Consider the following 72089-nt stretch of genomic DNA (forward strand, 5'->3'; position numbering starts at 1 on the left):
CTTGATATGAATTGAGCACCAGCAGTCAAACATGGAGTGGAGAAGTGCTTACCACGTTCGGCCAGTAGGTGGCAGTATTTTCATCACTTAGGCTACAGTTTAGTCTTGGAATCCGGCACTGAAGTTGCCGCGGAATGTGACAGACGCGCAAAGTGATGGAAGACGATGCAGGGCTATAAAAGTGTAGCTGCGTGTCGTGGCAGAATAATTGAACTTGGGCACTCAGAAGAGGACCAAGCTACAACAGGTGAAATAGAAGTTTCAGCTGCGCAAAGACGGCTACTATGGAGCGCAAACCTGAGATGTATTACGAGACTGAGAGAAGGTGAAGAGATACGATAAAATGATAAGAAATGAAAGCGGTCTGACGAACGGTTCTTCAGTGGCCCCCCACGACACTAACCTGAATCGCCCTCCATGGGTTGCGACAACTTTGGGATGCTTTCTGATTTTCACCATTGTCGTTGATATTTTGGGCAACCTCTTGGTCATTATCTCCGTGTACAGAAACAAAAAACTCAGAAACGCAGGTAAGTCAAAGTAGCCTAACCCAATAAAACGTATGTATTTTGAAAAGCATACTGCCATTTGCTGTAGTCTTTTACAACAAAATTAAACTTATTTGTCTATCTTCATTTCTTAGTTGTATCACCCTGTTGCAGGATAACTTTCCTGTAATGCAGGAGATTAAAAACTTGTAGTGTATTTAAGGTTTAAAAAGGCTTCTGAAGTTTGTAATTTCCCCTTTGATATTTCAGACGTGATTTTCTCTTAGTTTTTTGTTGGGTTTGCTACATTCTTCGTAAATTCATTATAATTCACATAACCCACACTTCCTGTTGCTGCAGGATTATTTTCTTGCTTTAGCAAACTGGCTCAAATTAAGATCCTACATCTGTATTCTGCATAAGTACAAGCCACAGAGATGTCCTGTGGATGTCCTGCCTTGCCGGCCCTGGGCATAAGCGACATAGGCGGTCGCAGAGGGCCCTCGACAGACCCTCACTTAGGAACTCAGTCGGGGTCTGTTGAGCGTTAGAATAGTAGAATACACAAGGTGCAATTTCATCAGCAGTGTTCCTCGTGTTATGTCAGTCACTGACAGTCACTCAGTTAGCCGATGTCAGCAAAAAAAAAATTAGATTAGTAAATTAGTCTACCCAGCTATCTAAACTTGCAGTAATGGCCGATTTTCTGAAACGCGCCCGGTCCTCTACGTTCTAAAATTAATTTCCTGCAATGCTACACATTTTACAATGGGGTGTAGAGAAAATGTTGCAGTTTTAAAGCAACTTTTCTCAAATTCTACACATTTTGCCATGGCTTATACCATGTTAATATTATATCTGATTCAGAGTGACCTTTCATTCTCTTCTCATTATTGTAACCTCATTCTGTTCAGAGCAGATGTTTTAAATATGTTTATTTATTGAACTAGGCAAGTCAGTTAAGAACAAATTCTTATTTATAATGACTGCCTACCCTGGCCAATTGTGCACCGCCCTATGGGACACTCAATCACAGCCAGATGTGATGCAGCCAAGATTCGAACCAGGTACTGCAGTGACGCCTCTTGCACTGAGATGCGGTGTCTTAGACCACTGTGCCACTCGGGAGTCCGATGTCCTGTGTGTTCAACATCACAGAGAAAATCTATCATCATTACTGTAACCTCAATCTGTTCACCTTCACAGAGAAAATCTATCCTCAGCACTGTAACCTTGTTCTGTTCAGCATCACAGAGTAGATCTATCCTCATTACTGTAACCTCATTCTGTTCAGCATCACAGAGTAGATCTATCCTCATTACTGTAACCTCATTCTGTTCAGCATCACAGAGTAGATCTATCCTCATTACTGTCACTTTATTCTGTTCAGCATCACAGAGTAGATCTATCCTCATTACTGTCACTTTATTCTGTTCAGCATCACAGAGTAGATCTATCCTCATTACTGTCACTTTATTCTGTTCAGCATCACAGAGTAGATCTATCCTCATTACTGTCACTTTATTCTGTTCAGCATCACAGAGTAGATCTATCCTCATTACTGTAACCTCATTCTGTTCAGCATCACAGAGTATATCTATCCTCATTACTGTAACCTCATTCTGTTCAGCATCACAGAGAAAATCTATCCTCATTACTGCCAATTTATTCTGTTCAGCTTCACAGAGAAAATCTATCCTCATTACTGTCACCTTATTCTGTTCAGCATCACAGACACTGTTCCCTCAAAAAAATGTTGGTACTGAGAAAATGTTAGGTCTGCTGAGCGCAAACTCGAACAGTGTGAAAATTCTGTGCAACTTCCAGCATGCGTTTACTTTGAACACTGAAGCTGCACCCGCTTTAACTTACAGTTTGAACAGTAGTCAAGTAGGCTACTGTAGCTATTTTATCATAATGTAGTGGCTGGTAGGCCGGAGTGGCTGGTAGGCCTACAATGGACAAAATGCATCCCATATCATTTTAACATGTAAATAGCTGTTATAGCATTCAGGTAACATTCCATGAGACTTTGGAGAAAAAAAACATGCAGGGCTTGAGATTAACCTGTTCATCCACTTGTTCTTCATATAAGGAGGTTACTGAAAATGTTCTTCTGTTGTTTGATGCAAGAAATACTTTACAAAATAAAATGCATTATTATTCCCATACCATTGTTACAGAGAATCAGAGAAATTATGCTACCCTCTGCCTATTGGCTACTTAGCTTATTCAAGCCTCTCTCAAAATACAACACTGCCCCTTTAAGACAAGAAAAAACTCTGTACCTGACTCGCATTTCAAAGATGTCTAGAAGTGTACATGTTTTGTGCTCTTGAAGGAGCAATCACTCCCCCATTGCTGATTACAAATTATCTATAACTGGGCTAATAACTCGCTATCTAGCAAAGGATATGAAGAAATGTGCACACGTGGCCACATGCAGCCCGTATGCTTATGCTGTAAACACAGTCCAGTTCAAAGTGAATGGCCACAGATCCATATATGGCAATGGTCTATTTGCATATATGCCCCCTGCAGCTTTGATTGGTTATGGCATTTTGTTTTGGTATGTTGCATTGAAAGTGGCTAATATTGCGTTGAATCGATCACAATTCCCACAGTAAAAGGAAACATTGATAGTGCTAACTAATGGGGAAAACTCTAGAAAGTTAAGTGAAGTTCAACCTCATAATTCTCTGTGCAGGCTGATATTTCTTCTGCGTGGCAGTCCCGGGGGAGCTGTGCGCCCGTGTGGACAGCTTAGAGGGAACATTGATCACAGAGTAGATTTATCCTCATTACTGTAACCTTATTCTGTTCTAAATCACAGAGAAGATATGAATGATGTGTGAAACAGGCTAGCTGTTGTGTCACACTGGTCACACTGCATTATACAGACAGGTGTGTGTTGTTGTGGAGGCTCAAGTGGCAATTTAATGATCCTCTAGATTAAACATCTCTTTGCAAAAGGGCATTGACTGGTATTGGTGCAGGTACTGTAGTGCTGTAAGTGTCATCAGTAGGGTTGCAAAATTCTGAGAACTTTCAATAAATTCACTGGTTTTCCAGAAATCTTGGTGGGGGGATTTCTGGTAAATCAGGTAATTTATTGAAAGTTCCTGAAAGATTGTAACCCTAGTTGTAAAGCCAACATTTATTCTGTAGAGCTGCTGTTATTTTACTCCATGAAGTCCTTTTCATTTGAGTTAACCTTCATTGTTGGAACCTTGGGTACCACATGAGCGGAACACAATGGTATTGCTGCTTAGGCCACTATTTTTAGCAGCAGCAGGTAATTGGCTCCTTATCAAACAGATCAATAAAATCTAAATGTATTGGTCGCGTACACATGTTATTACAGGTGCAGCAAAATGTTTATGTTTGTAGCTCCAACAGTCAGTAATATCTAGCAATACAATAACAATACAATAACACTACATTAACACTACATTAACAATACAATAACAATACAATAACAATACAATAACAATACAATAATAACACTACAATAACAATACAATATCACTACAATAACACTACAATAACAATACATTATCACTACAATAACACTACAATAACAATACAATAACAATACAATACAATAACAATACAATACAATAATAATACAATAACAATAACAATACAATACAATAACAATACAATAACAATAAAATACAATAACAATACAATAACAATAACAATACAATAACAATACAGTAACAATACAATACAATATCACTACAATAACACTACAATAACAATACAATACAATAACAATACAGTAACAATACAATAACAATACAATAACACTACAATAACAATACAATAACACTACAATAACAATACAATAACACTACAATAACAATAACAATAACAATACAATAACAATACAATAACAATACAATAACACTACAATAACACTACAATAACAATACAATAACACTACAATAACACTACAATAACAATACAATAACACTACAATAACAATACAATAACAATACAATAACACTACAATAACACTACAATAACACTACAATAACAATACAATACAATAACAATACAATACAATAATAATACAATAATAATACAATAACAATACAATAACAATAACAATATAATAACAATACAATAATAATAACAATACAATAACAATAGCAATACAATAACACTACAATAACACTACAATAACACTACAATAACAATACAATAACACTACAATAACACTACAATAACACTACAATAACACTACAATAACAATACAATAACACTACAATAACACTACAATAACAATACAATAACACTACAATAACAATACAATAACAATACAATAACACTACAATAACACTACAATAACACTACAATAACAATACAATACAATAACAATACAATACAATAATAATACAATAATAATACAATAACAATACAATAACAATAACAATATAATAACAATACAATAATAATAACAATACAATAACAATAGCAATACAATAACACTACAATACAATAACAATACAGTAACAATACAATAACACTACAATAACACTACAATAACACTACAATAACAATATAATAACAATACAATAATAATACAATAACAATACAATATCACTACAATAACACTACAATAACACTACAATACAATACAATAACAATACAATAACACTACAATACAATAACAATACAGTAACAATACAATAACACTACAATAACACTACAATAACAATACAATAACACTACAATACAATAACAATACAGTAACAATACAATAACACTACAATAACAATACAATAACAATACAATAACACTACAATAACAATACAATAACAATACAATAACACTACAATACAATAACAATACAGTAACAATACAATAACACTACAATAACACTACAATAACAATATAATAACAATACAATAATAATACAATAACAATACAATATCAATACAATAACACTACAATAACACTACAATACAATAGCAATACAATAACAATACAATAGCACTACAATAACACTACAATAACAATACAATAACACTACAATAACACTACAATAACAATACAATAACAATACAATAACACTACAATAACACTACAATAACAATACAATAACACTACAATAACAATACAATAGCACTACAATAACACTACAATAACAATACAATAACACTACAATAACACTACAATAACAATACAATAACACTACAATAACAATACAATAACACTACAATAACACTACAATAACAATACAATAACACTACAATAACACTACAATAACAATACAATAACAACACAATAACAACACAATAACAATACAATAACACTACAATAACAATACAATAACACTACAATAACACTACAATAACAATACAATAACACTACAATAACACTACAATAACAATACAATACAATAACACTACAATAACAATACAATAACACTACAATAACAATACAATAACAATAACAATACAATAACAATACAATAACACTACAATAACACTACAATAACAATACAATAACAATACAATAACAATACAATAACACTACAATAACACTACAATAACAATACAATAACAACACAATAACACTACAATAACAATACAATAACACTACAATAACAATACAATAACACTACAATAACAATACAATAACAATAACAATACAATAACAATACAATAACACTACAATAACACTACAATAACAATACAATAACACTACAATAACACTACAATAACAATACAATAACAACACAATAACACTACAATAACACTACAATAACACTACAATAACAATACAATAACAATACAATACAATAACACTACAATAACAATACAATAACACTACAATAACAATAACAATAACAATACAATAACAATACAATAACAATACAATAACACTACAATAACAATACAATAACAATACAATAACAATACAATAACAATACAATACAATAACACTACAATAACAATACAATAACACTACAATAACACTACAATAACAATAACAATACAATAACAATACAATAACACTACAATAACAATACAATAACAATACAATAACAATACAATAACACTACAATAACAATACAATAACACTACAATAACAATACAATAACAATACAATAACAACACAATAACACTACAATAACAACACAATAACAATAACAATACAATACAATAACACTACAATAACAACACAATAACACTACAATAACAACACAATAACAATAACACTACAATAACAATAACAATACAATAACAACACAATAACACTACAATAACAACACAATAACAATAACAATACAATACAATAACACTACAATAACAATACAATAACACTACAATACAATAACACTACAATAACAATAGAATAACAATAGAATACAATAACAATACAATAACAATAGAATACAATAACAATACAATAACAATACAATAACACTACAATATCAATAACAATACAATAACAATAGAATACAATAACAATACAATAACAATACAATAACAATACAATAACAATAGAATAACAATAGAATACAATAACAATACAATAACACTACAATAACAATAACAATACAATAACACTACAATAACAATAACAATACAATAACAATACAATAACAATAACAATACAATAACAATAACAATACAATGACAATACAATAACACTACAATAACAATACAATAACACTACAATAACAATACAATAACACTACAATAACAATACAATAACACTACAATAACAATACAATAACACTACAATAACAATAACACTACAATAACAATACAATAACAATAACAATACAATAACACTACAATAACAATACAATAACACTACAATAACAATACAATAACACTACAATAACAATACAATAACACTACAATAACAATAACACTACAATAACAATACAATAACAATACAATAACAATAACAATACAATAACACTACAATAACAATACAATAACACTACAATAACAATACAATAACACTACAATAACAATAACACTACAATAACAATACAATAACACTACAATAACAATACAATAACACTACAATAACAATACAATAACACTACAATAACAATACAATAACAATAACAATACAATAACAATACAATAACACTACAATAACACTACAATAACAATACAATAACACTACAATAACACTACAATAACAATACAATAACAAACAATAATATACAATAACATACAATAACACTACAATAACAATACAATAACAATACAATACAATAACACTACAATAACAATACAATAACACTACAATAACAATAACAATAACAATACAATAACAATACAATAACAATACAATAACACTACAATAACAATACAATAACAATACAATAACAATACAATAACAATACAATACAATAACACTACAATAATACAATAACATACAATAACACTACAATAACAATAACAATACAATAACAATACAATAACACTACAATAACAATACAATAACAATACAATAACAATACAATAACACTACAATAACAATACAATAACACTACAATAACAATACAATAACAATACAATAACAACACAATAACACTACAATAACAACACAATAACAATAACAATACAATACAATAACACTACAATAACAACACAATAACACTACAATAACAACACAATAACAATAACACTACAATAACAATAACAATACAATAACAACACAATAACACTACAATAACAACACAATAACAATAACAATACAATACAATAACACTACAATAACAATACAATAACACTACAATAACAACACAATAACACTACAATAACAATAGAATAACAATAGAATACAATAACAATACAATAACAATAGAATACAATAACAATACAATAACAATACAATAACACTACAATATCAATAACAATACAATAACAATAGAATACAATAACAATACAATAACAATACAATAACAATACAATAACAATAGAATAACAATAGAATACAATAACAATACAATAACACTACAATAACAATAACAATACAATAACACTACAATAACAATAACAATACAATAACAATACAATAACAATAACAATACAATAACAATAACAATACAATGACAATACAATAACACTACAATAACAATACAATAACACTACAATAACAATACAATAACACTACAATAACAATACAACACTACAATAACAATACAATAACACTACAATAACAATAACACTAACAATAACAATACAATAACAATACAATAACAATAACAATACAATAACACTACAATAACAATACAATAACACTACAATAACAATACAATAACACTACAATAACAATAACACTACAATAACAATACAATAACAATACAATAACAATAACAATACAATAACACTACAATAACAATACAATAACACTACAATAACAATACAATAACACTACAATAACAATAACACTACAATAACAATACAATACAATAACAATAACAATACAATAACAATACACACATAATACATAAAAAGAAAAAGGGATAAAGACCTCCGAACGAACAACATCATAACAAGCAACATTGGACCCAGCCGATAGTTTCTCTTGTGTCGTGTTCGTGGAGGGGTTATCGCTGGTGCTACCACCACCAAACCTTCTGGTACCCTCCTCCTCTGCCAGTTAGACAGGATGGCTTCGTGTTGATCATTTTCTGGCCTGGGGAATCACCTTTGCTACAAAGTACAGTCACAGTTTAATCTATAAATGTATTCATATTGCAATCTTTAATCTGCACCAAAGGGGGAATGGCAGCCTCCAGATTATTCATGAGTGCTTTATAACATAACGTTTAGATATAAATACAGTCACTTTATGGTTTATTTATTTAGGAGAATATACAGTATATGTGCATAATGCATTGTAGAGCCTACATGCTGTTAACTCTGACTGTGACTCCTGGACACTGAAACACCAGCTCTCTCCATGACATAGACTGACCAGGTGAGTCCAGTTCAGTGCTATGATCCCTAATATATATGCAACCAATGCTTATACAGTACTTACCTGGACTGAATATAAATTTTTGCCAATTACCATAAAGTTAAGTGCTTGAATATAACGTACTGATAAGCACAGAGAAAACTGAATTGCCCGTTTAAAGTCAGCTAAATATTTTCTGATATTGTAAAAATTATTGTCAGCAATTTTAGAAGTGTTTGTAAATTTAGTGCAGGAGGGAGTATAGTAGTAGCCTCATGTTTAAAAATAACTTTGCTTTGGAAATTACATTTTTGCAAATGTCTCTCTCTCCTCCACGTCTCTCTCTCCCTCCCCCACGCCTCGCTCTCTCTCCCAATGCCTCCCTCTCTCTCCCTTCCACGCCTCTGTCTCCCCACTCCCCTGTCTCTCTCCCTACGCCTCTCTCTCCCCACTCCTCGCTCTCTCTCCCAATGCCTCCCTCTCTCTGCCTCCCACGCCTCTCTCTCTCTCTCCCCACGCCTCTCTCTCCCCACACCTCGCTCTCTCTCCCCACGCCTCTTTCTCTCTCCCCCACGCCCTCTCTCTCTTTCCCCCACGCCTCACTCTCTCTCCCCACGCCTCTTTCTCTCTCCCCACGCCTCTCTCTCTTTCCCCCACGCCTCACTCTCTCTCTGCCTGCCACGCCTCTCTCTCTGTTCCCATGCCTCGCTCTCGCTCTCTCTGCCTCCCACGCCTCTCACTCCCCCCACTCTCTCTCCCCACACCTCTCTCTCCCCACGCCTCTTTCTCTCTCCCCCACGCTCTCTCCCCCACGCCTCACTCTCTCTCCCTCTTCCCCCACGCCTCACTCTCTGTCCCCTATGCCTCGCTCTCTCTGCCTCCCACGCCTCTCTCTCCCCCGCCTCTCTCTCTCTCCCCCATGCCTCGCTCTCTCTCCCCACGCTCTCTCTCTCTCCCCACGCCTCTCTCTCTCTCCCCATGCCTCGCTCTCTCTCTGCCCATGCCTCTCTCTCTCCCCCACGCCTCTCTCTCTCTCCCCCACGCCTCTTTCTCTCCCCCACGCTCTCTCTCTCTGCCTCCCATGCTCTCTCTCTCTCCCCACGCCTCTCTCTCTCCCCACGCCTCGCTCTCTCCCCCACACTCTCTCTCTCCCTCTTTCTCTCCCCACGCCTCTCTCTCCCCCACGCCTCTCTCTCCCCCACACCTCTCTCTCTCCCCCACGCCTCGCTCTATCTCCCAATGCCTCCCTCTCTCTCTCCCTCTCTCTCCCTCTTTCTCCCCCACGCCTCAGTCTCTCTCCCCACGCCCCTCTCTCTCCCCCACACCTCGCTCTCTCTCCCCACACCTCGCTCTCTCTCCCAATGCCTCCCTCTCTCTCCCTCTCTCTGCCTCCCACGCCTCGCTCTCTCTCCCAATGCCTCCCTCTCTTTCGCTCTCTCTGCCTCCCACGCCTCTCTTTCTCTCTTCCCACGACTTTCTCTCTCCCCACTCCTCTCACTCTCCCTCTCTCTCTCTCTGCCTCCCACACCTCTCTCTCTCCCTCTCTCGCCCCACGCCTCGCTCTCTCTCTGCCTCCCACGCCTCGCTTTCTCTCCCCACGCCTCTCTCTCTCCCTCTCTCTCCCCACGCCTCGGTCTCTCTCCCCACGCCTCTCTCTCTCCCCCACCTCTCTCTCTCCCCCACGTCTCGCTCTCTCTCTCCCACGCCTCTCTCCCCACACCTCGCTCTCTCTCCCCACGCCTCTCTTCCCACACCTAGCTCTTTCTCCCCACACCTCGCTCTCTCTCCCCACACCTCGCTCTCTCTCCCCACGCCTCTCTCTCTCCCCCACGCCTCTCTCTCTCACCCACGCCTCACTCTCTCTCCCAATGCCTCCCTCTCTCCCCCTCTCTCTGCCTCCCACGCCCCGCTCTCTCTCTCTGCCTTCCACGCTCTCTCTTTCCACGCCTCGCTCTCTCTCTTCACGCCTCGGTCTCTCTCCCATGCCTCGGTCTCTCTCCCCACGCCTCTCTCTCTCCTTCTCTCTCCCCATGCCTCTCTCTCCCCACACCTCTCTTTCTCCCCCACGCCTCTCTCTCTCCCCCGTGCCTCGCTCTCTCTCCCCATGCCTCTCTCTCTCCCCCACGCCTCTCTCTCTCTCCCCCATGCCTCGCTCTCTCTCTGCCTCCCATGCCTCTCTCTCTCTCCCCCACGCCTCTCTCTCTCTGTCTCCCATGCCTCTCTCTCTCTCTCTCCCCACGCCTCTCTCTCTCCCTCACGCCTTGCTCTCTCCCCCACGCCTCTCTCTCTCCCCCACGCCTCGCTCTATCTCCCAATGCCTCCCTCTCTCTCCCTCTCTCTCTCCCTCTTTCTCCCCACGCCTCGGTCTCTCTCCCTACGCCTCTCTCTCTCCCCCACACCTCGCTCTCTCTCCCCACACCTCGCTCTCTCTCCCAATGCCTCCCTCTCTCTCCCTCTCTCTGCCTCCCACGCCTCGCTCTCTCTCCCAATGCCTCCCTCTCTTTCGCTCTCTCTGCCTCCCACGCCTCTCTTTCTCTCTTCCCACGACTCTCTCTCTCCCCACTCCTCTCTCTCTCTCCCTCTCTCTCTGCCTCCCACACCTCTCTCTCTCCCTCTCTCTCCCCACGCCTCGCTCTCTCTCTGCCTCCCACGCCTCGCTCTCTCTCCCCACGCCTCTCTCCCTCTCTCTCCCCCATGCCTCGCTCTCTCTTTGCCTCCCACGCCTCTCTCTCCCCACGCCTCCCTCTCTCCCCACGCCTCAGTCTCTCTCCCCACGCCTCTCTCTCTCCCCCACGCCTCTCTCTCTCTCCCCCACGTCTCGCTCTGTCTCTGCTTCCCACGCCTCTCTCTCCCCCACACCTCGCTCTCTCTCCCCACGCCTCTCTCTCTCCCCCACGCCTCTCTCTCTCACCCACGCCTTACTCTCTCTCCCAATGCCTCCCTCTCTCTCCCTCTCTCTGCCTCCCACGCCTCTTTCTCTCTCTTTCCACGCCTCACTCTCTCTCTCCACGCCTCGGTCTCTCTCTCCACGCCTCGCTCTCTCTCCCAATGCCTCCTCTCTCTCGCTCTCTCTCTCTCTGCCTCCCACGCCTAGCTCTCTCTGCCTCCCACGCCTCGGTCTCCTCCCACGCCTCGGTCTCTCTCCCCACGCCTCTCTCTCCCCCACGCCTCTCTCTCTCCCACGTCTCGCTCTCTCTCTGCTTCCCACGCCTTTCTCTCCCCACACCTCGCTCTCTCTCCCCACGCCTCTCTTTCCCCACACCTAGCTCTTTCTCCCCACGCCTCTCTCTCCCACACCTCGCTCTCTCTCCCCACGCCTCTCTCTCCCCCACGCCTCACTCACTCTCCCAATGCCTCCCTCTCTCTCGCTCTCTCTCTCTCTGCCTCCCACGCCTCGCTCTCTCTCTCTCTGCCTCCCACGCCTCGGTCTCTCTCCCCACGCCTCTCTCTCCCCCACGCCTCTCTCTCCCCCACGTCTCGCTCTCTCTCTGCTTCTCACGCCTCTCCCCACACCTCGCTCTCTCTCCCCACGCCTCTCTCTCCCCACACCTAGCTCTTTCTCCCCACGCCTCTTTCCCACACCTCGCTCTCTCTCCCCACGCCTCTCTCTCCCCCATGCCTCGCTCTCTCCCCCATGCCTCTCTCTCTTCCCCACACCTCTCTCTCTCTCCCCATGCCTCGCTCTCTCTCTGCCTCCCACGCTCTCTCTCTCTCTCCCCCACGCCTCTCTCTCTCTCTGCCTCCCATGCCTCTCTCTATCTCTCCCCACGCCTCTCTCTCTCTCCCTCACGCCTTGCTCTCATCCTCTCTCTCTCCCCACGCCTCTCTCTCTCCCCCACGCCTCTCTCTCTCCCCCACGCCTCTCTCTCCCCCACGCCTCGCTCTATCTCCCAAATGCCTCCCTCTCTCTCGCTCTCTCTCTACCTCTTTCTCCCCACGCTCGGTCTCTCTCCCCACGCCTCTCTCCCCCACACCTCGCTCTCTCTCCCCACACCTCGCTCTCTCTCTCCCAATGCCTCCCTCTCTCCCTCTCTCTGCCTCCCACGCCTCGCTCTCTCTCCCAATGGCTCCCTCTCTTTAACGCTCTCTGCCTCCCACGCCTCTCTTTCTCTCTTCCCACGACTCTCTCTCTCCCCACTCCTCTCTCTCTCTCCCTCTCCCTCTCTCTCTGCCTCCCACACCTCTTTCTCTCCCTCTCTCTCCCCACGCCTCGCTCTCTCTCTGCCTCCCACGCCTCTTTCTCTCACCCACGCCTCACTCTCTCTCCCAATGCCTCCCTCTCTTTCCCTCTCTCTGCCTCCCATGCCCCGCTCTCTCTCTCTGCCACCCACGCCTCGGTCTCTCTCCCACGCCTCGGTCTCTCTCCCCACGCCTCTCTCTCTCCCTCTCTCTCCCCCACGCCTCGCTCTCTCTCTGCCTCCCACGCCTCTCTCCCCACGCCTCTCTCTCCCCACACCTCGCTCTCTCTCCCCACACCTCTCTCTCCCCACGCCTCGCTCTCTCTCCCAATACCTCCCTCTCTCTCTCCCTCTCTCTGCCTCCCACGCCTCGCTCTTTCTCTGCTTCCCACGCCTCTCTCTCTCCCCACACATCGCTCTCTCTCCCCATGCCTCTCTCTCTCTCTCTCTCTCCCTCTCTCTCCCCCATGCCTCACGCTCTCTCTGTCTCCCACACCTCTCTCTCCCCCACGCCTCACTCTGTCTCCCCACGCCACTCTCTCCCCCACGCCTCACTCTGTCTCCCCCACGCTGCTCTCTCTCTCCCCCACGCCTCTCTCTCCCCCAACGCCTCTCTCTCCCCCACGCCCCTCTCTCTCCCCCACACTCTCTCTCTTTCTGTCTCTCACACCTCGCTCTATCCCCCACACCTCTCTCTCTGTCTCTGTCTCTCTTCCTCTCTCTCTCCCACACATCACTCTCTCTCTGTCTCCCTCTCTCTCTCCCATGCCTCGCTCTTTCTCTCTGTCTGTCTCTCTCCATCGCTCTCCCTATCGCCCTCTCCTTTTTCTGTCTCGGTCTGTCTGTCTCTCTATCCCTCTCTGTCTCTCTCTTTCTCTTTCGCTCTCCCTCTCTCTTTCCAGAATGTCACACTTAGAGTACTGTCCAGTTATATGGTCAATCCCTGGTCCTATCACACCTAGAGTACTGTCCGGTTATATGGTCAATCCCTGGTCCTATCACACTTAGAGTACTGTCCGGTTATATGGTCAATCCCTGGTCCTATCACACCTAGAGTACTGTCCAGTTATATGGTCAATCCCTGGTCCTATCACACTTAGAGTACTGTCCGGTTATATGGTCAATCCCTGGTCCTATCACATTTAGAGTACTGTCTGGTTATATGGTCAATCCCTGGTCCTATCACACTTAGAGTACTGTCTGGTTATGTGGTCAATCCCTGGTCCTATCACACTTAGAGTACTGTTCAGTTATATGGTCAATCCCTGGTCCTATCACACTTAGAGTACTGTCTGGTTATATGGTCAATCCCTGGTCATATCACACTTAGAGTACTGTCTGGTTATGTGGTCAATCCCTGGTCCTATCACACTTAGAGTACTGTCTGGTTATATGGTCAATCCCTGGTCCTATCACACTTAGAGTACTGTCCGGTTATATGGTCAATCCCTGGTCCTATCACACTTAGAGTACTGTCCAGTTATATGGTCAATCCCTGGTCCTATCACACTTAGAGTACTGTCTGTTTATATGGTCAATCCCTGGTCCTATCACACTTAGAGTACTGTCCAGTTATATGGTCAATCCCTGGTCCTATCACACTTAGAGTACTGTCCGGTTATATGGTCAATCCCTGGTCCTATCACACTTAGAGTACTGTCCAGTTATATGGTCAATCCCTGGTCCTATCACACTTAGAGTACTGTCTGTTTATATGGTCAATCCCTGGTCCTATCACACTTAGAGTACTGTCCAGTTATATGGTCAATCCCTGGTCCTATCACACTTAGAGTACTGTCCGGTTATATGGTCAATCCCTGGTCCTATCACACTTAGAGTACTGTCCAGTTATATGGTCAATCCCTGGTCCTATCACACTTAGAGTACTGTCTGTTTATATGGTCAATCCCTGGTCCTATCACACTTAGAGTACTGTCCAGTTATATGGTCAATCCCTGGTCCTATCAAACTTAGAGTACTGTCCGGTTATACGGTCAATCCCTGGTCCTATCACACTTAGAGTACTGTCCAGTTATATGGTCAATCCCTGGTCCTATCACACTTAGAGTACTGTCCAGTTATATGGTCAATCCCTGGTCCTATCACACTTAGAGTACTGTCCAGTTATATGGTCAATCCCTGGTCCTATCACACTTAGAGTACTGTCTGGTTATATGGTCAATCCCTGGTCCTATCACATTTAGAGTACTGTCCAGTTATATGGTCAATCCCTGGTCCTATCACACCTAGAGTACTGTCCAGTTATATGGTCAATCCCTGGTCCTATCACACTTAGAGTACTGTCTGGTTATATGGTCAATCCCTGGTCCTATCACACTTAGAGTACTGTCCGGTTATATGGTCAATCCCTGGTCCTATCACACTTAGAGTACTGTCTGGTTATATGGTCAATCCCTGGTCCTATCACACTTAGAGTACTGTCCAGTTATATGGTCAATCCCTGGTCCTATCACACTTAGAGTACTGTCTGGTTATATGGTCAATCCCTGGTCCTATCACACTTAGAGTACTGTCCGGTTATATGGTCAATCCCTGGTCCTATCACACTTAGAGTACTGTCCAGTTATATGGTCAATCCCTGGTCCTATCACACTTAGAGTACTGTCTGGTTATATGGTCAATCCCTGGTCCTATCACACTTAGAGTACTGTCCGGTTATATGGTCAATCCCTGGTCCTATCACACTTAGAGTACTGTCTGGTTATATGGTCAATCCCTGGTCCTATCACACTTAGAGTACTGTCCAGTTATATGGTCAATCCCTGGTCCTATCACACTTAGAGTACTGTCTGGTTATATGGTCAATCCCTGGTCCTATCACACTTAGAGTACTGTCCGGTTATATGGTCAATCCCTGGTCCTATCACACTTAGAGTACTGTCCGGTTATATGGTCAATCCCTGGTCCTATCACACTTAGAGTACTGTCTGGTTATATGGTCATCTGCAGCAAAGAAATATATAGAAAAGCTACAAATCGCCCGAAACAGGGCTGCCAGATTAGCTCTTCATTGCTCTATCCGTATAAAGGTTAAATATTTTTTTTTAACATGCATAACCACCAAACCAGACAGGTAAATTCAGGGCATCTAAGACAATCCAAGCCAAGGACAAATCATCTTAAATCTACAGTTTTATATAGAGCCATAGCTGAATGGAACTCTTTACCAAACCATATTTCTCAGGTAAAAAAGTAAATCAACCATTAAGAAAAAAATAAAAGAACATCTAATGTGATAGACCATATGACTGGACAGGAAATAGAAAGAACATCTAATGTGATAGACCATATGACTGGACAGGAAATAGAAAGAACATCTAATGTGATAGACCATTTGACTGGACAGGAAATAGAAAGAACATCTAATGTGATAGACCATATGACTGGACAGGAAATAGAAAGAACATCTAATGTGATAGACCATATGACTGGACAGGAAGTAGAAAGAACATCTAATGTGATAGCCCATGTGACTGGACAGGAAATAGAAAGAACATTTAATGTGATAGACCATATGACTGAACAGGAAATAGAAAGAACATCTAATGAGATAGACCATGTGACTGGACAGGAAATAGAAAGAACATTTAATGTGATAGACCATATGACTGGACAGGAAATAGAAAGAACATCTAATGAGATAGACCATATGACTGGACAGGAAATAGAAAGAACATCTAATGTGATAGACCATATGACTGGACAGGAAATAGAAAGAACATCTAATGAGATAGACCATATGACTGGACAGGAAATAGAAAGAACATCTAATGTGATAGACCAAATGACTGGACAGCAAATAGAAAGAACATCTAATGAGATAGACTATATGACTGGACAGGAAATAGAAAGAACATCTAATGTGATAGACCATATGACTGGACAGCAAATAGAAAGTATCAACTGAATGTTAAATGCGTTTCCTGTCAGGTATTTTAATGGTCTGTATTGTCTACTTGTTAAATGTTTGTAAAGTCATAATTTGTAATTGTTTGTAATGTCTTATTAATTGGTGTTGGACCCCAGGAAGATTAGCTAACGTTAAGGCATTAGCTAATGGGGATCCTAATAAAAATTCACAAATTCTCTCTCTTTCTCTGCATATGAGAGACAAGGAGTGGCAGAGGTCATTATAGATTTGTTCTTGTGTCTTTGCATGTATTTCATTGATTCATTCATCGATCCCGTGGCCATGTGACTTTAGACCTGGAGGTAAGGTCTAGCAGTATTTCCCATCTGGACAGCTACACTTCATTAACTGAATGAGACCTTATAAGACAATGTTATTTTCTCAGGATGAGTAGGCCTTTGTTTTTCTTTTTTTAGGCACTGGGCAGCCGAACAGGGCTCCGGGCAGCCGAGCGGAAATGGAGGAAAACTCGCCTCCCTGCGGACCTGGCATCCTTTCACTCCCTCCTCTCTACATTTTCCTCTTCTGTCTCTGCTGCTAAAGCCACTTTCTACCACTCTAAATTCCAAGCATCTGCCTCTAACCCTAGGAAGCTCTTTGCCACCTTCTCCTCCCTCCTGAATCCTCCCCCCCCCCCCCCCCCCTCCCTCTCTGCAGATGACTTCGTCAACCATTTTGAAAAGAAGGTCGACGACATCCGATCCTCGTTTGCTAAGTCAAACGACACCGCTGGTTCTGCTCACACTGCCCTACCCTGTGCTCTGACCTCTTTCTCCCCTCTCTCTCCAGATGAAATCTCGCGTCTTGTGACGGCCGGCCGCCCAACAACCTGCCCGCTTGACCCTATCCCCTCCTCTCTTCTCCAGACCATTTCCGGAGACCTTCTCCCTTACCTCACCTCGCTCATCAACTCATCCCTGACCGCTGGCTATGTCCCTTCCGTCTTCAAGAGAGCGAGAGTTGCACCCCTTCTGAAAAAAAACCTACACTCGATCCCTCCGATGTCAACAACTACAGACCAGTATCCCTTCTTTCTTTTCTCTCCAAAACTCTTGAACGTGCCGTCCTTGGCCAGCTCTCCCGCTATCTCTCTCAGAATGACCTTCTTGATCCAAATCAGTCAGGTTTCAAGACTAGTCATTCAACTGAGACTGCTCTTCTCTGTATCACGGAGGCGCTCCGCACTGCTAAAGCTAACTCTCTCTCCTCTGCTCTCATCCTTCTAGACCTATCGGCTGCCTTCGATACTGTGAACCATCAGATCCTCCTCTCCACCCTCTCCGAGTTGGGTATCTCCGGCGCGGCCCTCGCTTGGATTGCGTCCTACCTGACAGGTCGCTCCTACCAGGTGGCGTGGCGAGAATCTGTCTCCTCACCACGTGCTCTCACCACTGGTGTCCCCCAGGGCTCTGTCCTAGGCCCTCTCCTATTCTCGCTATACACCAAGTCACTTGGCTCTGTCATAACCTCACATGGTCTCTCCTATCATTGCTATGCAGACGACACACAATTAATCTTCTCCTTTCCCCCTTCTGATGACCAGGTGGCGAATCGCATCTCTGCATGTCTGGCAGACATATCAGTGTGGATGACGGATCACCACCTCAAGCTGAACCTCGGCAAGACGGAGCTGCTCTTCCTCCCGGGGAAGGACTGCCCGTTCCATGATCTCGCCATCACAGTTGACAACTCCATTGTGTCCTCCTCCCAGAGCGCTAAGAACCTTGGCGTGATCCTGGACAACACCCTGTCGTTCTCAAATAACATCAAGGCGGTGGCCCGTTCCTGTAGGTTCATGCTCTACAACATCCGCAGAGTACGACCCTGCCTCACACAGGAAGCGGCGCAGGTCCTAATCCAGGCACTTGTCATCTCCCGTCTGGATTACTGCAACTCGCTGTTGGCTGGGCTCCCTGCCTGTGCCATTAATAAACCCCTACAACTCATCCAGAACGCCGCAGCCCGTCTGGTGTTCAACCTTCCCAAGTTCTCTCACGTCACCCCGCTCCTCCGCTCTCTCCACTGGCTTCCAGTTGAAGCTCGCATCCGCTACAAGACCATGGTGCTTGACTACGGAGCTGTGAGGGGAACGGCACCTCAGTACCTACAGGCTCTGATCAGGCCCTACACCCAAACAAGGGCACTGCGTTCATCCACCTCTGGCCTGCTCGCCTCCCTACCACTGAGGAAGTACAGTTCCCGCTCAGCCCAGTCAAAACTGTTCGCTGCTCTGGCCCCCCAATGGTGGAACAAACTCCCTCACGACGCCAGGACAGCGGAGTCAATCACCACCTTCCGGAGACACCTGAAACCCCACCTCTTTAAGGAATATCTAGGATAGGATAAAGTAATCCTTCTCACCCCCTTAAAAGATTTAGATGCACTATTGTAAAGTGGCTGTTCCACTGGATGTCATAAGGTGAATGCACCAATTTGTAAGTCGCTCTGGATAAGAGCGTCTGCTAAATGACTTAAATGTAATATAAGGTAGTTGGTTGGTACGTACCGCTATCGTTCTGTCTCCACCACCATCTCTTCCTCCAGTATCTACTGTATGTTCTGGGGCCCCCCCTCCCCCTACCCACCAACACTCCCATTAGCCTCCTGTTCATTCTGTTTGTCCAGTGTGCTGTGAAACTGTCCCCCTGGTCCACAGAGGAATACATAATGACCAGAGCAGACACTCCCTCCCACTAGACTCAAAACACACACCCTGCCATAGCCACATAATATCTCCAACAAAGCCCCAACCAAGCATGTATTTAGAACCTAATTGCACTCTCATTGTTCCTGAATGACACGCCACAGTTGCTCCGCTCGCGCCCCACGCTGTCTCTTTTTTCTATTAAACAAATTAAGCTCGTGAGACTCTGTATACTGTGCCACCACTGTCTGTTTGCATTAGTCAGCATGGGCTGCTTGGTAAGAATGATCTTAACACACCCTGGGTAACTACAGCGTCACTCTGACAATAACCAATGCATCAGCTCACCTCACCCACCGTCCGCTTATGGAACTAATATGCAGCCTAAGGTTCTGCTGTTCCTCTGTATACAGCGCCACAACCAAGGGAGAGACCTTGGAAATGTTACATGTCATTTGAGATCAAGTTAGCAGAACTGAGCATCTGTTTTGTTTTGCACTGAGCAAAACAACAAAACACAAAAGTATCTGAGTAGAGCAGAGAAAAGTAGAGTAGAGCAGAGTAGTGTAGAGTAGAGCAGAGAAAAGTAGAGTAGTGTAGTGTAGAGCAGAGAAAAGTAGAGTAGTGTAGTGTAGAGCAGAGAACAGTAGAGTAGTGTAGAGCAGAGTAGTGTAGTGTAGAGCAGAGAAAGGTAGAGTAGTGTAGAGCAGAGTAGTGTAGAGCAGAGCAGAGTAGAGTAGAGTACAGCACAGCAGAGTAGTGTAGAGCAGAATAGAGCAGAGTAGAGTAGAGTAGTGGAGTAGTGTAGTGTAGTGTAGAGCAGAGTAGTGTAGAGTACAGCAGAGTAGTGTAGAGTAAAGTACAGCAGAGTAGAGCATAGAGTAGTGTAGAGCAGAATAGTGTAGAGCAGAACAGAGTAGTGCAGAGTAGTGTAGAGTAAAGCAGGGTAGTGTAGAGCAGAATAGAGCAGAGCAGAGTAGAGTACAGCAGAGCAGAGTAGTGTAGAGTACAGCAGAGTAGAGCAGAGTAGTGTAGAGCAGAGTAGTGTAGAGCAGAATAGTGTAGAGCAGAGTAGTGTAGAGCAGAGAAGTGTGAGTAGAGCAGAACAGAGCAGTGCAGAGTAGTGTAGAGTATAGCAGGGTAGTGTAGAGCAGAGTAGTGGAGAGCAGAGTAGAGTAGAGCAGAGCAGAGCAGAGCAGTGTAGAGTAAAGTACAGCAGAGTAGAGTAGTGTAGAGCAGAGCATAGTAGTGTAGAGCAGAGCAGTGTAGAGTAAAGTACAGCAGAGTAGAGTAGTGTAGAGCAGAGCATAGTAGTGTAGAGCAGAGCAGTGTAGAGTAAAGAACAGCAGAGTAGAGTAGTGTAGAGCAGAGCGTAGTAGTGTAGAGCAGAGCAGAGTACTGTAGAGTAGAGTAGTGTAGAGCAGAGTAGAGTAGAGCAGAGTACAGCAGAGCAGAGTAGTATAGAGTACAGCAGAGCCGATTAGTGTAGAGCCGATTAGTGTAGAGCAGAGTAGTGTAGAGCAGAGTAGTGTGAGTAGAGCAGATTAGTGTAGAGCAGAGTAGTGTAGAGCAGAATAGTGTAGAGCAGAGTAGTGTAGAGCAGAACAGAGTAGTGCAGAGTAGTGTAGAGTATAGCAGGGTAGTGTAGAGCAGAGTAGAGTAGAGCAGTGTAGGGTAAAGTACAGCAGAGTAGAGTAGTGTAGAGCAGAGCATAGTAGTGTAGAGCAGAGCGTAGTAGTGTAGAGCAGAGCATAGTAGTGTAGAGTACAGTAGTGTGAGTAGAGCAGAGTAGTGTAGAGCAGAATAGAGCAGAGCAGAGTGGAGTAGAGTAGAGTACAGCAGAGTAGTGTAGAGTAGAGTAGAGTAGAGCAGAGTACAGCAGAGCAGAGTAGTATAGAGTACAGCAGAGCCGATTAGTGTAGAGCAGAGTAGTGTAGAGCAGAGTAGTGTGAGTAGAGCAGATTAGTGTAGAGCAGAGTAGTGTAGAGCAGAATAGTGTAGAGCAGAGTAGTGTAGAGCAGAGTAGTGTAGAGCAGAACAGAGTAGTGCAGAGTAGTGTAGAGTATAGCAGGGTAGTGTAGAGCAGAGTAGTGTAGAGCAGAGTAGAGTAGAGCAGAGCAGAGCAGTGTAGGGTAAAGTACAGCAGAGTAGAGTAGTGTAGAGCAGAGCATAGTAGTGTATAGCAGAGCGTAGTAGTGTAGAGCAGAGCATAGTAGTGTAGAGTACAGTAGTGTGAGTAGAGCAGAGTAGTGTAGAGCAGAATAGAGCAGAGCAGAGTGGAGTAGAGTAGAGTACAGCAGAGCAGAGTAGTGTAGAGTACAGCAGAGTAGAGCAGAGTAGAGCATAGAGTAGTGTAGAGCATAGTAGTGTAGAGTACAGTAGTGTGAGTAGAGCAGAGTAGTGTAGAGCAGAATAGAGCAGAGCAGAGTGGAGTAGAGTAGAGTACAGCAGAGCAGAGTAGTGTAGAGTACAGCAGAGCAGAGTAGAGCATAGAGTAGTGTAGAGCAGAGTAGTGTAGAGCAGAGCATTGTAGAGTAAAGTACAGCAGAGTAGTGTAGAGCAGAGCAGAGTAGTGTAGAGCAGAGTAGAGTAGAGCAGAGCAGTGTAGAGTAATGTACAGCAGAGCAGAGTAGTGTAGAGTAGAGCAGAGCATAGTAGTATAGAGCAGAGCAGAGTAGTGAAGAGCAGAGCAGTGTAGAGCAGAGTAGTGTAGAGTAGAGCTGTTCTCTACTGCTTTCTTCTCTCCCAGTCTCTCTTAGTGGGTCTGATGTGAATTGGGTGCCTGGGGCAGTCATATCAACTGAAGCTCACTGCTCAGTCAAGGGGAACTCTGTTACACATTACACGTCTACAGTTTATGTTAAATAGAGTGGGACTCCAGCACCACGCCACCTCTATTACAGTGGAGGACCTAGAATCCTTGTTTCCATTCCACACTCACATGGCCTGTTGAGCTCTCTGTCAAACTGTTGCATCTTATTCCGTATGATTATTATAGATTATCATTTTTGTCCCACTACTATTGATTTATTATTATTGTTCCTGTTTTTTTATGCAAATTTACCAAAAAACGTTTAATGACTTTAATCTATGAACTATCTTGTCTCCGCAGTACAAGAAGAACAAGGAAGTAGTTAAGTACAGTATATGTGATGCATCTGTTAGGGATACAATGCATTATGATTAGTCTGGCTAGCCTGCAGTGTCCTGGAGCCAAAACTGTTGAGGCTAACATGCTGACCAGACTGCTCGCGCGCGTGTCCACGTGCGTCATTGTGCGCATGTTGATTTTGTCCACCCACACCAGATGTGATCAGGACACGCATGTTGATTTTGTCCACCCACACCAGATGTGATCAGGACACGCATGTTGATTTTGTCCACCCACACCAGATGTGATCAGGACACGCATGTTGATATTGTCCACCCACACCAGATGTGATCAGGACACGCATGTTGATATTGTCCACCCACACCAGATGTGATCAGGACACGCATGTTGATTTTGTCCACCCACACCAGATGTGATCAGGACACGCATGTTGATATTGTCCACCCACACCAGATGTGATCAGGACACGCATGTTGATTTTGTCCACCCACACCAGATGTGATCAGGACACGCATGTTGATATTGTCCACCCACACCAGATGTGATCAGGACACGCATGTTGATTTTGTCCACCCACACCAGATGTGATCAGGACACGCATGTTGATTTTGTCCACCCACACCAGATGTGATCAGGACACGCATGTTGATTTTGTCCACCCACACCAGATGTGATCAGTACACGCATGTTGATTTTGTCCACCCACACCAGATGTGATCAGGACACGCATGTTGATTTTGTCCACCCACACCAGATGTGATCAGGACACGCATGTTGATTTTGTCCACCCACACCAGATGTGATCAGGACACGCATGTTGATATTGTCCACCCACACCAGATGTGATCAGGACACGCATGTTGAAATATCAAAACGAACTCTGAACCAATTGTATTAATTTGCAGACAGGTCGAAAAGCATTAAACATTTATAACAGTCATTTTTTGCAAATTCATTCCAAATAAAAAACAGAAATACCTCATTTCCATAAGTATTCAGAGCCTTTGCTATGACACTCGAAATTGAGCTCAGGTGCATCCTGTTCCCATTGATCATCCTTGAGATGTTTCTACAACTTGGAGTCCACCTGTGGTAAATTCAATTGATTGGACATGATTTGGAAAGGCACACACCTGTCTATATAAGGTCCCACAGTTCACAGTGCAGGTCAGAGCAAAAACCATGAGGTTGAAGGTAGAGCTCCGAGATAGGGTTGTGTTGAGGCACAGATCTGGGGAAGGGTACCAAAAACTTCTGCAGCATTGAAGGACCCCAAGAACACAGTGGCCTTCTTCATTCTTAAATGGAGGACGTTTGGAACCACCAAGACTCTTCCTAGAGCTGGCTGCCTGGCCAAACTGATCAATCAGGGAGAGAAGGGCCTTGGTCAGGGAGGTGACCAGGAACCCGATGGTCACTCTGACAAAGCTCCAGAGTTACTTTGTGGTGATAGGAGAACCTTCCAGAAGGACAACCATCTCTGAAGCACTCCACCAATTAGGCCATTATGGTAGAGTGGCCAGACAGAAGACACTCCTCAGTAAAAGGAACATGACAGCCAGCTTGGAGTTAGCCAAAAGGCACCTAAAGATTCTCTGGTCTGATGAAACCAATATTTAACTTTTTGGCCTGGATGCCAAGTGGTAGGTCTGGAGGAAACCTGGCACCATCCCTAAGGTGAAGCATGGTGGTGTCAGCATCATGCTGTGGGGATGTGTTTCAGCAGCCAGAACTGGGAGACTAGTCAGGATCGAGGGAAAGATGAACAGAGCAAAGTACTGTTTTTTAATGAAAATCTGCTCCAGAGCTCTTAGGACCTCAGACTGGGGTGTTGGAAGGTTCACCTTCCATAAGGACAACAAACTTAAACACAGCCAAGACAATGCAGGAGCGGCTTTGGAACAAGTCTCTGAATGTCTTTGAGTGGCCAAAGCCTGGACTTGAACCCGATCGAACATTTCTGGAGAGACCTGAAAATAGCTGTGCAGCGACATGCCCCATCCAGCCTGGCAGAGCTTAGAGGATCTGCAGAGAAGAATGGGAGAAACCCACCAAATGCAGGTGTGTCAAGCTTGTAGCGTCATACCCAAGAAGACTTGAGGCTGTAATCCCTGCCAAAGGTGCTTCAACAAAGTACTGAGTAAAGGGTCTGAATACTTATGTAAATGTAACATTTCTGTTTTCTTTTTTTATGACTGTTTTTATGACTGTGCAAAAATGTATGAAAAACTGTTTTTGCTTTGTTATTATGGGTGTTAATTTCTTGCAATTCCATCAATTTTGCCATTGGATTTTGTACTGTGTATATAAATACTGTTTCCAACATTTCTTCATTTCTTGTTGTTTTTATTTCTGTATATTTTTGTTATGTTTGTTTATCCCCTTAAAGCTCGATTTAAATGTAAAGGCAATGATCCCACGTTCGCGGAGACTCTGCTATCACAGTAACCACTGCATATGTCGACTTCATCAGAAATTACCATGACATTTTAATGCAGATCTTAAGCCATACTTCCGCGGTACAGATTGAACCCAGCCCTTAAAGCCTCTCTTTCACTCACTTTCACTGCAGCGTCAAAAAGAGGTTGTCAAATGAGGAAAACTGATCATTAAATCCAAGTTATATAATTTATCATGAAGATGTAAAACATTTAAGGATTCTTTCCAAAGTAATGTATCATAAAGATATCAAATATTGAATGATTATTTCCAAACAAAACAATCCCTCATGAATTTTAGGGAAAAGACATCTAGATTGTCTCCATAGGAGGTTCGAAGACATCATATTCTGTATCATGCCACTTGTTTTATCATGTTGTAGAAATCTTTTGTTATTTACTGTATCTGTAGCAAAGCAACTGCAGAGTTATAGCATGGTATCTGTTTTCGGCCTGTTGATGTTTGAGAGTATTAGTCTTCTTCATCATGGTAGAGCATGAAACAGAGGTGACCAGTAGTTCAAATGATGAGTGTGTATATATATATTTGTATGTGGACACACTTTCAAATGAGTGGATTCGGCTATTTCAGCCACACCCGTTGCTGACAGGTGTAAAAACAAATTGAGCACACAACCATGCAATATCCATAGACTAACATTGGCAGTAGAATGGCCTTACTGAAGAGCTCAGTGACTTTCAACGTGGCCCTGTCATAGGATGCAACCTTTCCAACCTTTCCAAGGTCAGTTCGGGGGTTGATGTTGGGAAGGTTGATGGGTGGTTGATGAGGGGGCTGAGGTGGGGGGATTGATGTGGGGGGTTGATGTTGGGGGTTTTATGTGGGGGTGTTGATATGGAGTGGTTGATGTAGCAGAGTTGATGTGTGAGGGTGAGGTGGGGAGTTGATGTGGGGGTTGATGTGGGGCTTGATGTTGGGGGAGTTGATGTGGGGCTTGATGTTGGGGGAGCTGATGTGGGGCTTGATGTGGTGGGGGTTGATGTGGGGCTTGATGTTGGGGGAGTTGATGTGGGGCTTGATGTGGGGGGTTGATGTGGGGCTTGATGTGGGGGGAGTTGATGTGGGGCTTGATGTGGGGGTTGATGTGGGGCTTGATGTTGGGGGAGTTGATGTGGGGCTTGATGTTGGGGGAGTTTATGTGGAGGGGTTGATGAGGGGGTTATGTGGGGGGCTTGATATGGAGTGGTTGATGTAGCAGTGTTGATGTGGGGGGTGATTTGGGAGGGTTGATGTGGGGAGTTGATGTGGGGGGGTTGATGTGGAGTGGTAGATGTAGCAGGGGTTGGTTTGGGGGTTGATGTGGAGTGGTAGATGTAGCAGGGCTGATGTGGGGGGTTGATGTATTGGTTAATGTGGAGGTTGATGTGGTGGGGGGGTTGATGAGGGGGCTGAGGTAGGGGGTTGATGGGGAGTGGTAGATGTAGCAGGGGTGATGTGGGGGGGCGGTTGATGAGGGGCTGATGGGGAGTGGTAGATGTAGCAGGGTTGATGTGGGAGGATAATGTGGGGGTTGATGTTGGGGGTTTGATATGAAGTGGTTGATGTGGGGGAGTTGATGTGGAGTGGTAGATGTAGCAGGGTTGATGTGGGGGGCTTGATGAGGGAGTTTTATGTGGGGGGTGATATGGAGTGGTTGATGTAGGGGAGTTGATGTGGAGTGGTAGATGTAGCAGGGTTGATGTGGGGGGGTTGATATGGTGGTTGGTGTGGAGGTTGATGTGGGGGGTTGATGTGGGGGGTTGATAAGGGGGTTGAGGTGTGGGGGTGATGTGGAGAAGGTTGATGTGGGGATTGTTGTGGAGGGGCTTGATGTGGGGGTTGATGTGGAGAGGGTTGATGTGGGGGTGATGTGGGGATTGTTGTGGAGGGGCTTGATTTGGGGGTTGATGTGGAGAGGGTTGATGTGGGAGGGTTTATTTGGGGGTTGATGTGGTGGGGTTGATTTGGAGAGGTTGATGTGGGGGTGGATGTGGGGTGGTTGATTTGGGGAATTGATGTGGGGGCTGATGTTGGGGTGTTCATGGGGGATGGATGTTTGACGGGGATTTGGGGGTTGATGTGGGCGTTGATGTAGATGGGTTGATAGGGGTTGATGTTGGGGTTGATGTGGAGGGGTTGATGTGGGGGTTGATGTTTAGTGGTTGATGTGGGGGTTGATATGTGGAGCTTTGATGTCAATGTGGGGGTTGATGTCTGGGGTTGATATGTGAGTTGATGTGGGGGTTTATTTGGGGTTTGATGTGGCTGTTGATTGGGGAAATTAATATGGGGCTTGATATGTGGAGCTTTGGTGTTGATGTGGGGGTTTGATGTTGGGGGTTGTTTGGGGGTTGATGTGGGGGTCTTGCTGTGGGGTTTGATGGGGGGGTTGAAGTGGGAGGTCTGATGTGGGATGGTTGATGCACGTGTTGATGTGGGTGTTGATGTAGGTGGGTGAATGTGCAAGGCCTGTCCAACATGCCATGCCTTCATTTGTCATCTTACAGGAATGATATACACATGAGGAGAAAGCTGAAGTACCTATTCTCCCTATCCATTGATGTAATTATATCCCCCAACTGATTCCCAGATCGTCCACTAGATGGCAAAAGGTGATCAAATGACATTTCTTACCACTAGAAACCAGTGGAGTGTGCTTTGGGTTGTGAGTCAATGTGCCAAAATGGCTGAACGAATTTTCAAGCCTGACATATTACATTTATTTTAGAGATCAGGGCTTTCAAGTGATGGAGTAAAAAAAAAAGCAAAAACAACAGACAGGTGAGGAAACTTCAAACTCCTTTTCCCATTTACTTTTCCAGTTGTAAATGATGAGCTAGCTCAGTGGTGCCTATGGAGGATGCCTGCAAGGTAATGTAGATGGAGAAGGAAATGCATTGCTTTACAATGACCATCAGGGTGGACCCTTTCCAACTTGACCTACATTGCACATTCTATGAATATAACCATAGCGCATGATTTATTGATTTATGGCCTTTATGGGGGGCGGTGGTGGGGAAGATTCTTATGACATTGTCAGACATTTGAGTTCGATTTCCAAAAATATGTCATATTCTTATATCATATGTTGTAGGTCGGAGATGTAGTTAGTCCTACTTGAACAAATTAACATTGTTGTTTTTGAAACCACAATGAATAAGTGGAGTTGTTCAAAGAAGAGACATTCCTGTAAGCTGGTCACCACAGGCTGGTCAGGCTGGTCACCACAGACTGGTCATAACAGTTCTCAACACTATGAAGACTAGCTAGTACAGTAGCTATATTAAGGCGAGTAATTCTGCAACAGAGCCAATAGCCTGAGCCAAGACTAGCCAGGGGTACTAAACTCTTACCCTACTAGGTCCGGAGCCTGCTGGTTTTCTGTTCTACCTGATCATTATTGCACCCACCTGGTGTCCCAGGTCTAAATCACTTCCTGATTGGAAGGGAACAATTAAAAAAGGCAGTGGAATTGGCTTCGAGGTCCAGAGTTGAGTTTAAGGGGCCTAGGGCATACCTCACATTTTGGGACCTTTTATAAATGTATTCCCCACAGTGCGTCATGGTTCCAAACCATTGCTAACAGAGAGGCACACTGTTACCCAGGATTAGCATTAATGAGGCTAGACATAGCAAAACAAGTTCCAGTCCAGGTCACCAGTGGACAGGTCATAATATGGTGGTGTCCAAAATGGTGCCCTATTCCCTATATAGTGCACTACTTTTGACAAGGGCCAATAAAGAATAGGGTACAGGAAATATGGTGCCATTTATGACATAGCCTAAGACATTTATTTGATCATAATAGCTCAAATGACGTGTGTGTGTGTGTGTGTGTGTGTGTGTGTGTGTGTGTGTGTGTGGAGGGGGGCAAGCAGGAGATAAACTTTTCCCAGAGATTCAGCACCATGTGTGGTTAAATCCCCTCTAAAAGAGAGAGAGCAGTAAAGGTCATTCCATTTCAGTCAACCTGTTACCATTGGGGAGTATAGATTGGGGAATATGATCCATTGATTCGTTTTTTATGTCATTTCAAATCCCTTCAAATCCTAAATGAAAGCGTTGGGAATCAACATGTATCAAAACAGTACTGGTTTCGAGGGGTATAAGATGCTGATCCTTTCAGATAAGGATATTAGGCAGATTGAAAAAAAATAAATAAACAGAGCGTTCCTTTGTTTTCCAGGCAACGTATTTGTGGTGAGCCTGGCTGTAGCAGACCTGGTGGTAGCCTTCTACCCATACCCTCTGGTCCTCTCCTCCATCTTCAACAACGGCTGGAACCTGGGCTTCATTCACTGTCAGGTCAGCGGCTTCCTTATGGGACTCAGCGTCATCGGCTCCATCTTCAACATCACCGGCATCGCCATCAACCGCTACTGCTACATCTGTCACAGTCTTAAATACCACAAGCTGTACAGTGACAAGAACTCCCTGTGTTATGTCCTGCTCATCTGGCTGTTGACTGTGGTGGCCCTGGTGCCCAACTTCTTTGTGGGCTCGCTGCAGTACGATCCCAGGGTGTATTCGTGTACGTTCGTCCAGTCGGCCAATTCAGCGTACACCATCGCCGTGGTCTTCTTCCACTTCATCCTGCCCATCATGATCGTCACCTACTGCTACCTGAGGATCTGGATCCTGGTCATCCAGGTGAGGCGGAGGGTGAAGCCCGAGTTCAGGCCGAGGCTCACGCCGCATGACGTGAGGAACTTTGTCACCATGTTTGTGGTGTTCGTCCTGTTTGCTGTGTGCTGGGCACCGCTGAACTTCATCGGACTGGCAGTGGCCGTCAACCCCGCCGCAGTAATACCCATGATTCCAGAGTGGCTGTTCGTGTTCAGCTACTTCATGGCCTACTTCAACAGCTGCCTTAATGCCATCGTCTATGGACTGCTCAACCAGAACTTCCGGAGGGAGTACAAACGGATAGTTGTCTCGCTTTGCACTGTGACGTTGTTGTTCCCTGACAGTTCCAACGACGCTGCGGAGAGAGTCAAGCCATCCCCTTTAATAAACAACAACAATCAAGTGAAAGTAGACTGCGTGTGAGAGGTCATGAAGGGAGCACTGTGAGCAAAGACATACTAAAGACACATCTCTACTGCTTCCAGACTGCAGGCTTATTAATGATGTATAATGTACTGAACTGAAGCCAATGACTCTAACAGCGTGTATGCAGTTTTTAAACAGATTCTACTCAGTCAAGGTGCATTACAGTAGCTGTATGTTCCCTTCTGTCTAATTGTTTACAATAATGAACTATAGATGTATGTATTTATTTTATATTGACAATGGATAGTATGGCATCATTTCACAGAGTAGAGCTGAAAGGGTTTCTTACGTTATGCAATCTTTACCAGTCTACAGTACTTTATGTGTATCTGTATGAGAAATAACATAGTAAAGATTGTTACTTCTGACTATAACATCCAAGTTGTATTACATACCGTAGGTTGCTGATGTAAAGGAAATTCAGAAGCTTGAAAAGCAATATGTTTGTTGTGAAGTGTTTCATCTGGGAAATGTGACACAAACGTGGGAACATGCACATTCCACAGATGGGCTGGGCTCTAGTCATGGCTATATGAAGAAAAACTCCAAATAAACCATTTAATAAGAACAATCCTTTAAATAGTGTTAACACATTGTTCACAACAAAAGTGCTTACTTGTTTCATTTTAGAGTAGTGAAATGTGACTAGTATGTACTGAAATAAACAAGGAAGTCAATAATATAGTCAGGGCCAGAGGGAATATAAACTGTTAAAACTGACAACAACTGGCAATCTCCTTACTGTAATTGTCATATACGTCTATCTGAGGTGATGTGCTGTAGATCTGTGTGTAAAAGACATTTAAAGTCCAAATCATATATTTTATACTACACTATCTATACATGTATAATAGCACTGTACAGTATGTTTCAGTCTACATCTATATACTGTGCTATTTTTAAAACAGTATGTATTTAGTCTCAAAATCTGATGACAAAGAATCCTAAGATAAAGGGCAGCTTGAACATCATTGGCATATAAACACATTAAGACTGATATCCATAACTTCTGCAGTGCAGCAGAAATGTTTCATGCTTCAAATACTGGACACATTCCCATACATACATGTTTTATATTGTGACTCATACATTTTGATAATATACAGTCGTGGCCAAAAGTTTAGAGAATGAGACAAATATTCATTTCCACAAAGTTTTCTGCTTCAGTGTCATTAGATATTTTTGTCAGATGTTACTATGGAATACTGAAGTATAATTACAAGCATTTCATAAGTGTCAAAGGGTTTTATTGACAATACATGAAGTTGTGTCACGCCCTGACCTTAGATAGCCTGATGGCAGCCCATTCTTGCATAATCAATGCGTGGAGTTTGTCAGAATTTGTGGGTTTTTGTTTGTCCACCTGCCTCTTGAGGATTGACCACAAGTTCTCAATGGGATTAAGGTCTGGGGAGTTTCCTGGCCATGGACCCAAAATATTGATGTTTTGTTCCCCGAGCCACTTAGTTATCACTTTTGCCTTATGGCAAGGTGCTCCATCATGCTGGAAAAGGCATTGTTTGTCGCCAAACTGTTCCTGGATGGTTGGGAGAAGTTACTCTCGGAGGATGTGTTGGTACCATTCTTTATTAATAGCTTCAATTCTTAGGCAAAATTGTGAGTGAGCCCACTCCCTTGGCTGAGAAGCAACCCCACACATGAATGGTCTCAGGATGCTTTACTGTTGGCATGACACAGGACTGATGGTAGCGCTCACCTTGTCTTCTCCGGACAAACTTTTTTCTGGAAGCCCCAAACAATCGGAAAGGGGATTCATCAGAGAAAATGACTTTACCCCAGTTCTCAGCAGTCCAATCCCTGTACCTTTTGCAGAATATCAGTCTGTCCCTGATGTTTTTCCTGGAGAAGTGGCTTCTTTGCTGCCCTTCTTGACACCAGGCCATCCTCCAAAAGTCTTCACCTGCTGCCATTCCTGAGCAAGCTCTGTACTGGTGGTGCCCCGATCCCGCAGCTGAATCAACTTTAGGAGACGGGCCTGGCGCTTGCTGGACTTTCTTGGGCAACCTGAAGCCTTCTTCACAACAATTGACACGCTCTCCTTGAAGTTCTTGATGATCCAATAAATGGTTGATTTAGGTGCAATCTTACTGACAGCAATATCCTTGCCTGTGATGCCCTTTTTGTGCAAAGCAATGATGACGGCACGTGTTTCCTTGCAGGTAACCATGAATGACAGAGGAAGAACAATGATTCCAAGCATCACCCTTCTTTTGAAGCTTCCAGTCTGTTATTCGAACTCAATTAGCATGACAGAGTGATCTCCAGCCTTGTCCTCATCAACACTCACAACTGTGTTAACGAGAGAATCACTGACATGATGTCAGTTGGTCCTTTTGTGGTGGGGCTGAAATGCAGTGGAAATGCTTTTTTGGGGGATTCAGTTCATTTGTATGGCAAAGAGGGACTTTGCAATTAATTGCAATTCATCTGATCACTCTTCATAACATTCTGGAGTATATGCAAATTGCCATCATACAAACTGAGGCAGCAAACTGTGAAACTTAATATTTGTGTCATTCTCAAAACTTTTGGCCACAACTGTACACAGCTTGTACAATTCCGTTGTGCTATATTTAAATACAACACATTGCAGTGGTTCTATAAATTGAACTGCTTTCATGCCCACAATTGGTTATTTCTGGATTTTCAGATGAAAGGGTGTTGTAGAGAACTGAGTAGGCTGCAGTAATTGTGTTTGTCTCTTCTAAAATGGCTTTACAAAGGATCATGGCTATTCGGATAACTAGCATCCACCCCTCTCTATAACTAGCTGCCGGTAGTGGGTGTGTTTTTTCAATGAACTTGAATAGGCGGATGAGCTGCCATATACAGTGAAACGTTCCTCCGTCACAGGCAACCCCAGGATGTCCTGTGGAGACTTGTATTGTGGAGCAGCCAGGCTGTTTTCTGTTTCTTTTTTTTCTTGATAGAGTGATGATGAAAGCAATCGAATCTTGAGTCATCTATACTGTAATGTAGGAAGGATTATTGTTCCACTAAGCAACTCTATCTTCCAGTACCGTCCTCATCCACATCAGACAGAGCCCATTCTCTACGCTGCTGCATCTCCTATTGGTATAAACCTAAAGCTATGAGAATGGACGCTTTGTAGAAATGAGCCAAACAAACTGACACTAACTCACTCTGGGACAAAATGGCCCATTGTTGTACTTCATACACCCTGAACCATTGGATTGCAACCATGTTACCATGTAAGCCTGCTGCGTCTATGTCAGAACAACACGCAGCTGACGAGCTGTGAATGTTATCCATCACCATGGCAACACATGTAGAGAAACATCATTCCAAAAGACCTACTCATGCATGGGCAATGTGCTCTCTAGGTTTGGCCATATGGGGTTTCTCTGGTCAATTGGTGGGGTATGGTGTGTGTGTGTGTGTGTGTGTGTGTGTGTGTGTGTGTGTGTGTGTGTGTGTGTGTGTGTGTGTGTGTGTGTGTGTGTGTGTGTGTGTGCGTGCATGTGTGTGTGTGTGTGTGTGCGTGTGTGTGTGCCTGTGCGTGTTTTGAGACAGGAACTTGACACTTTCAACAACTTTCACTCTGAGCAGGAGCCATATCACAACACTCTGAGCAGGATCCATATCACAACACTCAGAGCAGGAGCCATATCACAACACTCAGAGCAGGAGCCATATCACAACACTCAGAGCAGGTGCCATATCACAACACTCAGAGCAGGAGCCATATCACAACACTCAGAGCAGGGGCCATATCACAACACTCAGAGCAGGGGCCATATCACAACACTCAGAGCAGGAGCCATATCACAACACTCAGAGCAGGAGCCATATCACAAAACTCAGAGCAGGAGCCATATCACAACACTCAGAGAAGGAGCCATATCACAACACTCAGAGCAATGGTTTTCCTTTAGTCCTGGAAAACGTTATCAGCCCAGTAATCAGCCTGACTAATATTTACATGTTCTTTTTGTCTCGCTAGGAAAACAGTGTCATGAGAGGTTCAGTTATCTTAGGTTACTAGCTACTAAAATGATGCCCATTGTTTTTCCAACCCTGAGACATAGATACCATCTGTCATTGGGAATGTGTAACAAACTTTGGTGGTATTCAATAACCCTTCTTGTATTATTTGTCTGTCAAATAAATTGGTGACATTTCCTGCTGAAATACTCTTTATTTGTCGAGCACACAAGGGGGCTTGTTTTACTTAGTTGGTTCATTCATCAAAGAATGCAAATGTTAACAGGCCTTCTTTGTACTGTTCCCCAGCCTACCCTTAACTTTGGCATTGTCTGTTTTACAAAATGTTATTACATTTGGGTTTTACAAAATGTTATTCAAGTTGGAAAACAAACATGATTACAAATTCCCTGTGCGCTTTAGTCAGGCTTAACATTTCTATAATAAATGATCACTTAGAACAAAATGGTCAAAGGGGAATGTGCATTCAATTGTTCTAAGAAACATATATTATATTAGCACATAATTCATATTTTGATTATAACCTACACTTAAGTTACTAAAAGTATGTTATGCACATGCCTTATGTTTACCTTTAAATAAAGGTAAATAAAAAATGTAGACTGGCCTTATGTAGACTGGCCCTATGTAGACTGGTCTTATGTAGACTGACCTTATGTAGACTGGCCGTATGTATTCTGGCCATATATAGACTAACCCTATGTAGAATTGCCGTATGTAGATTGGCCTTAATTAAACTGGCCCTATGTAGACTGGCCTAATGTAAACTGGCCTTACATAGACTGGCCCTATGTAGACTGGCCTATGTAGACTAGCCCTATGTTGACTGGCCTTATGTAGACTGGCCTTATGTAGACTGGCCCTATGTAGACTGGCGTTAATAAGACTGACCTTATGTACAGTAGATTGGCCCTATGTAGGTCTAGCCTATGTAGACAGGCCCTATGTAGACTGGCCATATGTATGGGTTTTTTAGATAGGGGGGAAGGTATTGAGAGCAAAAGTGTTACTTTAATCACAATTTGTACAATTCTATTAAACAACATCCATACCAAAAGGTCACCTCACAATTTTACAACCAATCTTTTCCCCAAATTCTACTTTTTTTATTAATATTATTTATTTATTTAAATTTTACCCCTTTTTCTCCCCAATTTCGTGTCCGATTGTTTTAGTAGCTACTATCTTGTCTCATCACTACAACTCCCGTACGGGCTTGGGAGAGACGAAGGTTGAAAGTCATGCGTCCTCCAATACACAACCCAACACCAATGTGTCGGAGGAAACACCGTGCACCTGGCAACCTTGGTTAGTGCACACTGCACCCGGCCCGCCACAGGAGTCGCTGGTGCGCGATGAGACAAGGACATCCCTACCGGCCAAGCCCTCCCTAACCCAGACGACGGTAGGCCAATTGTGCGTCGCCCCACGGACCTCCCGGTCGCGGCCGGGTACGACAGAGCCTGGGCGCGAACCCAGAGTCTCTGATGGCACAGCTGGCGCTGCAGTACAGCGCTGCAGTACAGGGCCCTTAACCATTGGGAGGCCCCCCCAAATTCTACTTTAATCTTCATGTTGAGCGTGTGGATCCATCTCCATTCCAACCCCTCTTAGAGGCATTAGTGTTCAGCAGAAGCCTGTTTGCCCTGAGAGTGGAGTTGCTCTGTGGCCTCGGGGAGACTGGAAATAACTGAGGTGTTGGAGCCATTATGTCCCCAGGGGCTGATATTAAACATTACCTGTGCTTGCTGTGCCTGCCTTCACAGCATCGCTTGGCGTTGTGGAGCCGTTTGGAACATCATGGTCATCCAGAGTATACGGGCACAAGCTCTATTAGCTATAAAATTATCCAGAAGGACATCTTTATAACTTTATGTTACAGCTCTGATAGATACATAGACTGTGTCCCAATTGGCACCCTATTCCCTTTATAGGTCACTCCTTTTGACAAGGAACCATAGGGCTCTGGTCAAAAGTAGTGCACTATATAGGGGATAGAGTGTCATTTGGGACATAGCATGAAACTGGAAGAGTATGAACAAATGGGAATATGGGTAAAGTTTGAGCCTAGCCTACTCTGATTACTACCACGAACACACATTGTTGGCAGCCTGTACTGTTCTTTGCTGAGTCATTCAGTACACTACACTACACCCTGTACTGTTCTTTGCTGAGTCAGTCAGTACACTACACTACACCCTGTACTGTTCTTTGCTGAGTCAGTCAGTCAGTACATTACACCCTGTACTGTCCTTTGCTGAGACAGTCAGTCAGTTGTTTTGTGGTACAGCATTGATATAAATGTGATCTCCAATCCTGGACATTGCATTATTTACAATCAGCCGCAGTCATTGTTCTTTTAACAGAGGCGGTACTCTATGTTTAGTCTGTGGAGTGCTTGCATGGAAGGTTAATTGGGAGGTGTAGGATGGAATGTTACATCATCTAGATGATAGGATGGAATGTATCAAACATCAATTCAAACTAGGCCTTCATTCCCTCTCTATGATCAAACAGTAGGCCTTCATTCCCTCTCTATGATCATATCAAACACCCTTCAATTCAAACAGTAGGCTTCTTCAAACATTCCCTCTCTATGATAATATCAAACACCCTTCAATTCAAACAGTAGGCCTTCATTCCCTCTCTATGATAATATCAAACACCCTTCAATTCAAACAGTAGGCCTTCATTCCCTCTCTATGATAATATCAAACACCCTTCAATTCAAACAGTAGGCCTTCATTCCCTCTCTATGATAATATCAAACACCCTTCAATTCAAACAGTAGGCCTTCATTCCCTCTCTATGATAATATCAAACACCCTTCAATTCAAATGGCTTTCTTGATTGAAATGGAAATTAAATGTAATGCGTATGAAACTATGAAGTATGAACATAAGGTCCCCTGGCCCAAGGACAAATAGAATTGTATACAGTATACTGTGTATGGTGGTATTTACAGATGTATTTACCCTTTATAATTGGGATGTGACTTTACCATAACTGGAACTAGTACCATAGTTACAAAAAACAGCATCAACAATGGTGTAGCAGCGGCATACTGCAAGCTCTGTCAGGTTGGATGAGGAACGTTACTGCACAGCTATTTTCATGTCTCTCCAGAGATGTTCAAGTCCGGCTCCACAGCTATTTTTAGGTCTCCCCAGAGATTGTTAGATCGGGTTCAAGTCCGGGCTCTGGCTGGGCCACTCAAGGATATTCAGAGACTTGTCCCGAAGCCACTCTTGGGCTGTCTTGGCTGTGTGATTAGGGTTGTTGTCCTTATGGAAGGTGAACCTTTCCCCCGTGTCTGAGGTCCATAATAGCTGTGGAGCGATGCTCCCCATCCAACCTGATAGAGCTTGAGAGGATCTGCAGAGAAGAATGGGAGAAACTCCCGAAATACAGGTGTGCCAAGCTTGTAGCGTCATACCCAAGAAGAATCGAGGCTGTAATTGCTGCCAAAGGTGCTTTAACTAAGTACTGAGTAAAGGGTCTGAATACTTATGTAATTGTGATATTTAATTTTTATTTGTAATATATTTGCAAACATTTCTAAAAACCTGTTTTGCTTTGTCATTATGGTGTATTGTGTGTAGATTGATGAGGGGAAAAAACGATTTAATCCATTTTAGAATAAGGCAGTAATGTAACAAAATGTGGAAAAAGTGAAGGGGTCTAAATACTTTCCCATGCTTTACAATTGACCGTGATCTGCTCCCCATCATACTCTTTTCAGCCTTCCTCTTTAACTCTCATCTCTTTCACTTCTCAAGTAATATAAAGATGTTATCTTTCTCCACTACGCTGGACTGGTCTTTCGTTCAGAACTGGTGCGCAGCTACATTAGCTATAATTCTGTCCGCACTCTCCAGCAACTAGGTCATGCTCCGCCTACACCTCATATGATAGGCCCAATCTATTTGCCATCCTCTCAGCAATGGCCCCTTTACCATAGCTATCAATAGTTACATTAGTTGGCAGGGTTCCAATGACACTCATGCGTGTGGCGGTCATTCATTATTACACCTGGTTTTGGGTCAGACACTCCTTGTCATGTGTCCCTATTGCTTCCTTACATGCATGACTGGGTTTGAAGCAGCAAATGTCTCATATTTTACTAATCGCATTACTGCATGAGTGGTTGGGCTCTACTTACAAGCATGTGTAACATTTCATCTCGACACATCAGTGTAACAATGTGAGGCACTCTGCAGGTCAGCATTGGGCCGGGACATGGACAGGTGCCCACATCTTCCCGCATTTCGGCATACACTGTTTGGTTCAACGCTCACTTAGTGTTCCAGGTCAATCATACACATCTCACGATTTTCATCCTGCGCTCAGCACACCTTGCATTAATAAACATTCCATAGAATACTTTTCATTACAACATAACTGCACTTATGTTCTATTCTTCGCATGCATCTCTTTTACATCTAGTTATCTTGTCTTCAATCTTTAGATCCAACCATTGCCCCCTTCTCCCTGGTGAGTAACTTATTTTTTATTTTTGCGGGGGGGGGGGGGCAATATGGCCTATTTAAGGCAATAAATAGGCCATATTTAGCATTAACACTGGAGTGATGTGCAGATGATGATGTGGAAGTAGAGATACTGGGATGCAAAAGAGCAAAAATAAGTAACAATATGGGGATGATGTCACGGCTGTTGGTGGAAGAAGGTGAGGACCAAGGTGCAGCGTGGAACGTGTTCGTCAATTTAATGGTAAAGCTGAACACTATACAACAAGCAACAAAAGAACTACCGAAACAGCTCCGTCAGGTGCGAAACACACTAAACAGAATATAACCACCCACAACTAACAGTGGGAAAACAGGCTACCTAAGTATGGTTCTCAATTAGAGACAACGAAAGACAGCTGTCCCTGATTGAGAACCATACCCGGCCAAAACATAGAAATACAAAACCTAGACATGAAAACATAGAATGCCCACCCACATCACACCCTAACCAAACAAAAAAAAGAAACATACAAAGCAATCTACGGTCAGGGCGTGACAGATGAGGTATTTACAGATGGGCTGTGTACAGGTGCAGTGATCGGTAAGCTGCTCTGACAGCTGATGCTTAAAGTTGGTGAGGGAGATATAAGTCTCCAGCTTCAGTGATTTTTGCAATTTATTCCAGTCATTTGCAGCAGAGAACTGGAAGGAAAGGAGGCCAAAGTAGGATTTGGCTTTGGGGATGTCCAGTGAAATATACCTGCTGGAGCGCATGCAACGGGTGGGTGTTGTTATGGTGACCAGTGAGCTGAGAAAAGGCGGGGCTTTACCTAGTAAAGACTTATAGATGACATGGAGCCAGTGGGTTTGGCGACGAATATGAAGCGAGGGCCAGCCAACGAGAGCATACAGGTCGCAATGGTGGGTGGTATATGAGGCTTTGGTGACAAAACAGATGGCACCGTGATAGACTACGTCTAATATGCGGAGTAAAGTGTTGGAGGCAATTTTGTAGATGACATCGCCGAAATCAAGGATTGGTAGGATAGTCAGTTTTACGAGGGTATGTTTGGCAGCATGAGTGAAGGAGGCTTTGTTGCAAAATAGAAAGCCGATTCTAGATTTAATTTTGGATTGGAGGTGTTTAATATGAGTCTGGAAGGAGAGTTTACAGTCTAACCAGACACCTAGGTATTTGTAGATGTGCACATATTCTAAGTCAGAACCATCCAGAGTAGTGATGCTAGTCGGGTGGGCGGGTGCAGACATCGATCGGTTGAAGAGCATGCATTTAGTTTTACTAGCATTTAAGAGCAGTTGGAGGCCACGGAAGGAGTGTTGTATGGGATTGAAGCTTGTCTGGTGGTTTGTTAACACAGTGTCCAAAGAAGGGCCAGAGGTATACAGAATGGTGTCATCTGCATAGAGGTGGATCAGAGAATCACCAGCAGCAAGAGCGCCGTCATTGTTATATATAGAGAAAAGAGACGGCCCGAGAATTGAACCCTGTGTATGTAGCGAGGACCAGCCGACTAGAGCATACAGGTCGCAGTGGTGGGTGGTATAAGGTGCTTTAGTAACAAAACGGATGGCACTGTGATAAACTGCATCCAGTTTGCTGAGTAGAGTATTGGAAGCTATTTTGTAGATGACATCGCCGAAGTTGAGTATTTGTAGGATAGTCAGTTTTACTAGGGTAAGTTTGGCGGCGTGAGTGAAGGAGGCTTTTGTAAGGGTTTTCCTGTAGTGAAGTAGAGGAGGACCAAAACGCAGCGTGGTTATATTGATTCATGTTTAATAAAAACAGATAAACATGAACACTACAAAACAATAAACATGGAAAACCAAAAACAGCCCTATCTGGTGCAAAACACAGAGACAGGAACAATCACCCACAAACACACAGTGGAACCCAGGCTACCTAAGTATGATTCTCAATCAGAGACAACTAATGACACCTGCCTCTGATTGAGAACCATACTAGGCCGAAACATAGAAATACCCCAAAACATAGAAAAACAAACATAGACTGCCCACCCAACTCACGCCCTGACCGTACTAAATAAATACAAAACAAAGGAAATAAAGGTCAGAACGTGACAGCTTTGTTGCGGAATAGAAAGCCGACTCTAGATTTGATTTTAGATTGGAGATGTTTGATATGAGTCTGGAAGGAGAGTTTACAGTCTAGCCAGACACCTAGGTACTTATAGATGTCCACATATTCTAGGTCGGAACCATCCAGGGTGGTGATGCTAGTCTGGCGTGCAGGTGCAGGCAGCGAACGGTTGAAAAGCATGCATTTGGTTTTACTAGCGTTTAAGAGCAGTTGGAGGCCACGGAAGGAGTGTTGTATGGCATTGAAGCTCGTTTGGAGGTTAGATAGCACAGTGTCCAAGGAAGGGCCAGAAGTATACAGAATGGTGTCATCTGCGTAGAGGTGGATCAGGGAATCGCCCACAGCAAGAGCAACATCGATACATACAGAGAAAAGAGTCTGCCCGAGAATTGAACTGTTGCACCACCATAGAGACTGCCAGAGGACCGGACAACATGCCCTCCGATTTGACACACTGAACTCTGTCTGCAAAGTAGTTGCTGAACAAGGCGCGGCAGTCATTAGAAACACCGAGGCTACTGAGTCTGCCGATAAGAATATGGTGATTGACAGAGTCGAAAGCCTTGGCCAGGTCGATGAAGACGACTGCACAGTACTGTCTTTTATCGATGGCGGTTATGATATTGTTTAGTACCTTGAGCGTGGCTGAGGTGCACCCGTGACCAGCTCGGAAACCAGATTGCACAGCGGAGAAGGTACGGTGGTGATTCGAGATGGTCAGTGATCTGTTTGTTGATTTGGCTTTCGAAGACCTTAGATAGGCAGGGCAGGATGGATATAGGTCTGTAACAGTTTGGGTCCAGGGTGTCTCCCCTTTTGAAGAGGGGGGTGACTGTGGCAGCTTTCCAATCCTTGGGGATCTCAGACGATATGAAAGAGAGGTTGAACAGGCTGGTAATAGGGGTTGCGACAATGGCGGCAGATAGTTTCAGAAATAGAGGGTCCAGATTGTCAAGCCCAGCTGATTTGTACGGGTCCAGGTTTTGCAGCTCGTTCAGAACATCTGCTATCTGGATTTGGGTAAAGGAGAAGCTGGAGAGGCTTGGGCGAGTAGCTGCGGGTGGGGCGGAGCTGTTGGCCGAGGTTGGAGTAGCCAGGAGGAAGGCATGGCCAGCCGTTGAGAAATGCTTGTTGAAGTTTTCGATAATCATGGATTTATCGGTGGTGACCGTGTTACCTAGCCTCAGTGCAGTGGGCAGCTGGGAGGAGGTGCTCTTGTTCTCCATGGACTTTACAGTGTCCCAGAACTTTTTGGAGTTAGAGCTACAGGATGCAAATTTCTGCTTGAAGAAGCTGGCCTTTGCTTTCCTGACTGACTGCGTGTATTGGTTCCTGACTTCCCTGAACAGTTGCATATCGCGGGGACTATTCGATGCTATTGCAGTCCGCCACAGGATGTTTTTGTGCTGGTCGAGGGCAGTCAGGTCTGGAGTGAACCAAGGGCTATATCTGTTCTTAGTTCTGCATTTTTTGAACGGAGCATGCTTATCTAAAATGGTGAGGAAGTTACTTTTAAAGAATGACCAGGCATCCTCAACTGACGGGATTAGGTCAATATCCTTCCAGGATACCCGGGTCAGGTCGATTAGAAAGGCCTGCTCGCAGAAGTGTTTTAGGAAGCGTTTGACGATGAGGGGTGGTCGTTTGACTGCGGACCCGTAGCGCGGATACAGGCAATGAGGCAGTGATCGCTGAGATCCTGGTTGAAGACAGCGGAGGTGTATTTGGAGGGCCAGTTGGTCAGGATAACGTCTATGAGGGTGCCTTAGTTTACAGATTTAGGGTTGTACCTGGTGGGTTCCTTGATGATTTGTGTGAGATTGAGGGCATCTAGCTTAGATTGTAGGACTGCCGGGGTGTTAAGCATATCCCAGTTTAGGTCACCTAACAGAACAAACTCTAAAGCTAGATGGGGGGCGATCAATTCACAAATGGTGTCCAGGGCACAGCTGGGAGCTGAGGGGGGTCGGTAGCAGGCGGCAACAGTGAGAGACTTATTTCTGGAGAGAGTCATTTTTAAAATTAGTAGTTCGAACTGTTTGGGTATGGACCTGGAAAGTATGACATTACTTTGCAGGCTATCTCTGCAGTAGACTGAAACTCCTCCCCCTTTGGCAGTTCTATCTTGACAGAAAATGTTATAGTTGGGTATGGAAATCTCAGAATTTTTGGTGGCCTTCCTAAGCCAGGATTCAGACACGGCAAGGAAATCAGGGTTAACAGAGTGTGCTACAGCAGTGAGTAAAACAAACTTAGGGAGGAGGCTTCTGATGTTGACATGCATGAAACCAAGGCTTTTTCGATCACAGAAGTCAACAAATGAGGGTGCCTGGGGACATGCAGGGCCTGGGTTTACCTCCACATCACCCGCGGAACAGAGGAGGAGTAGTATGAGGGTGCGACTAAAGGCAATCAAAACGGGTTGCCTAGAGTGTTGGGGACAAAGAATAAAAGGAGCATTGCATCTGTTGTTATTCAGTTAATCCTGTACTCGATTGAACTATAGTTGGTTACTTAAACAATCAGGTACAAGGGAGTGTGGTATATGGCCAATATACCAAGGCTAAGGGATGTTCTTATGTAGGCTGCAACACGGAGTACCTGGATACAGCCCTTAGCCGTGGTATATTGGCCATATACCACAAACCCAGAAGGTGCCTTATTGCTATTATTAACTGGTTTCCAACATAATTAGAGAAGTAAAAATGAACGTTTTGTCATACCCATGGTGCACGGTCTGATATACCACGGCTGTCAGCCAATCAGCAGTCAGGGCTCGAACCACCCAATTTACAATAGACACTTAAATCATTAGAGAAGGGCATCATTTTTTCCTCAGCCTCTCCTCTCTTTCTCTCCTCTACAGCCTATCTTAATTAATTACTGGTTTAATTACTTCCACCGTTACAGTTAGCATGAGACATCAGCCAAGTTCAGCCAAGATGGGTCTATTTTGTATTTAGATTTCCATGTACTGTTCATGTAGTTCAGAGGGGGGTATTAATGATGCTAGATCTACTCAGGAATTTATAAAGCTAGCCAGCTTCAGTTATTTTCACATTCCAGCTCATACTTCCACTTCCATGTTACAAAGGTGGAAATTGGTCCTCCCCCTGCTGTTAATTCCAGCCAGGCTTGTAACTACGCTTGCATGTCGCACGTGAATAAGCCCAGCGAGTCGAATGCCGAACTCTTCATTTAGACAATGCTGAACACCCATCCATGGGTGAGTCAGTGGAACTTTTACATTTTTGCCTAAATCAAAAGTTATCTTGCAAATTCAGCAGGCTATTGTGTGAACTATAATAGAAGTGTTGTCTTTCTTTCATTAGGTATCGTTCATGCCATCGTTGGTGTGCTTATCAATACACAAGCACCTTTTTTCCCACTCCTATCGCTAAAATAATTGTACTTTTTTTTTATTACTGTGCATGGTTTCAAATTCATCCTGTCATTACTAAATGTGTAATGTGGTAAAACAATATAACAATAATATAAAAATAACACAAACATTTGATGAATAAAATATATAGTCGGTAGTCTTTCTCCAATGAAGGGGATGATGCACACTTTGCAAGAGGGTGGGAATCAACACTTCCTTCAGGAGTTAGCCTGCCCTGGAGCATGTTAGAGCTGAAAGATTCTTTGCCAAAGAAATTGACCTGGCTAAAAGGTGAGACACCTTCGTGCCAATGGTTACCTTGTGTTGAACAGAAGTGACCCGAGATACACTATACTGTATATACAAAAGAATATGGACACCCCTTCAAATTAGTGGATTCGTCTATTTCAGCCACACCTGTAACTGACAGGTGTATACAATGGAGCACACAGCCATGCAATCTCCATAGACAAACATTGTCAGTAGAATGATTTTACTGAAGCGCTCAGTGACTTTGAACGTGGCACTGTCATAGGATGCCACCTTTCCAACAAGTCAGTTCATCAAATGTCTTCCCTACTAGAGCTGCCCCGGTCAACTGTAAGTGCTGTGATTGTGAAGTGGAAACGTCTAAGAGCAACAACGGCTCAGCCGTGAAGTGGTAGGCCACACAAGCTCACAGAACGGGACTGCCGAGTGCTGAAGCGAGTAAACGTGTAAAAATCGTCTTTCCTCGTTTTTACATTTTTATTTAACTAGGCAAGTCAGTTAAGAACAAATTCTTATTTACAATGACAATCTACCGGGGAACAGTGGGTTAACTGCTTTGTTCAGGGGCAAAAAGACAGATTTTTGCATTGTTAGCTCAGGGATTTGATCCAACAACCTTACAGTTACTGGCCTAATGCTCTAATCACTAGGCTACCTGCAACACTCATTACTGAGTTCCAAACTGCCTCAGGAAGCAACGTCAGCACAATAACTGTTAGTCGGGAGCTTCATGAAATGGTTTTCAATGGCCGAGCAGCCGCACACAAGCCTAAGATCACCATGTGCAATGCCAAACGTTGGCTGGAGCAGTGGAAGCGTGTTCTCTAGAATGATGGATCACGCTTCACCATCTGGCAGTCCGATGGATGAATCTAGGTTTGGCGGATGCCAGGAAATTGCTACATGCCCCAATGCATAGTGCCAAGTGTAAAGTTTGGTGGAGAAGGAATAATGATCTGTGGCTGTTTTTCATGGTTAGGGCTAGGCCCCTTAGTTCCAGTGAAATCTTAACGCTATAGCATACAATGACATTCTAGACGATTCTATGTGCTTCCAACTTTGTGGCAACAGTTTGGGGAAGGCCCTTTCCTGTTTCAGCTTGACAATGCCCCCGGGCACAAAGAGCGGTCCATACAGAAATAGTTTGTCGAGATTGGTGTGGAAGAACTTGACTGGCCTGCACAGAGCTCTGACCTCAACGCCATCGAACAGGAGGGAGGTGTTGGTAGAAAGGGAGGGGTTGGGAGGGAGCGAGCGAGGGGTTGAGAGGGAGGGAGTAGGGGCGGTTGGGAGGGAGGGAGGGAGGGAGGGAGGGAGGGAGGATGTCCCAGACTTCGACCCTGAAGAGCTGCTCCTCTGTCCTTCCTTCTCTTCCTCATCCAGACCAGCTGTAATGAGTGGAGCCAGCCTAGGGTTGCATCTCAAATGGCACCCTATTCCCGGCAGGGTAGCCTAGTGGTTAGAGCATTGGACTAGTAACTAGTAACCAAAAGGTTGCAAGTTCAAATCCCCGAGCTGACAAGGTACCAAATCTGTCGTTCTGCCCCTGAACAGGCAGTTAACCCACTGTTCCTAGGCCGTCATTGAAAATAAGAATTTGTTCTTAACTGACTTGCCTAGTAAAATAAAGGTAAAAAATAGTTCACTACTTTTGACCAGAGCCATAACATGTGCCATTTGGGACACAACCCAGGATTTGGCACTATGAGGAACACACAGCACTTAGAGCAGCAGAGGAAACCTGTGAGTAGAGAGAGCCGCTCTGCCCAATTACCACCAACTGAGACACAGCCTCTCTCCATCCACTAACTGAGACACAGCCTCTCTCCATCCACTAACTGAGACATAGCCTCTCTCCATCCACTAACTGAGACACAGCCTCTCTCCATCCACTAACTGAGACACAGCCTCTCTCCATCCACTAACTGAGACACAGCCTCTCTCCATCCATTAACTGAGACACAGCCTCTCTCCATCCACTAACTGAGACACAGCCTCTCTCCATCCATTAACTGAGACACAGCCTCTCTCCATCCATTAACTGAGACACAGCCTCTCTCCATCCACTAACTGAGACACAGCCTCTCTCCATCCACTAACTCCATCCATCCATTAACTGAGACACAGCCTCTCTCCATCCACTAACTGAGACACAGCCTCTCTCCATCCACTAACTGAGACACAGCCTCTCTCCATCCATTAACTGAGACACAGCCTCTCTCCATCCACTAACTGAGACACAGCCTCTCTCCATCCACTAACTGAGACACAGCCTCTCTCCATCCACTAACTGAGACACAGCCTCTCTCCATCCATTAACTGAGACACAGCCTCTCTCCATCCATTAACTGAGACACAGCCTCTCTCCATCCACTAACTGAGACACAGCCTCTCTCCATCCACTAACTGAGACACAGCCTCTCTCCATCCATTAACTGAGACACAGCCTCTCTCCATCCATTAACTGAGACACAGCCTCTCTCCATCTCCATTCACTCCATCCATTAACTGAGACACAGCCTCTCTCCATCCACTAACTGAGACACAGCCTCTCTCCACACAGACACAGCCTCTCTCCATCCACTAACTGAGACACAGCCTCTCTCCATCCACTAACTGAGACACAGCCTCTCTCCATCCATTAACTGAGACACAGCCTCTCTCCATCCATTAACTGAGGCACAGCCTCTCTCCATCCATTAACTGAGACACAGCCTCTCTCCATCCACTAACTGAGACACAGCCTCTCTCCATCCACTAACTGAGACACAGCCTCTCTCCATCCATTAACTGAGACACAGCCTCTCTCCATCCATTAACTGAGGCACAGCCTCTCTCCATCCATTAACTGAGACACAGCCTCTCTCCATCCACTAACTGAGACACAGCCTCTCTCCATCCATTAACTGAGACACAGCCTCTCTCCATTCACTAACTGAGACACAGCCTCTCTCCATCCACTAACTGAGACACAGCCTCTCTCCATCCATTAACTGAGACACAGCCTCTCTCCATTCACTAACTGAGACACAGCCTCTCTCCATCCACTAACTGAGACACAGCCTCTCTCCATCCACTAACTGAGACACAGCCTCTCTCCATCCACTAACTGAGACACAGCCTCTCTGCATCCACTAACTGAGACACAGCCTCTCTCCATCCACTAACTGAGACATAGCCTCTCTCCATCCACTAACTGAGACACAGCCTCTCTCCATCCATTAACTGAGACACAGCCTCTCTCCATCCACTAACTGAGACACAGCCTCTCTCCATCCACTAACTGAGACACAGCCTCTCTCCATCCATTAACTGAGACACAGCCTCTCTCCATCCATTAACTGAGACACAGCCTCTCTCCATCCACTAACTGAGACACAGCCTCTCTCCATCCACTAACTGAGACACAGCCTCTCTCCATCCACTAACTGAGACACAGCCTCTCTCCATCCATTAACTGAGACACAGCCTCTCTCCATCCATTAACTGAGGCACAGCCTCTCTCCATCCATTAACTGAGGCACAGCCTCTCTCCATCCGCTGGCCGCTGGGATGGCAAATTAAGTTGGTGTGCATTTAATGAGGAGTGGATACCACAGTCATTCCTCCCCCCTGCCTTATATCGACAAGTTTATTTCCACCTGTTGCAAAGTCAATTGCTGCTTACTAATATATTTAGGTTTAGTGTGTGACTGAAAAATGATATGGGGATCCAGATAGACGTGATGCAGGGTGGGTGGGTTCATTGTTATCATCCATCTAAGGGAGGGAACCCATACTCATACCCGTACCTGTCCAGTCCCACAACGCACTTCTATACCTTTCAGTGATCAGAGGATGGACAAACTGTCAACATTGTGGGAGAGGAGTGGGAGGCGGTGTGATTCTCTGAAATGTCAATTCTTTGATTTTGGCCTTATAGGAGGAGGGGACCAGAACTGAAGAGGTTTGTACTCTGTGGGCTATACTGATATACTGTAGATATCTTCCATTACTGTCACGGTTTACTTCTGTTGAAGGAAAGGCGGACCAAAACGCAGCGTGGTTTGTGTTCATCTTGTTATTTAATTAAAGAAAGTACTGAACACTGAATACAAATAATGACCGTGAAGCTAAATGAGAACTGTGATGACACAAGCAATCAACATAGACAATCACCCACAAACAAACAGTGCAACCCAGGCTACATAAGTATGATTCTCAATCAGAGACAACTAATGACACCTGCCTCTGATTGAGAACCATACTAGGCCGAAACATACAAATCCCCAAATCATAGAAAAACAAACATAGACTGCCCACCCAACTCACGTCCTGACCATACTAAATAAATACAAAACAAAGGAAATAATGGTCAGAACATGACAATTACACTGAATGTTTTTACTGTATAGCACACTGTAGATGTCTCAATAAATCATTGCCCATCACTTTTCAATCACCTGAATCTAAATAAATCACGGTTCATGACTGCAGGTTAGGGCACTATGGGACGGTATTCCCTCCCACAGAGAATGAGCTTTTCCACTGTGGTTACAAAACACTCATCCATGCAAGCTGATCCAGCAGCCAGTGTACTGCCCCCTGCTGCAATCTGGCTCCCAGTCAGGTAAACCCTCAGAACAGTTAGCCCTTATTAAGATTTTTAAATATTTTTGTTGTTGTTACTAACAGATTTTAGCGGGTAAAGTGATAAAACCAATTCTATGATGGGTGTCTGTTGAAGTGCAACATTCCATGATTGGATAAAGACCTTTATTTGAGAAATAGAACCCCCACCACCCTTCATCCCTAGCAACCAAACCAATGGTGTAGCTGAGATCATATTCCAACAATCCAACATCATAACAGACAATCTACATGTAACTGCCAAAATCATGGAAACACAATGAGGGGTACAAAGTATATTGAAAGCAGGTGCTTCCACACAAGTGTGGTTCCTGAGTTAATTAAGCAATTAACATCCCATCATGCTTAGGGTCATGTATAAAAATGCTGGGCAGGACATTATTTTGGCTTCCATGGGTATGGGATGACAATGACCCATCCACAGGGCATGAAGTGATCACTGAATGGTTTGATGAGCATGAAAATGTAAGCCTTCCAGTGTCTGCCATGGCCGTCTCAGTGACCAGATCTCTCGCCACTTGAACACATGAGAGATTCTGGAGTGGCACCTGAGACAGTGTTTCCCACCCATCCTCAACAAAACACCAAATGATGGAATTTCTCATGGGAGAATGGTGTCTCATCCCTCCAATAGAGTTCCAGACACTTGTAGAATCTATGCCAATGTGCATTGAAGCTGTTCTGGCTCATAGTGGCCCAACAGCCTATTAAGACACTTTATTTAGCTGTTTCCTTTGTTTTGGCTGTTAGTTGTACAGGGGTGTGTACTGTACTTCTGTTCAAACTACAACGGACAATCAGTAAATATAGATGAAAGGCTAGTAGATAAGAAACTGTTACAGATTCACATTCTTTGATGAATTCTGAATAGAAATATGATTAATTTTATGTGAGAACCTATTCACATCCACAAGTATGCATTACCATCTTCTCTCATCACTTGCATCTCTCTGCTCATCATGATCTGCAGTCTCTCTCTCTAATTAATGTTGGAGAATAGACTCCAGTGTCTGTCAGGTTTCCCCTAATAGTTTCAGAAGCCCCCGAGGCAGTTACACTTCCTGCTGCGCCTGCCTATGTTGCTCCCCGCCCTCCTCCCTCCCAGTTCACGGGTGTCCTTAAACCTGTCACAAATGATTACCTTTCATCCGAATAAACATGTACTGCCATTCAATCAGCCTGTATGTAGTGTAGGCAAGCCAGCCAGGGATGTGCAGATTTGCTACAGGCAAGAGAGGAGAGCAAACTGATTCATATAAATGTATAAATGTATGAATGTGAGGTCTAAAAATAGCCTTGTTTTTCCTTTCCTATAAGCCATTCATCTGAGACATGCTCTTTTCAATGGGAAGTTATATATATAGAGAGGAGCCTCATAGTTCACAGGGGACTGTTTCTCTTCTGCACAGCAGAGGCTTGCTTTAACTCAATATTTCTTCTTTTATGTAATACCGGTACCAATGCTGCGATGTGTGAAAATCCCAAACAGTGTTTGATTATGTTTCAGTACGAATAGATAGATGTGAAAGATTTGTTTGAAGAAATTCAAGGAACTGAAGCCGAAATATCTGGTAAACAAGTTTTTGCAGTAGTGTCTCTGTGGAACCTCATATAAAGCATGCTGTTGTTCTATCATGTCTAACGGTGTTGTCGTGAGACAGCTATTTCCTTGTGTTGATATCATGTCCATCCTCATCACTGTTCTCTTCAACACACAAACGCACACACACTCTCCCTCTGCATTCTGAGACAGGATTACTCCAGTAACTTCACCCCTGATTTCCGCTCTTCATAGTCGATGAGTAAAATGATCAGATCCCCGTACAACAAACTATGGTATGTGCAAATACTGTATAATAACTACAGCCCAGATGTTTTATTGGTCAGGTTACATGGGCAAGTCACATTTCAACTATGACAGCCAAAATTAGATTTTTTTTCTCCAGAGAATCACATTGTAGGATTTTTAATGAATTTATTTGCAAATTATGGTGGAAAATAAGTATTTGGTCAATAACAAAAGTTTATCTCAATATTTTATACCCTTTGTTGGCAATGACAGAGGTCAAACATTTTCTGTTAGTCTTCCCAAGGTTTTCACACACTGTTGCTGGTATTTTGGCCCATTCCTCCATGCAGATCTCCTCTAGAGCAGTGATGTTTTGGGGCTGTTGATGGGCAACACGGACTTTCAACTCTCTCCAAAGATTTTCCATGGGGTTGAGATCTGGAGACTGGCTAGGCCACTCCAGGACTATGAAATGCTTCTTACGAAGCCACTCCTTGGTTGCCCAGGCGGTGTGTTTGGGATCATTGTCATGCTGAAAGACCCAGCCACGTTTCATCTTCAATGCCCTTGCTGATGGAAGGAGGTTTTCACTCAAAATCTCACGATACATGGCCCCATTCATTCTTTCCTTTACACGGATCAGTCGTCCTGGTCCCTTTGCAGAAAAACAGCCCCAAAGCATGGCATTCTCCCAATCTTCTTCTGGATCCTCCAAATGCTCTATAGCAAACTTCAGACGGGCCTGGACACGTCTGGCACTGCAGGATTTGAGTCCCTGGCGGCGTAGTGTGTTACTGATGGTAGGCTTTGTTACTTTGGTCCCAGCTCTCTGCAGGTCATTCACTAGGTCCCCCTGGGGGGTTCTGGGATTTTTGCTCACCGTTCTTGTGATCATTTTGACCCCACGGGGTGAGATCTTGCGTGGAGCCCCAGATCGAGGGAGATTATCAGTGGTTTTGTATGTCTTCCATTTCCTAATATTTGCTCCCACAGTTGATTTCTTCAAACCAAGCTGCTTACCTATTGCAGATTTAGTCTTCCCAGCCTGGTGCATGTCTACAATTTTGTTTCTGGTGTCCTTTGACAGATCTTTGGTCTTGGCCATAGTGGAGTTTGGAGTGTGACTGTTTGAGGTTGTGGACAGGTGTATTTTATACTAATAACAAGTTCAAACAGGTGCCATTAATACAGGTAACGAGTGGAGTACAGAGGAGCCTCTTAAAGAAGAAGTTACAGGTCTGTCAGAGCCAGAAATTTTGCTTGTTTGTAGGTGACCAAATACTTATTTTCCACCATAATTTGCAAATAAATTAATAAAAAATCCTACAATGTGATGTTCTGGATTTTTTTTCTCATTTTGTCTGTCATAGTTGAAGTGTACCTATGATGAAAATTACAGGCCTCTCTCATCTTTTTAAGTGGGAGAACTTGCATAATTGGTGGCTGACTAAATACATTTTGGCCCCACTGTATATCGTGTTTAGTCTTTAGAAAAATGTTTTTCAGTCCCTTTTACAACTCTAGTTGCAAATCAAATTAAATCATGAAGTGACAACAACAAACACTTTTAATTACTCAAGTAATTTTGTATTTATTTCTCCCTCCTTGTAATGTCAAGAATGAGGTTACCATATCTGACATTCACTTAATTTGATTACATATATGTGTATTATATGCTGAATTTATAATAATACCTTTTGCCACTTCCAATACATTTTCCAAATTATAAACTGGATATATTCTCCAGTTGCCTTCAAATGCGGAGCCTCCTTAAAGTTGCACACAATTTAGAAAATACAAATATACACAATTACAAACACACTCAAGAAAAATAATTACATTCCTCAGCAAAGGAAGTCCCGTGTTTGCGTGTTTTCAGAGGATCCTATACCTGTCTCATGGCAATAAAGAAAATGAGAAGCCTGGACACCTGCTGCAAGAGGTCAGACCCATTTTTCAAAATTAACCATATTGATTCGTTAAGTCCTGGTCTTGTAATTCCATTACCAGGGGCCAGTCTTCCTAAAGGCCATGGGCAGCCCGCAGTTGAGTCCCAAATGGCTCCCTATATACTGGACATCATTTGACCAGGGCCCATGGGGTCGTGCTCTATATATGAAATAGGATGCCATTTGTGAAGCAGACAACGGCCACCTAAAATGGGACCAGGAAAAGGAGTCCAATATTGTTGTCAGGGACACAGGGAGGCAGATGAGGTCAATCTGAAGGAATGTAAGAGACCCAATTAGATTCCATCCCATTCCACAACCATCATGGTCTGAGGTATGCAGAGGTTGGGAAGAGACAGAGACTATAAGGATACACTGTAAAGACTATTGTCTCGAGCATGTAAAGTCGCATGATAATCAATTCTGAATTACATAGTTAGAGAGGAGGTAGTTTACATCATCATCATCCACGGTAGGAAAAAGCTTGGATATACAGTACCAGTCAAAAGTTTGGACACTCCTACTCATTCCAGGGTTTATACTATTTTCTACATTGTAGAATAATAGTGAAGACATCACAACTATGAAATAACACATATGTTGTAACAATCATGTTGTGACCAAAAAAGTGTTAAACAAATCAAAATGTATGTTATTTATTGAGATTCTTCAAAGTAGCCACGCTTTGCCTTGATGACAGCTTTGCACACTCTTGTCATTCTCTCAACCAACTTCATGAGGTAGTCACCTGCAATGCATTTCAATTAACAGATGTGCCTTGTTAAAAGTTAATTTGTGGAATTTCTTTCCTTCTTAATGTGTTTGAGCCAATCAGTTGTGTTGTGACAAGGTAGGGGTGGTATACAGAAGATAGCCCTATTTAGTAAAGACCAAGTCCATATTATGGCAATAACAGCTCAAATAAGCAAAGAGAAACGACAGTCCCATCATGACTGTTTAAGACATGAAGGTCAGTCAATTTTAAGACATGAAGGTCAGTCAATTTTAAGACATGAAGGTCAGTCAATTTTCAAGAACGTTGAAAGTTTCTTCAAGTGCAGTTGCAAAAACCATCCAGCCATATGATAAAACTGTCGCTCATGAGGACCGCCACAGGAAAGGAAGATGCAGAGGAGAAGTTCATTAGAGTTACCAGCCTCAGATTGCAGCCCAAATAAATGCTTTACAGATTTCAGGTAACAGATACATCTCGACATCAACTGTTCAGAGGAGACTGCATGAATCAGGCCTTTATGGTCAAATTGCTGCAAAGAAACCACTACTAAATGACACCAATAAGATGAAGAGACTTGCTGGGCCAAGAAACACGAGCAATGGACATTAGACCGGTGGAAATCTGTCCTTTGGTCTGATGAGTCCAAATTTGAGATTTTTGGTTCCAACCACCGTGTCTTTGTGAGATGCAGGGTAGGTGAACGGATAATCTCTGCATGTGTGGTTCCCACGTGAAGCATGGAGGAGGAGGTGTGATGGTGTGGGGGTGCTTTGCTGGTGACACTGTCTGTGATTTGTTTTGAATTCAAGGCACACTTAACCAGCATGGCTACCACATCATTCTGCAGCAATACGCCATCCCATCTGGTTTGTGACTATCATTTGTTTTTCAACAGGACAATGACTCAAGATACACCTCCAGGCTGTGTAAGGGTTATTTGACCAAGAAGGAGAGTGATGGAGTGCTGCATAAGATGACCTGGCCTCCACAATCACCTGACCTCAACCCAATTGAGATGGTTTGGGATGGGTTGGACCACAGAGTGAAGGAAAAGCAGCCAACAAGTGCTCAGCATATGTGGGAACTCCTTCAAGACTGTTGGAAAACATTCCTCATGAAGCTTGTTGAGAGAATGTCAAAAATGTGCAAAGTCATCAAGGCAAAGGGTGGCTACTTTGAAGAATCTAAAATATATTTTGATTTGTTTAACTATTTTTAGGTAACTACAGATGGCATCCCTAGCCGCGTCCTTAGAGCATGTGCAGACCAGCTGGAGTGTTTACGGACGTATTCAATCTCTCCCTATCCCAGTCTGCTGTCCCACATGCTTTAAATGTCCACCATTGTTCCTGTACCCAAGAAAGCAAAGGTAACTGAACTAAATTACTATTGCCCCGTAGTACTCAACTTTTGTCATCATGAAGTGCTTTGAGAGACTAGTAAAGGATCATATCACCTTTATCCTACCTGACATCCTAGACCCACTTCAATTTGCTTATCGCCCCAATAGATCCACAGACGATGCAATCGCCATCGCACAACACACTGCCCTATCCTATCTGGACAACGGGAATACCTATGTAAGAATGCTGTTCATTGACACTAGCTCAGCATTCAACACCATTGTACCCTCCAAGCTCATCATTAAGCTCAAGGCCCTGGGTCTGAACCCCGCCCTGTGCAACTGGGTCCTGGACTTCCTGATGGGCCACCCCAAGGTGGTGAAGGCAGAAAACAACACCTTCACTTCTCTGATCCTCAACACTGGGGCCCCACAAGGATGCATGCTCATTCCCCTAATGTACTCCCTGTTCAGCCATGACTGCGTGGCCACGCACTCCTCCAACTCAATCATCAAGTTTGCAGATGACACAACAGTAGTAGGCCTGATTACCAAAAATGACGAGACAGCCTACAGGGAGGAGTTGAGGGCCCTGGGAGTGTGGTGCCAGGAAAATAACCTTTCACTAAACATCAACAAAACAAAGGAGCTTCAGGTAACAGCAGAGGGAGCACCCCCCTATCCACATCGACAGGTGGAAAGCTTAAAGTTCCTGAGCGTACACATCACTGACAAATTGAAATGGTCTACTCACAAAGACAGTGTGGTGAAGAAGGCACAACAGCGCCTCTTCAAACTCAGGAGGCTGAAGAAATTAGGCTTGTCACCTAAAACCCTGACACACTTTTACAGATGCACATTTGAGAGCATCCTGTCGGGCTGTATCACCGCCTGGTATGGCAACTGCACCGCCCGTAACCGCAGGGCTCTCCAGAGGGTGATGCTGGCTGCCCAACGCATCACCAGGGGCAAACTACCTGACCTCCAGGACACCTACAGCACCCCATGTCACAGGAAGGCCAAAAAGATCATCAAGGTCAATAACCACCCGAGCCACTGCCTGTTCATCCCGTTATCATCCAGAAGGTGAGGTCAGTACAGGTGCCTCGAAGCTGGGACCGAGAGACTGAAAAACAGCTTCTATCTCAAGGCCATCAGACTGTTAAATAGCCATCAGTAGCACATTAGAGGTTGCTTCCCTATATACATAGACTTGAAATCACTGGCCACTTTAATAATGAAACACTAGTCACTTTAATAATGTTTACATATTTTGCATTATTCATCTCATATGCATATACTGTATTCTATCCTATTCTACAGTATCTTAGTCTATGCCGCTCTGACACTGCTCGCCCAAATATGCATACAGTGTATATTCCTAATTTCATTCCTTTACTTTAGATTTGTGTGGATTGTGTGTATTGTTGTGAAATTGTTAGATATTACTTGCTAGAAATTACTGCACTGTTGGAGCTAGAAACACAAGCATTTCGCTACACCTGTAGTAACATCTGCTAAACAAGTGTATGTGACAAATACAATTTTTCCATATAAACAAAAAGCTTATTTCTTTGCAATTTTGTGCACAAATTTGTTTACATCCCTGTTAGTAAGCATTTATCCTTTGCCAAGATAATCCATCCACCTGACAGGTGTGGCATATCAATAAGCTGATTAAACAGCATGATCATTACATAGGGCCACCTTGTGCTGGGGACAATAAAAGGCCACTAAAATATGCAGTTTTGTCAAACAGCACAAGGTGGACAGCTGGTGAAACCAAATATTCTTTATGTCCGTAATAAAGCCCTTTTGTGGGGAAAAACTCATTCTGATTGGCTGGGCCTGGCTCCCCAGTGAATGGGCCCCCAAATGTGTGGGCCTATGTCCTCCCTGGCCCATCCATGGTTGCACCCCTGCCAGTTCATGTGAAATCCATAGATTAAGGCCTAATACATTTATTTAAATTGACTGATTTCCTTATATGAACTTTAATTCGTTGAAATTGTTTAATTTGGCATTTATATTTTTGTTCAGTATTTACACTATATGACCAAAATGATGTGGACACCTGCTTGTCGAACATCTCATTCCAAAATAATGGGCATTAAAATATAGTTGGTCCCCCCTTTGCTGCAATAACAGCCTCCACTCCTCTGGGAAGGTTTTCCACTAGATGTTGGAAAATTGCTGCAGGGACTTGCTTCCATTTAGTCACAAGAACATTAGTGAGGTTGGGCACTGATGTTGGGAAATTAGTCCTAGCTCGCAGTCTGCATTCCAATTCATCCCTAAAGGTGTTTGATGGGGTTGACGTCAGGGCTCTGTGTGTAGGCCAGTTAAGTTCTTCCAAACCAATCTCGACAAACCATTTCTGTATGGACCTCACCTTGTGCACGGGGGCATTGTCATGCTGAAACAGGATAGGGCCTTTCTCAAATTGTTTCCACAAAGTTGGAAGCACAGAATCGTCTATAATTTCATTGTATGCTGTAGCATTAAGATTTCCCTTCACTGGAACTAAGGGGCCGAGCCCGAACCATGAAAAACAGCCCCAGACCATTATTCCTCCACCAAACTTTACTGTGGGCACTATGCATTCTGGTAGGTAGTGTTCTCCTGGCATCCGCTAAACTCCGATTTGTCAGTCGGACTGCCAGATGGTTTCCACTGCTCCAGAGTCCAATGGCGGCGAGCTTTACACCACTCCAGCAATTGGCATTGTGCATGGTGATTTTAGGCTTGTGTACGGCTGCTCGGCCATGGAAACCCGTTTCATGAAGCTCCCAATGAATGGTGGACGATTTTTACGGGCTACGCACTTCATCACTCGGAGGTCCTGTTTTATGAGCTTGTGTGGTCATCATTTCATGGCTGAGCCGTTGGTGCTCCTAGACGTTTCCACTTCACAATGACCGGAGCAGTTCTAGCATGGCAGAAATTTGACGAACTGACTTGTTGGAATGGTGGCATCCTATGACAGTACCACGTTGAATGTTACTGAGCTCTTCAGTAAGAACATTCTACTGCCAATGTTTGCCCACGGAGATTGCATGGCTGTGTGCTTGATTTTATACACCTGTCAGCAACGAGTGTGGCTGAAATAGCTGAATCCACTCATTTGAAGGGGTGCCACTCATTTGAAGGGTCACATACTTTTGTATATACAGTGCCTACAGAAAGTGTTCACATCCTTGACTTTTTCCACATTTTGTTACGTTACAGCCTTATTATAAAATGGATTAAATAAGTCAAGGGGTCTGAATACTTTCCGAATGCACCGTACAGTGTGTGTATATATATATATGTAGCTCCTCATCAACACAGACACATTATATATATAGCTAGCTTGTAGAAGGGGACTTCCCACACACCCTTTGTGAATGTCACATTCTATTCATAGCCTCTGACTGAAGACTAAAAATATGAGCAGGGTTTCTATTTCAGTTAAATTATTCACTCAAAATGTGCTGCTTCAAGGCATCATAGTTCCTCATCAACACAGACACAATATATTTTGGTACACAATTTGAATTCTCACAGCCCAAACTGTCAAAACAAGTATAACGAATTCACATTGAGATCCAGGTAAACACATCTGCATGGCAAAGACTTTCAACCTCCTGACAAACCAATGGAGACAGTTAGTGTACTAACACAATTGCTCAGAGAAAAAGATTTTGTTTAACAAGTACAAAAAATATATTATATACAGTGGGGAGAACAAGTATTTGATACACTGCCGATTTTGCAGGTTTTCCTACTTACAATGCATGTAGAGGTCTGTAATTTTTATCATAGGTACACTTCAACTGTGAGAGACGGAATCTAAAAACAAAAATCCAGAAAATCACATTGTATGATTTTTAAGTAATTCATTTGCATTTTATTTGATCACCTACCAACCAGTAAGTAGGAAAACCTGCAAAATCGGCAGTGTATCAAATACTTGTTCTTCCCACTGTATATTGGCACCCCTGTTTTCATGTCCTCTATCAAATGTAAACGTCTGGAGTTTGCTAAACAGCATTGGCATTTGGATTGGTAGTGGTGCTTTGGTCAGAGGACATGAAAATAAAGTTATTTGGCCGCACACACCAGCAGAAAATTAGCAGAAAATAACCCATACCTACTGTAAAATATGATGGTGGATCTTTGATTATTATTGCACTATTTTGCTTCCACGGGTCCTGAGGTCAACGGCATCATGAACTTACCCAGTACCACAATATTTTAGCCTATAACCTGGTTGCCTCTGCCAGATGGATGAAACTTGGCCGCAAGTGGATCTTCGACAAGACAATAACTCCAATCACACATAGAAATCCACATAAACATGATTCATTGACCACAAAAGCAACATTTTGCAATGGCCATTAAAGCCTCCGGACCTGTTGAGTTGATGAGGGGAGTCAATAAGCACAGATGAAGAATTTCAAAGATCTGGAAGGTTTCTGTATGTAGGAATGGTCCCTCCCAACATGTTCTCCAACTCATAAAACATTTGTTTTAAAGGCTCAGTGCCGTTATCCTCGCAAGGTGAGGTATTGAAAGGTATTATAGTATATAATATAATTTCAATATAGGTCAGTGTTTTAATTATTTATTTTATGCAGTTATTTTAGATAATCTTTGTCGAGCATGTCAATAATTTCAGACCCCAATGTATATATCAACGTAGCTAGCTAGTAGAAGGAGACTATCCACACTTCCTTTACCCTTTGTGAATACCACGCTCTATTCATAGCCTCTGACTGAAGGTCTCAAAATATGAGCAGGGTTTCTATTTCAGTTCAATTATTCACTCAAAATGTGCTGCCTCAAGGTGTCATACAGATGTAGGATTTTAATTTGAGCCAATTTGCTACAGCAGGAAAATAATCCTGCAGCAACAGGACATGTGAATTATTATGTTGATTATAATTAATGGACATATTTTGTAGTGGTTGATATATTTTTCATTAGGGCAAATCAAGACTAACATTTTAAAGTAGAAATTACAAACTTTAATAGCATTTTTAAACCTTGAATACACTACAAGTTTGCAAATAAAGTCTGACATTTTAAAGTGGAAATTACAAACGTTAGAAGTATTTTCAAACCTCGAATACACTACACGTTTGCATTTCCTCAGCAACAAAAGAGTGATCAAATTAAGATCCTACATCAGTATTGTTCCAATGCATGGCAGAAATGTCAACAAAACAATATAGCATTTGAAACAGATTAGTTGGAGTTGTGAAAGGATTTAAATTAATGTCAACATACTCCTCGTATGTGCAATACAAAATGTGTTTTGTTTATGGAAAATATAAGTCTTATTGAAGCTATTTTAAATTAATTTGATAACAATGATACATTTTCCCTTACAAATTAAGTGAATCGAACAGAAGCTCATGATTCAGGACTACAATTACATGCCTTATACCCCTGACATATTGTTATCTCCCAACAACACATTAGTGATACTGAGATATTGGACATGCTTTGGATATATGTTTAACAAATATGACAATTCACCATGACACATTGGGTTTTGTTTGTTGACTGTTGGGGAGCCTATGTACAGAATATGTGCTTATTTCTGTAACAATACCTAGTTCATCAAATTGCAATGTATTAAATACATGAATTTATATCCTATTGTGAAAAGAAACCTAGTGTAAGAAGAGTGAAACCTGAAATTTCCCCAATTGCGCCAGCGAATAGCTAGCTTTTTGCTTGACGACGCCTGGTAAGACGCTTCAGGAAGGCGGTCAAGTGTGTTAGCAAGGCAGGGGTCCTGGGTTTGAAACTCTGTGTTTGCCGAATCAGGAGGAAGTGTTGCTCGCTAATCAAGTAGCACAATGTCCTTTACACTAGCTGTTACCTAACATGTAGCCTCAGTCAGTGCTCTCCGAAAGCCTTAACCCTGGGCTCACACATACAGGTTCTATTGGCTACATGATTCTATGGCCAGTCTCAGTTGTGGCCCACTGTACTGTACAAGGCTCCTCTCTCTGTTATTGAGAATTTAGTCGCAGTTCATATTAAGGAGTATCATCACTGACTCCCTGGGAGGGACATAACAATGGTGTCCCAAATGGTACCCTATTCTCTGTTGCCATTGGGTTTTGGCCAAAATGAGTGCACTATATAGGGAATAGGGTGCAATTTGGGATGCAAACCCATGCTTTAAGATGCAACCTCTAATCCCCTTTATGCAACTCAAATCAGCTCTCCCTCAGGCCCACTCCTCTTCTCTGCCAGCGCTTTATGTTGGTGAGATGAGTACACACTTTGGCAGGGACACAGAGGATACGAAAGTAGCACTGTGAGGGGGTGGAGCCAAAATAAGCTGGTTTTCCTCGGATTTCAGGTCGAGCAGGATATATTTAAGCTCCATTCAATAGACAGTGCCTTGTGTAGTGATGATTAAGGGACAGTACACCACCCACTCTGTAACCCACCTACCTATGCCAACAGACTGAAACACTGTAGACATAGTACAAATGTACTGGTATTTCTCAAGTGGGAATATTGAATTCCATATTAGGATGATGGCGCCGGAGGGGATGGCTGCTGTCTTATCGGCTCTTAACCAATCATGCTATTTTGTTCCCCAAGCCATAAGACTCCTGAACAGCTAATCAGACTATTTGCATTGCCCTCCCCCTCACCACTTTTACGCTGCTGCTACTCTCTGTTATTATCTATGGATAGTCACTTTAATAACTCTACCTACATGTACATATTACCTCAATTACCTCGACACCGGTGCCCCCGCACATTGACTCTGTACCGGTACCCCCTGTATATAGCTCCGCTATTGTTATTTACTGCTGCTCTTTAATTATTTGTTGTTCTTATCTCTTCATTTTTTGGGGGGTATTTTCTTAAAACTGCATTGTTGGTTAAGGTCTTTTAAGTAAGCATTTCACTGTTGCATTCGGCGCATATGACAAATATTTATTTTTTCATTTGAATCTATGTGACGGAGATGTTGCACCACAATGGTAAATATTCATTTACAAGGATACACAGTGTTAAGGAGTCCCTTCAACCATTGTATTACAGCCACACCAACTAGTAGGACCGTGAGGAAGGCAACATAGTCCAGTGATGTCACTACATGTGTAAATAGTTGTTATATGGACTGTAGTGTGCAAACCAAACCTCAGAAACCTATTCAAATGGCTTAGACCTTTAAGCTTACTTGACCTTTTCTCACGTAAATGTTTGACGCTATAAAACGTTCTTTATGACTATAGTGGCAGGATGTTCACTAAGAGGTGAGACACACCAAGAACACTGACGGCCAATAGGTGCTGTTTAATTGTGGGCATTGGAGAGCAGGACGGCAGTGTAACTGTAAAACCAGATGTCGTCAATGAGGATTATGGGTAATGCAAGCAGACTTTCAGCAATTAGTTTGCTGTTTTGGCAACATGCTGTACTAAAGTTGAGCACAATCTAGCAAAGTAACCATCAGAGAGAATAAGATGCGTTTTAGAAATTCCCCTATGGCAAGTAGAATTTTCTCAACTGCAACAGAAAAGAGTTGTTTTTGTTTTTTGTTGTAATCTACAGTTACAAGAGTAATCTACGATTCCTTTATGGCATTTGAAGTCTCCGGTCTTCCAACAGATGGTACAGCTCTGTGGCTGATGTATCTGCCTCTCAACAGTCAATGGAAATGTTTCATCCACAATGGACATTTTACATCTTTTATATTTTATTCAAAACCTTTTAACATCTTTAGGGATGGTTTCTCAGACACCAATCAAACCTAGTCCTGCACTAAGATGCACTTTTAATGGAGAATCTCTATTGAACATGCTTTTAAATCCAGGACTATTTTAAACCTATGTCTGGGAAACTGGCCATTGATGTCTGTGAACAGTGTTTGAGATAATCATCTGTAAAGCTCAAATGTGAAAACGTGAATTATGCCATGTCACTCCTTAATTAGATTATAGATGAATCCCTAATAGGATTCTGACTATGTCCCTAGTAGCAGCCAAGAAAAAAAATATTCCAAGAACCTGCTATAATAGAATAAATCTGGATGTTTTTAATTAAGTGACATACTTAGATCAGGTCAACATGGTGTCAATCCAATTTCTCTCCACTAAAAGAGTCTGGTTATTTCTGTCTAATGTGACCTGGTTTCTACCTGTGGAACCTTTCTCCCAACCCTATCAACAAAATTAACAAAATGACTTTATATTGAGTCCTTTGACCCTCTGGCCAGCTTCAGGCTGTCCCAAATGGCATCCTATTTAGGGAAAAGGGTGCCATTTGGAAAGCAGACAATCAGCCAAAATGAACTTATCAGTGTGATGGACTCTTTCAGGTTAAGCATCTTGGAAGGATGAGATGGGAGGACCTCTCACTTACAGAAGACCTTAAAGTGGTCTTCACGGATCCCAAATGGATCACATAACATTAAGACCCCTGTCCAGAACCAGACAATGTGGTTCAATGTTGATAGCTTCGAAGTGATAGCATGAAACAGATTTACACTCACACACAGGAAATTCCTGACCGGTTCATTCTCATTGTTTCCAAGGAAATAGGTGAAAAGCCCCAGAGGGAGCCTGCAGGTTTTCTGAAATTTTGGTAGAATATACTGAATCTATGTTGCATGTTTTGGAAAATTACCCTCAGCCTACAGTACCAGTCCACTGTAAATGAGATAAGGATTGTATGTACACCTACATGAAATAAGGTGTGTGTGTAACCCCAGATGAGATAAGGAGTGTATATAAACCTACATTAGATAAGGAGTGTATGTAAATCTAGATGCATGTAAGTCTTAAGGAGCCCAGGGAGAATAGGGCACAATCTCTAAACCAAATACATCAGTTTAAAGCTGTGGGATTTTATTTTGATTTCTCTGGTATAAAGGTGTACAGTATCATTGTGACATTGATACAGTCGATCATCATTTAGAAGAAATAAAGAGGTGAACTGGTATAAGAAAGATGAATTGGTAGAGGAAAGGTGTATTGGTATAAGAAAGATTAATTGGTAGAGGAAAGGTGTATTGGTATAAGAAAGATGAATTGGTACAGGAAAGGTGTATTGGTATAAGAAAGATGAATTGGTACAGGAAAGGTGTATTGGTATAAGAAAGATTAATTGGTACAAGAAAGGTGTATTGGTATAAGAAAGATGAATTGGTACCGGAAAGGTGTATTGGTATAAGAAAGATTAATTGGTACAGGAAAGGTGTATTGGTATAAGAAAGATGAATTGGTACAGGAAAGGTGTATTGGTATAAGAAAGATGAATTGGTACAGGAAAGGTGTATTGGTATAAGAAAGATGAATTGGTACCGGAAAGGTGTATTGGTATAAGAAAGATGAATTGGTACAGGAAAGGTGTATTGGTATAAGAAAGATGAATTGGTACCGGAAAGGTGTATTGGTATAAGAAAGATGAATTGGTACCGGAAAGGTGTATTGGTATAAGAAAGATGAATTGGTACCGGAAAGGTGTATTGGTATAAGAAAGATGAATTGGTACAGGAAAGGTGTATTGGTATAAGAAAGATGAATTGGTACAGGAAAGGTGTATTGGTATAAGAAAGATGAATTGGTACCGGAAAGGTGTATTGGTATAAGAAAGATGAATTGGTACCGGAAAGGTGTATTGGTATAAGAAAGATGAATTGGTACCGGAAAGGTGTATTGGTATAAGAAAGATGAATTGGTACCGGAAAGGTGTATTGGTATAAGAAAGATGAATTGGTACAGGAAAGGTGTATTGGTATAAGAAAGATTAATTGGTACAGGAAAGGTGTATTGGTACCGGAAAGATGAATTGGTACAGGAAAGGTGTATTGGTATAAGAAAGATTAATTGGTACCGGAAAGATGTATTGGTATAAGAAAGATGAATTGGTACCGGAAAGGTGTATTGGTACCGGAAAGGTGTATTGGTACAGGAAAGGTGTATTGGTATAAGAAAGATTAATTGGTACCGGAAAGGTGTATTGGTATAAGAAAGATTAATTGGTACAGGAAAGGTGTATTGGTATAAGAAAGATGAATTGGTACCGGAAAGGTGTATTGGTATAAGAAAGATGAATTGGTACAGGAAAGGTGTATTGGTATAAGAAAGATGAATTGGTACCGGAAAGGTGTATTGGTATAAGACAGATTAATTGGTACAGGAAAGGTGTATTGGTACCGGAAAGATGAATTGGTACAGGAAAGGTGTATTGGTATAAGAAAGATTAATTGGTACCGGAAAGGTGTATTGGTACCGGAAAGATGAATTGGTACAGGAAAGGTGTATTGGTATAAGAAAGATGAATTGGTACCGGAAAGGTGTATTGGTACCGGAAAGATGAATTGGTACAGGAAAGGTGTATTGGTATAAGAAAGATGAATTGGTACCGGAAAGGTGTATTGGTACCGGAAAGATGAATTGGTACAGGAAAGGTGTATTGGTATAAGAAAGATTAATTGGTACCGGAAAGGTGTATTGGTATAAGAAAGATTAATTGGTACCGGAAAGGTGTATTGGTATAAGAAAGATGAATTGGTACCGGAAAGGTGTATTGGTACCGGAAAGATGAATTGGTACAGGAAAGGTGTATTGGTATAAGAAAGATTAATTGGTACCGGAAAGGTGTATTGGTATCAGAAAGATGAATTGGTACCGGAAAGGTGTATTGGTACCGGAAAGATGAATTGGTACAGGAAAGGTGTATTGGTATAAGAAAGATTAATTGGTACCGGAAAGGTGTATTGGTATAAGAAAGATTAATTGGTAGAGGAAAGGTGAATTGGTACAGGAAAGGTGTATTGGTATAAGAAAGATTAATTGGTACCGGAAAGGTGAATTGGTATAGGAAAGGTGAATTGGTACCGGAAAGGTGAATTGGTACAGGAAAGGTGTATTGGTATAAGAAAGATTAATTGGTACCGGAAAGGTGAATTGGTATAGGAAAGGTGAATTGGTATAGGAAAGGTGAATTGGTACCGGAAAGGTGAATTGGTATAGGAAAGGTGAATTGGTACAGGAAAGGTGAATTGGTACAGGAAAGGTGAATTGGTACAGGGAAAGAGACTATTTGTTTTTCTGTCTTCATTGAGTCTTCTGAACAAACATCCCATCCATTTCCACAATTTTAGATTGTCTCTATGGTGCTGTCTCTATGGTGTTGACAGTGGATTATGCAATGCAGGCATTGGACCCAGCCTGTCTGTGTGTGTTGATATCCTTTACAGCAGAGCTGAGAGTAGAGGAGAGAAATGGTTTAAAAGGACAGATCCTCCTCATCAGCCACATTGCACAATGCCCCCTGAAGGCCCCATGTATGGATGTAGAGCCTAATGTTCCCCACCAAATTGTAGTAGGCAAACTCCACCTCCAGTATTTTGTATCTGTATTTATTAGGATCCCCATTAGCTGCTGCCGAGGCAACAGCTACTCTTCCTGGGGTCCAAACAGGATTAGAACAATTACATCACAACAAAACAAAACACAATAACAGCCCACATACTAAATTAAACCATGCATCATACAAGACACCATTACATTATTACTCTACCAAATGTACAATACAAAATGTACCATACTACAATATTACAATACTACAATATTACAATACTGCAATATTACAAAACTACAATATTACAATACTGCAACATTACCATACTACCATACAACAATAATACCATATTACAATACTGTCATACTACAATACAAAACTATTACAATACTACCATACTACAATATTACAATACAACAATATTACAATATTACAATACTACAATATTACAATACTACCATACTATAATACAACAATATTACAATACTACCATATTACAATACTACCATACAACAATATTACAATATTACAACACTACAATACAACAATATTACAATGTTTTTGTGTGTACAGTGTATGTGTTAAAGTGTGTGTGCATATGTGTGTGTGTGGGTTTGTGTGTGTCTCTTCATTGTGCCGTGAGGAGTTGTTTTATCTGTTTTTTAAAAATCTGATTTTACTGCTCGCTAGAGTTACTTGATGTGGAAGAGAGTTCCATGTAGTCATGACTCTATGTGGTACTGTGCACTTCCCATAGTTGCTTCTGGACTTGGGTACTTTGAAGAGACCCTGTTGGCAAGTGGGGTATGTATGGGTGTCTGTGCTGTGTGTTAGCTGTTTGAACAGACAGTTTGGCTCTGTCAACACGTCAATATCTCTCACAATGACAAGCAGAGATGCAGATCAATCTCTCCTCTACTTTGAGCTAGGAGAGATTGACATGCACGTTATTGATATTAGTCCTCTATGTACATTAAGGTTTAAAGAACACCCTCTGTGTTCTGTTAGACAAGTAGCTCTTTATCCACAATATAGCAGAAGATGTAAAGCCAAAACACATGTTTTCCACTGATCAATAATGTCAAAAGCTGCACTGAAGTCTAACAAAATGGCTCCCGCAATCTTCTTATTGTCAATTGTTTTGTTAGTGCCTTGCACGTTGAGTGCCCTTCCCTATAAGCATGCTGTCAGTTGTTCATTTGTTTACTGTGAAATAGCATTGTATCTAGTCAAACTATTTGTTTTCCAAAAGTTTACTAAGAGTCGGTAGCAGGCTGATTGGACCAAGGATTATTTCCTATTCTTGGGTAGTGGAATGACTTTTGCTTCCCTCCTGGCCTGAGGACGCACACTTTCCTGTAGGCTTACATTGAAGAGATGGCAAAAGGAGATAGTCCACTATCATACTCAGTCATTTCCATCCAAGTTATCAGAACCAGGTTCACCACTTCCACACTCACTTCACAGAAATTAAGATTACAACGCTTTACTTTTATAATTTGGTCAGTTATGCATGGATGTGAAGGTTGAGAGTTTGTTTCTGACATGTTTTGCCTAAGTTTGCTAATCTTGCAAATGAAAAAGTTATTAAAGTAATCGGCAATATCAGAGGGTTTTGTGATTAATGAGCCATCTGATTCAATGAAGGATGGAGCCGATTTCCTTTCAGGTTCTCCAAAGCTTTTTACTATCATTCTTTATTTAATTTATCTTTGTTTCATAGTGCAGTTTCTTCTTCTTTTAGTTTAGTTTAGTTACATGATTTCTCAATTTACCGTATGTTTGCCAATCGGCTGTGCAGCCAGACTTACAGTACACTGCTTATACCAAACATGAACACCTCCTAATATTGAATTCCACCAGAACAGCCTAAATCCGTCAGGGCATGGACTCTATAAAGGGGTCGAAAGTGTTCCACAGGGATGCTGGCCCATGTTGACTCCAATGCTTCCCACAGTTGTGTCAAGTTGGCTGGATGTCCTTTGGGTGGTGGACCATTCTTGATACACACGGGAAACTGTTGAGCGTGATAAACCCAGCAGTATTGCAGTTCTTGACACAAACCGGTGTGCCTGTAACTTACTACCATACCCCTTTCAAAGGCACTTAAATCTTTTGTCTCGCCCATTCACTCTCTAAATGGCATCACATACATAATCCATGCCTCAATTGTCCCAAGGCTTATCAAGGCTCAAAAATCCTTCTTTAACCAGAAGTGGATTTATTAATTGACAAGTGACATCAATAAGGGATCATAGCTTTCACCTGGATTCACCTGCTCAGTCTATATCATGAACATATTCATGTTTTGTAAACTCAGTGTATTTCCCATTCCTTTTGCCTCATATCTCTCAACCATAACATTCTTCAATTCCTCATCAATCCACAGGGAATTAGCCATTTTTTACAGACATTTAATGGGTGTGTGCTTATTAGTAACTGGAAGAAGCAATTTCATAAATGCGTCAAGGGTAGCAACAATTAAGTACATCTTCAACATAGGAATTACAACTCACCTCTTGTATGATCTCTTATACACTATTTTATGCCCAGCCTTTGAAACTTTGGTTCCTATTAGGGCAAACTGCCTCAGTGCTAACAGTATAACTCAGGTTCATAGGCACATGATTACTGATGACAATAGATGTCGGATTGACAGAGGCATTCGGGGGAGTTAAAGGAACATACATTAGGTTACTTACATTATGACTGACAACACCCCTGGTAAAATGTAGCAGCACGACGACAACTCTGCAACACAATGGTAGGGATTACCTGAGAAGGGCCGCTGAGAAGTCAATGTCTCAATGCAGCCTTGAAATGCGAGGACAGGGTGTCCACCACATCCACTCACCCCTGTCCCTGGAAATAGTTCTTCAAGGTCTTCCAGAAGGCTAGCTTAGCTACTCCTGACAGAAAGTTTAGCAGGACTACCCCGCCCCTGTGCCTGAAACTGTACTTCGATCCTGGAATGAACAGCCTGGAAGAGAAAACCTCCCCTAAGGCCGAGAACCAGTTTGTTTTCAGAGTAAACATCCCTACCAGTCTTGAGAGAGAGAGGAGAGGAGGGGAGCGTTGAGGAGGGAGAGGAGTTGTAAAGAGGGAGAGGAGAGCAGAGGAACAGAGAGCAGGGGAGAGGAGAGAAGGGAAGAGGAGAGAGGAGCGGTGAGGAGGGAGAGGATAGGAGAGCAGAGGGAGAGGAACGAAGAGGTGAGAAGGGAGAGGATTGGTAAGGAGGGAAAGGAGAGCAGAGGATGGGGAGAAGAGGAGGGTGTTACGTGGAGTGGAACTGGGGAACCCAAGAGCAGACTCAGACGAGGTAACTGGGATGAAGTAACCAAGGCATTTATTGAAACACAGGGGGGATGGGGTGCAGGTCAGAGGAAGCTTAGGCGGGTTGCTGGAAACCAGGTGCGGAGGCTGAGGCTGGAGCGAGAGGGGCTGAGACAGGGTAAGCAGGGAATCCAGGACAGAGTAGCAGGATGACGAGACGTGGGACTGAAGACAGGGACCAGAGTCAGAGCGGACAGAACAGCGTCAAGCAAGGAAAGCAGGCATAACAGGATCTGAATAGTAACAAACGGCTAGAACCGTAGACTGACTGAGCAGAGATTACGATCTGGCAGTGTGGAAGTGGCAGGACTGAGTATTTGTAGAGGTCTTGATTATGGAACAGGTTGCAGCTGATGGGGATCTACTCTGACTCCAGCACACCTGTCTCCGCCCACACAATCACACACACAGAGAGAGAAAGAGAGAGAGAGAAAGAGAGAGAGAGAGAGAGAGAGAGAGAGAGAGAGAGAGAGAGAGAGAGAGAGAGAGAGAGAGTGTGCACTGAGTGTACTGGGGGAGTGGCGGCGGGTCAAAGAGACATAGGATGAGCAGTACAGTAGAGGGCGTTGCAGGAGCAGATGTGACAGGGGGAGAGGAGAGCAGAGGAGGGAGAGGACAAAGAGAAGAGAAGAGGAGGGGGGGAGAAGAGGAGAGGAGGGAGATGAATGTAGAGGAAGGAGAGGAGAGCAGAGGAGGGAGAGGACAAAGAGAAGAGAAGAGGAGAGGTGGGAGAAGAGGAGAGGAGGGAGAAGATGAGAGGAGGGAGAGGAGAGCAGAGATGAGATGAGGAGGCTCTGCCTGCCACTGTAGCACACGTGGAGCTCTGGCAATTATCATATGCATGCTGACCTCCTGTGTGTTAGCCCTCGGGAACACACTCTTGGAATCACACTGAACTGCTCTCTTTCTATTCTAATTTTTCCTCTATCTCTCTCCCTCTCACTCTCTCTCACTCTCGCTCTCTGACTTTGTGGCTTACTCCCATCTCTTCCTCTCTGGTTATCGCTCTCTCTCTTTCTTTCTGTCTGTCTCTCACAGGACACAGGATCCAAAGAGCTGTGAGATGCTCCCTGAATTAGAATGTAATTTAATTCTATATTGGTGTAATTGAATGACTTTATTTTTTGTTCGATGGAAAATATTTGTAAATAAAATCTATGGCAGAAATGATCAGTTGGTTTAACACTTAAATTCTCTCGGATTAGATCAGATTGTGCACTCTTTAGGTCATTGGGAATGTTGTTCCATTTTTCTGAAGGAAAGACCATTCCTCAGATATCACCCTATCGTGTCATTATGCCTGTATGATGGTCCTATCAGGAAGAGGCCTGCTTGCTTTTATTTCTCCAAAGCAGGGGGCAATAGCTAAAAATTACCTGAGCATGTATTCATCTGTATCCTGTATCCTGTTTTCCTGTATCCTGTTTTCCTCATCCCATTAATGAGTCAGTGGCTACCTTTATTCACAGAACCTCAGCCCAAGGTGCTCCTGACTAGTACACCATCCAAAGAGCCATAGAGTTCTGTGGTATGGCGGTCTCGCTTGCGGCTCTGTGTTGGTATTTTGCTGGTGTTGCCTGTGTGTCATGTTGAGTGACTGGTGGCAGATCTTGTTCCTGCAGGCCCCTCAGGCTGATTCCACATTCAATGTCCCCAACCTGACAGCCCAACCTCTTCAATCCAATCTTCCCTCCCATCTGGCACAAAGCTAATCCACCAACCTCCCAGAAGTCTTGGGCAGTTACAAGAGAGAGGTGAGGGATAACCCTAACAGGATTGTAACGCTCAATGAGTGAATGGGTGTGGAGTCAGGCGCAAAGGATGTGGGAAAAAACACGCTTTAATGTCCAAAATCAAAAAGAACAAAATAGTTATACCCAACACAGGCGTAACTATTACTACAATAAGTACCCTTAGGTAAAAATACCAGGACAGCGAGAAAACCCAACAAAACACTAACACCTCTCAC

The 72089-nt window shown here is 43.1% G+C and overlaps 1 protein-coding gene across 1 annotated transcript; it reads left to right on the plus strand.

Moving 5' to 3' along the window:
* The first annotated feature begins 239 nt into the window (after positions 1-239).
* Positions 240-31325, plus strand: LOC115129135 (melatonin receptor type 1A-A-like). Its single transcript, XM_065018468.1, has 2 exons — positions 240-530; positions 29922-31325. The coding sequence occupies exons 1-2, from the start codon at positions 344-346 to the stop codon at positions 30782-30784; spliced, it is 1050 nt and encodes a 349-aa protein (XP_064874540.1). The 5' UTR covers positions 240-343; the 3' UTR covers positions 30785-31325.
* The last annotated feature ends 40764 nt before the right edge of the window (positions 31326-72089 follow it).

Source organism: Oncorhynchus nerka, linkage group LG5 (assembly GCF_034236695.1).
Source record: "Oncorhynchus nerka isolate Pitt River linkage group LG5, Oner_Uvic_2.0, whole genome shotgun sequence".
In the NCBI taxonomy this organism is placed as follows: domain Eukaryota; kingdom Metazoa; phylum Chordata; class Actinopteri; order Salmoniformes; family Salmonidae; genus Oncorhynchus; species Oncorhynchus nerka.

What these genes read in the sequence shown, in the direction of transcription:
- LOC115129135 (XM_065018468.1), top strand. Translation starts at nt 344, where the DNA reads ATGATAAGAAATGAAAGCGGTCTGACGAACGGTTCTTCAGTGGCCCCC. An exon ending in CAAAAAACTCAGAAACGCAG is followed by an intron (nt 531 to 29,921) that starts GTAAGTCAAAGT and finishes TTTGTTTTCCAG; the next exon opens with GCAACGTATTTGTGGTGAGC.